Source organism: Cupressus sempervirens, chromosome 10 (assembly GCF_028749045.1).
Source record: "Cupressus sempervirens isolate cs-2001-9-10 chromosome 10, ASM2874904v1, whole genome shotgun sequence".
In the NCBI taxonomy this organism is placed as follows: Eukaryota; Viridiplantae; Streptophyta; class Pinopsida; order Cupressales; family Cupressaceae; genus Cupressus; species Cupressus sempervirens.
The window spans coordinates 130,503,572-130,575,660 of NC_143127.1; the positions used below are offsets into that span (position 1 = coordinate 130,503,572).

A 72,089-nucleotide genomic window follows, 5' to 3' on the forward strand; every position below is an offset into this window, starting at 1 on the left:
TGTGTGATGAGCCAAGTATAATACACACTTAACCTTGAATAGTTACATATTGCTGTAGTGATACTTTGTGGCTGTCATCCCCACCCTAGTTTTACCTTCTCATTTTGGAGGGTTTTTGGGTTACCAAATTTTTGTGTTATCTATTTTCATGCATGTCTTTGTTTTAATGTTTATTAGATGAATTAGATGCATGTGAATGATATCAGTTAAAAGGTTTTGAAGAGGAATTTCAATAGGTACAGCATGTATCATACCAACAAGCTTGTTGAAAAAGAAAGAGCAATAAAGCTTCTAGAATTTGGTTGAGCAATTGATCCAAGCAATTAATGAAATCCTTGAGGAGTTTTCTTGAATGGGAACTTAATATGGCAAGAGTAGTGCATGGTAAGAGCACTCTTATGAGTATTTAGATGCAAACATGCACACAAATTGAAGGAGCATGGGAAAATGCTTAATAGGAATAAAAATAAAGAATATTGACATAGATAAGACTCCAGAAAACACTACTAATAGACAAACTATTATGGACGAATAAAAACTAGTGAATCCAAGTTGATGTGACTTGGATAATGCAAATGCTTTGACTCATTGAATATTTAAACTTTTTTTCTTTCAAATAACAAAGAGAATTGAAGAAAGAACAAAGAGGGGTATTTTCCCCATCAACATTATTCGTCATAAGAAGATCATCATACCAATAGATATAGCGATGTATAGGTAAATCTACAATAGCATACTAAAACACACAGCCTAAAAACTTATTCAAGCGTCAGCAATTCATGGTAATTATTATAGAAAATTATGGGTAAAAATTTATTTATGATGATTTTAGCTAAGACAATCTGGCCTTCATGAACCATCAACAGGATAACATACAGTCTATAAATGACTTTTGTATTCTTCAAACAGAAGGGAAAAGAGCTGAATTTAAGAATCGAAATCCACTTCAACTGACCTAGATCCATGGTAATTGCCAGAATTGTTTCAGGAAAGACACAACATTGATACTTCAGGCCAATCTTCACAATAGCATACTAAAACACATAGCCTAAAAACTTATTCAAGCGTCAGCAATTCATGGTAATTATTATAGAAAATTATGGGTAAAAATTATGTTGAAAAATTATGATGAAATACAGAATTAAAAAAATCAAGAAACATAAAATTAGTACAATTTGCAAGCCATAATAATAATGAAAATATGAGCCTCTTCTCAAATTCTAAAGTCAAAAGGAAACACCAGAATGTAAAAGAATTGTAGAAGATTAAAGTAGAATGTAGCCAAAAAGAAATGGCCTGGAATATCTTCAATGAAAATATTGTTACAATTCAAGAGCGATATTAGTTTTTAATATTACATGAACATGTTCAAGCTCTAATAGATTCTCAGATTTTAAAGCCTGATGGTTAATTGCAGATAACATGCATATAATCTGGACGCATGGACGTAGTCCACACCATTCATAAAAATCTTGAAAAGAAACTAGAATGTGCAATTATCCAAAATAATTTAAAAGAAATTCATTAGTATTTGTCACAAGCCTGCTGATAGCATCAAACTGGCTAAAATTTGTCTTTAACATCCGTAGTTGTCTTCGTTTGGTGAGAGATTAATATTTTACCCTTGTTTAAATATCTTTAATTATTCTAACTACAATCAACTCAAGCGACTTAAAATGTCCGATTTAAATGAATAGTGCAAAAACAGAAGAAAAAGATTGATTAAAATAGCCAAGCTTTGGATATGTAACCCACAACTGTAGTAACACACAATTGGAGCTACCGTTGTTGCAGAGTTTTATGTTCAACAATCACTGTCATGTCCCCACTCTAGCTCAGTTTAGCAAAGACATGTGAGTCAGCTTATTATGGGGTCTTGTAGGCTGACAGGGTTGGATAGAGACCCAGTATGGTTACTCAGTGTTGAGGACTTGGTGTTCTGGCGATTATTGATCAGTTGGGAGACGTTCCTTGTTTTTAGGAGACAATTCCTATATTTATGGGGTTCATTCCTACTTTTTAGGAGGTATGATCATGCACAGGGTTGGGTTTCCATGAGTTTGCTCTTTGGGTTCAATTTCAGAGGGATAGAGCTTGTTTCCTAAAATTTAGGAGCATCCCTAGATTTTAGGGATGAGATTGCCAGTGGATCTTTGATTTCTGACTTCAGTCACAGATAGGTGACAAGATGATTTCATGGTTTGTGATGTCAATTGGGCATTTTGTAGCTATTTGGGTTATATTTTTTATATTTCCTGAGTTAGCGTTTAATAATTAAATAAGGCTAAGTTAATAGCCATTTTGGAATAATAAGGGGAATTTTGACCTCATTTGGATGTGTACCCTTTGGTGTGATAGCTCGTTGGAAAGGTCTTGAACTTTTCTAAATCTTTCTCTTTGGTCTCAGGGCGATTTGGTGAACGGATTTATATCTATGAAAAAAAAGGGTCATTTTTAATAACATTGCCACTTTAAAATAAGACTTAAATCACTTTTGTAACCCAATGCCTTTTGGAGTCTCTTTAGGGTTCGATTTGCTTTGGAAGGGGTTATAAGGAGATGAAGGCGCCATTCTTCATTCATATTATGCATTTTAAACTTGTTTACAAATTTGCTCTGCTTGGGCGATTTTATTCTGGGATGCAAACCCCAGGGTATTTACTGGCTGGGACGTAACCCTCAGCAGTATTTGGTCTTTGAATTTTCAGTGGTATCAGCTGTTATCAGGGAAGGAGGACGCCATTTCAGCTTGGGTCTACAGTATTGTTTAGCTGGGCACGATTATTGGTACATGGGAAAGTGAGCCTTGCAGCAATAGCTGCCATTTGCAGCACTTTGAAATATAGAGAGTCGGATAATCAGCAGCAGACGTTTGCATGTTCACAGTCCTTTTCCATCAGCCAGTTTGGCGTCGTTGTTAGGGAAAATGTACTGGATCCTTTATTTGGCTCTATAATTCAGATATCTGCCTGGTACGATTTGTATCAATTCTGATTTTGCTGCATATTGTTATTTATTTTCAGACTCTTTCCATATCGTTTGCTCCTTCTCATTTCTATGTTGAATAATCATCAAAAACGCAAAAACAAACAAACTCTTCTGCATTTCTATCTAATTTTGCAAGAAAACTTTAATAAACAGGAAAAAGAAAATTAAAAAGAAAAAATATAATTAAGCTACAGCAGATTAGCAGCAGAGATCCATCAGGGATCTTTCAATCACCTCTTGTGAAGAGTCCCTAACCACTGATTTATACGAAGATCGGACATTTGGAGATGCTCTGCCAAAGATTGATGGGCCTGCAAAGCTGAAGAAGAATTGGAATTTCTTGAGGCAGTTGACAAAAGATACTTGACGCATAGATTAGAAACCCTCCGAATGCTCAATTCTTGGTTGTAGATGATTCTCGCGTTTGCTTCTCTTGCAAATTTTTGGATAACTGGATTATGAATATTCCAGAATGTAACAGAAGGGAAAAGAAGATTTTTTTGGATAAAATTAGATGTTTCTAGAAATGAAGGATTTCATTAGAAGACAACCAAATGCATGCAGACCTCTTTTTTCCCCAAAATGTGCCGTCATCTAGCACAGTAACAGTGCATGATATACAATGAAGTCCACATAGAAAAAGATTTTAGATAGATTTTCTCCTGCTTAGTCAATCGATGCACTGTACCTGAGGAGACATTTTGGAAACAGGCAATTTGAGAGTCTAAGATATTGGCAAAGCAAGCGGCAATTACACTCTACACAATTATTGAAAATGAAAGCATTCAATATCTACACAAATTGTAGTTGCTGTGATAAAGACTGTACAATTTGCAGAACTCTGCAAGGACTATCTAATTCAAGACTATGGAAAGCTCACTTGGGATCTTCTAAAATTTTAAAAATATTATATTTGGTCAATTTTTAAGCACAATAAAAGATGAAAGCCCTAGTGTTCACGGTACTAACCAATTGGAAATTGGAAATATACTGATTTTACAAATTAATGAATTATGAGGTAATTAAAATATATTGCAGAATACAATACTAGAAAATAAATACAGCTTTTTCATTGGTCAATTGGAAATATACTGATTTTACAAATTAATGAATTATGAGGTAATTAAAATATATTGCAGAATACAATACTAGAAAATAAATACAGCTTTTTCATTGGTCAAAACTGTTAGAGAAATAACATCCACATGGATGCTATAGTATCCTGCAGGAACTAATAACTAAAAGCAACATTTTTGTCCCGTTCAACCCCTGCTAAAATGCTAATATGGAATAATATGGAATACTTGAATGAGGATTATGTTCTCCATTAGTGACCTCACCAATTCATAACTCTTGAGTTAAAAGCATTTATCCCTTTTTTTTTAAATATGGAACTCTTTCCACATACAGGTACAAGAAACCATAACACTATACAACGCAACTACAAATATTGATGCATCCTCTTTTTGTGAAGATTGGTAGTGTAATCCAACTGTTAAACAAGCTTTGTGGTAAGAAGGAAGCATACACAATTTTCCATGCAAAAACACAAGGCTTGTAGGAGTTGATCCTTCGCACCCTGCAGTCATTTGCCTGACACAAAGTCTCCCATCATTGGCAGTTTCTTAGACATATTCATTGCCATGATTTAGATCGTTGCAAATGTACTCAATGAAAAAAATCCAATCCAATCTTGTATTTGCAAATGTTGAACTTGAAATTTTCAGTATTGTCATAAAATGATGGTAAGGTTGCCGTGTAGTTCTTGCCATAAAGGTTCAAACCTTATGGAGGTGTTATTGTTTAGTGTTTATTTCAGGCCCATGTTTGTGACCTCACATGTTCATAGTTCTAGATCAAAAGTGTTAACCTCTTTAAAAAAAAGCATTGAAATTCCGATTGAGATAGTTCTTGCTGAAGTACATTTTCAAGAAAACTCAAGAAGCACCTGACAAAGGGATCCGCTCCCAACTTTACTGTTTAAGGTTTCTACAAGATCACTTCAGCAGGCATTGCACACTTATATACATCTTAGCTTTTTATGTAAAGGATTGCTATTAGAAAACTGGAACATATATAAAATTATAAATAGATAGGAATAAGCACTCAGTTCAGTGACAAACCACCAAAGCTGCAGAATTCAAGCTAAATATATCTATTACAGATGTAACTGCCAATTAAATGTTATGATCAACAACTAAATCTCACTTATTCTTCTTGTCAATTCTTTCATTTGCACAAATTGACCTTCATTGAGATAAGTAGATTGAATACAATTAATCCAGCCATAATCCACAAACATATTATTTTTAACGAAAACAATAATATTTGATTACGTCTATGACAAAGTAGCCTGATCACTAGCACATCAAGTAGGACCAGTAAATGCAGCCAAAAGCCCATAACCTCGAATGCCAATACAAGGTCCATATCTGTGAGGGCGAGATAAAGGAGAATAGTCTAGTGACCTTCACATAAATACCTTCCACTCGGTCCTAAAAGTGTTTCAACACGGTTCTACCAATCTTTTGGCTTCAAAAAGAATATTCGGCATGCAATCCTATTCAATAATGTTGTTTACAAAAACTTACCATATAACTACTTCATTGGCTTAAGTAAAATGATACCAACCAACTGTTCCAGAAGGGAAAGTGAACAAAGCATTTATTATACAAGGAGAACTGGAATTATGTTCACCTTGAGCTCTTGAAGTTAGAATTAGCCTAGTAGTCCCATTGTCCAGTCCATTTCCACATACATTATAGATTCATTGGCAATATTTAACATTTGCTAGCACTTCCTTTGAAATAAGCATGTCTGATTATTTCCCTATACATGACGACCTACACTTTCCTGCAAAACTAATTGCTTGTACATTCTTTGATTTAAACAGTTGAATAAGCCTTTTTCTCAAACGAAAATTACACATTAGACATTATCTTGCTTTGGTTTTTTACTGAGCTCTGCATACTTGTCTCCCATCAGTTGTAAAATATCCTCCCACAGGTCTGAATTTGAGGTAGATATTGCAGAAATAATAAGATTTGGGCTACAGGCAGCCACATGCCAGTACTTGTAAGAGGTAATTTCCTCCTTCAGCTGATCAAAATGCCAACTCGAGTAACCTTGAAAAAACTGAAAGTTCCGTGACAAAAGAACTTTACCCCTCACAAGTTCTGCTGCATGATGCAGGCTGTATCTTGCACCATAATACAAACCAGGAAACACTTCCACAAAAGAATCGCCAACAGCATTTTTGTCCTCGGAAATTAAAAGAAACATGTTCTCCTCAAGAGGCCCTCCGAAACGGAGTGAGCAATCTGAAAAAACTGTAGCCATATCCGGGTGCTTGGGTTTCCTGTGTGTAAGGGAGCCATGCATGGGACGATTAAGGATTAATCCAAAAGGGCACTCGGCATCAACATGTAAAAGCAAAATTACAGTCCTTTCAAAATCTGGAATACCATCTAGCCTATCAGTCGCAATGAGCACACACCCAGGCTCCGGTTCATATAAAGGATGAGCCCACTTGGATCCAATGGAAATTTCAGAACAAGATTCTGCTTCTGAACTCCTAGAATCATTTTTTGAGGATTTACCAATCTGCTCTGCAGTGAAAAGTTTTGCTCTAAAAGCTCGCCAGTCTAGCTTTTGCACAGCCCCTGAAATGTCTGACTCATCTTTTTCTTCAGGATTTTCTTCTTCAGGAAGAGGAGGTTCATTATTATTTTCTGAACCAACATATGTCATTGAAATGAGCAAATGAATATATACAAATCTCCATAGAGTTATAAAATTCAAATTGAAGTTGAAACATTTCAAACAATTGATATGTTGTTAGGGAAAATGATTTTGTTCAGGGCCGGTAATCTCTGAACCTTATTTTCTTTGCTGGATGGACATTAGTTGTACTTTTCAAACCAATCCACCATAATAACTTGGCCAAATCATGAAAATGTGCGAGATACAACTATTTTGATATCTTAAATATTTAAAAGACAAAACCCTTATTTGGAAAACAAATTTTGCACAGATCCATTGGCTTCCTTGATGATTTTCAGCTCAAGGTTCAACATTACTTTCTGAAGTAAACTACCACAATCAAATGAGAAAGCAAATAATAAATGGAAACAAGTTTTAAGATCTAAATACAAAACAGTTTTTTCACAGACCTTGTAATGTCTAACTTGTATTTAACTTTTCAGGTTTCTCTCCTGCACATTCGGATGACTTACTATTATTCTCTGTACCAACATACTCACTTAAGTGACAAAATAATAATGGAAAAAAATACAAAAAATTAAGATAGTATGAACAAAATATGCCGGAGAAATTATTCTTGAAAACAGGTTTTGCACTGGAGCTGTCATATCCTTGTCATATTTTCCTCCAAGAAGAGATAGATCATTACTATATTTGAGCTCACTGTGGCTATCTGAGTGAGAAGATGAAATAGGTAGGACTACGAAAAGGAAAGAAATAAGACATTTAGATAATGTATGGCTAAGAAAGGGATGGGAGAAATCACAATAATTTATAATATAGAATAAACAAGGAGATTTTTTCGTCCAATAAGTTAATAACAGATTGATACACACGGCACACCATAACTATATGGGTATGCAACTTATAGTAGGAAAACATAGAAAATCATCTGTATTTTTGCCTAAATTCTAAAACATTATAGAACTCGCAACAGAATAAATTGCTGAATTTTACAATAACTCAACAATAGCTTACAAACACAACAATTTAAAATAGGAGAGCCTCAGTACCATGAGTGTGATTTTCAATCTGTTTTCATTAATATTTAGTCCTGCATCATTCTACAAAGATGCCAGGAACATGGGTCATCATTCTGAGAAAGTGATAAAACAAGTATTAGGAGGAATTTTATTAATGATAAGTCAGTCAAGAAGTAATTACTTATGAGATTAAAGAAGTCTCAGTTTCACTTCTAAATTTCTAATACACTTCTTTTAGATTGTTTTTATTGATAGCACATTAATGTTTACTGATACAGAACTACTTTGCTCCAGCAAATGGGACTGACCATGGCAGATCCTCTAGCTCTGGTTCTAAAATTTTGAGAATGCCAGCCAGTTTCACCAAGAATACACAACAGTAGCAACAGCTGTGTTCAAATAATGCCCAGTAGAATGATCTGGAAGAATGCAAAGAAATAGGCAAAATGATCCAAAGAAATCTCAGATCATCTAAGTTTTAGATAGATTGGCTATTTCTGATCCATGCTTTGAGCTCCACTAGGGTTTTTGGTTTCATCCTGCTTTTCTGAAGCATCCATAGCTGTGTGTCATACCGCATTAATTGCGGGAGTCTCCACTAGGGTTATAATGGCTCTTGCCAACTTCAGCTAAGCATTTGGTGTTGTTGTTGAAGCTTTGGCAACGGATGATCATGGTGCCCCTAAACAAATGCCCTCACAAATTTGTGCTGAAGGTGTTTCACAAGGTATGTCTTCCCCTGATGTTGTGCTTAAAATTGAAGACTTTGATAAAGCTTGTGAATGCCTTGAAAAGAAATACTTTGATAAGCTATTTTGTGGATAGGGTTCCTCTTGAAAGTATGTTGCGAGAATGGGTTTCGAGGCTTGGACTGCCCATGGGATCCATCTTGATGTCATTCAAAGCCTTACTGAGGGCTCTGTTTTGTTTCAGTTTTCCAATCCCACCCATCTTGAGGCTATTTTCTCGCATGGACCTTGGTTCGTTCAAACTTCCCTTTTGGTTTTTCAGCTTTGGTCTCAAGACTTCACTGTCTTAGATGAAAAGAAATAGGGTGCCGGTCTGGGTTGAATTCCCTAGTCTTCCTTTGCCTTGTTGGTCGTTTGTTCAAACCTTGCCCAAGTTGTTGGCAAAGTGATTTGTGTTGAACCAAACCACTTTTTTAATGCTCCTCCTCAGCAATGGAGTTGTGTTGAGGTTAATTTCACTCGTGACCTCAAGGAAACCCTTGATATCCAAGTGGGTGGTAATAGTTTTACCCAAAGAGTGTTCTATCTAAATTTGGCAAACACTTGCTACCAATGCCAGTCGGTTGCGCATAAGATTAAGGATTGTCCTCTGATAGTGCCAAGGACAAAATCCTCTCCTAAGGATTGGCCTGTGGAGAATGCCAAAAAAAGAGGAAGGATGAACTACAGTGGTCCACAAGCGAAAGAATGCTTCGGCTTTTGTTCAGAAACAGTTTGTCAATTCAACTTCCTAGTCACAGGTAGGGACAAGCTCCACCTAGCCAAGAAAAAAAATCCTGTTTCCCATCCTCCATGGCTTCGCACTCTACAAGCCGGGTCAATTATTATAGTTCAACAAACATCCACTTCTCCATGCCAATTCACTCACTCAGTCATAGAAAATACAGTAGGAATGATGCTCCATTTCCAAACTCCCAATACCAAATTCCGTAGCAACACTTTGCTTCTCAACTACAGGAAATACAGTACGAGAAGCCACTATGAAAATTTCACAATTCACAAGAAACTAATCTCCACTATACTTCAGCCATAGAGAAAAACCTTAAGTCAGCCCGTAGACACAGTAAGTACAGTAGGGAAAACACTTGGAATAATTCCTAGACATGCAATCCACAATACCACAACTATAGATTGCCAAGCACTTCTTAGAATCTCAGACTCAACCCTTATACTTTAGCAAGGGCAAAGAGAGTCAGAACCTTAGAAAAGCCACAAAGGCAACAAAAGCAAAAAAATATTCAAGCGTACCTTTTCCAATGAAATGAGCTCATATTTATAATGTTTTATTTATAAAAGTTTCCAAAAGAACTCAACTTCAAAAACTGCAAAAGTTTCCCAAAATAACTTAGCTCTTGAAACTTTCCAACATAGCATCACTTTAAAGACTTAATACTTGGCGTAGGCATATAATAAACGACCCCCTTCCAATGATGACTCAACCCTCAACTTATGTGAAATTATAAAGTTAAATTAGAAATTTATAATAAGTCATTTAATAATTTAATAATAATTTGGCCATTAAAAATATAATAACTCCCAAAATACCCATCAGTTAAATATGTCTTTTGAAATAGGAGTCACCACCTATTATTTCTCCATGTGACCAAATGCACTTTCCAAAAATAAAATGAGTCCATCTCAATCAACACCCAACTTACCACAAATAGTAAGTGCACAAAACTAAGCCCAAACAAATCCAAACTAAGCCAAACAAAGACCAACCTGTAACGTACTAAATTGGGGAGAAGATAAAACCCTTCCAAGCCAAGCCACTGCCTCAAAAGACCCTCTATCCACAATAATTAGCCTATGAGGATCAAGATAACAAGCTAATCTCTCAAACTCCAATGCTGGAAAAAATGGGGACATTACATTTTCATGGCCCTTAGAGCTTGTCATACTTCCTCAAGTATCAAAGGAATTAGGAAGGACAATCTATCCTCATAGAGCTTCAAGACATTCTCCAAGATTTTGTCTGACATTATACAAAGGGGTTCACAACGCAAGAAATTTCTCCCGTCAAAGACAAAGCTTTGCAAGGATGTATTGTTCTTGTGCCTACCAAGCTTTCAAATGCCCAACGGACTTTTTGTGACCAAATTACTCACTCTTGAGGACCTCAAGGAAGTTGTCTTCTTCATGGCAGATAATAAGACCCCTGGTTGTGATGGCTTTCCATGTGATTTTTATAAAGCCTTTTGGTCCTGACCTACATAATGTCTACTTGGAAGATTTTCACTCTCAGTCGCTTGGGCAGATGATTAATCAAGGGAATATTAAATTCATACCCAAAGTCAAGGACCCAAAAGATATATACAATTGAAGACCCATTATTATGCTCAATATATCTTCCAAGATCATTGCCAATGCCCTAGCTCTCAAGATTTGCCATAATTTTGTCTTTTATTGTTTGGCCCGAGCAAACCGGCTTCATCAATCACACTACATCTTGGACAACATTATCATTGTCTAGGAAGGCATGGGATGGGCAAGACGCTCCAAACAAAATGGTATTTTTCTGAAAATAGACTTTGCTAAAGCATATGATTGCATTGAATGGCACTTCAACATTGTAATACTCAGAGCCCTTGGATTTGGGCCTTGTTTTATTCCGTCCATGCAAATGCTTTTGGGGGATGCATCTGCTTGCATCAACATTGATGGAAGTCAATCCTCTACTTATGGGATTTTCAAATCTATTCGCCAAGGTTGTCCTCTAGTGCTTTCCCTTTAATTGCTGATTGTTTAAGGCTTCGAGTATTTGCTTGCATCCAAAAAAATTATTGGTCATGCCAAAGGAATATCCTTGCATGACTCACCTTCTTAACTTGTCAGAGGTGACATAGCAGATGACTCTTTCCTCACTCTGATTGAGGACAAAGATAACGTTCAGGCAGCTCTTCAATGCCTAGATACCTTTTGTCTAGCTTCTAGGCGAGCCATTTGTTGAAGTTGGTAGTAGCAATAGAGATCTTTAGACCTCTATGAGTCACCTTCTTAGCTTGTCAGTGGCCAAATAGCAGATGACCCTTTCCTCACTCTGATTAAGGATGAAGATAACTTTCAGGCAGCTCTTCAATGCCTGGATATGTAATGTCCCCACTAGCAAGGACACTAATACCTACAATACCAATGTTAGAATTTATACAATAATAAAATATATTTCCCTATTCTACCTTTTATCCTAACCTAACCTTAAGGACATCTCCACATCAGGATCAATAACTCTCTTGAGGATCCTTAGATCCTCGGTTACTTCTCTGTCTTCTATGAAGTGCTCCCTTTAAGGTCCTTCCTAGAAGAGACATTCTCTATCCAGGGCCCTTGACACATATGCATATGTTAACATCTATGGAATATTCTGCCTTTATAACCATATTAAGATCACTCTCTTCCCAAAGGGGCTCTCTTGATCTTAAGCTATTAACCACATTAAGATCACTCTCTTCCCAAAGAGACTCTCTTGATCTTAAGTTATTAATCATATTAAGAGCACTCTCTTCCCTAAAAAGGGACTCTTGATCTTAAACCATTAACCATTAAGTCATGTGTGTGATCCATTTCAAATTACATCTTTACATATACATGTGTATATGCATAAATTATCCACAAGTATGATTTATTAATATTAATAAATTTATAAACATAATTAAATAAATGCAATCCATAAACATACCTTTCTTACCTTCCTCTTTGCTTGGCCCATGCGGCTCTATCATTAGTCGGCCTTTCGATGAACTAGTCCTTCTCGATTATCTCAACTCTATATTTACTTTCTAAAATTCTTCATTTTCTAATTGTAAGGAAATGATAAAATATACTTTTTTGTTTCTTCTTTTCCAAGAGTCACAACCTTTCATAATACAAATCCTTTGAAAAGTCACAACATATCATAGTTATAAATTATAATCCTTTCACACTTATCACTAAAATCCTTTGGAAAAGTCCCAATACTTTATAATTACAACATTTTTGAAAAGTCACAACTATTCATAATTATGACCCTTTCAAAGGTTCACATCCTTTCAATATCATTAATACCTTTTCAAAAAGTCACTTCCTTATTTTCTTCATATTACTTTCCTCTTCCATTTTTCTCTTTTGAACTCCTATCTTCTCCTCCTCTTTTTCTTCTCTCTCTAAAATAAACTCTCCTCCCTTTTATGTCTTAATTTTAAGGAGTCATGTCTATTTGTTAAACATCTCTCGACTTTTCATTAGATTTAGTTAATTTATATTATTCTATGTTATATTATTTATTTACTTATTTGTGTTTATTATTATTTGTTATTAAATTATATTTAGAAAGTTAACATACTTTCTACAATATTGTCTCTTGTATTTAATTTTATTTCTTTATTTACTCATTGAAATTTTATTATTTTTTAATTATTTAAAATATCATACTAAACACTGTTTCATTGATAATACAGATTAAATAATTATTATTTCCTATTTTTATATTTTAGTTTTAGTTTTAATATAACTCTATTATCATTATTTATGTAATAACATTGTATTATCTAATTATTATTAAAATGGGGATATAACAGGGTACCTTTTGTCTAGCTTCTAGGTCAGCCATTTGTAGAAGTTGGTAGTTGCAATAGAGATCTTCAGACCTCTATTACTGATCGTATGTTTCTTTTGGTGACATATTTGTTCAGCTGGAAATTATTCATATATGCTTCCTTATTATCTCTTTGTTTGCATAAAGAGTTATAGCCTGGGTGTCACTCTTGTATGACTTGTCATCACTATCTTTTATTACTGCTCTTATCCTACTAGGCATCCAGGTTAGCGGTTTCAGTTTTGTCTTAACACTTTATTCTTATGTTGCTAGTAGCTCGCACTGTTCAGTGTTGCTGTTAATATGGTCGGCGATTAGCCTTCATGAGTTACAGCTCTGCACTTCCTTGTGTGCCATTATTGTCTCCTTGCTGGCATCAGTTCATGTTTAGTTCTTTGTTAGTGTCAGTCCATGTAAATATCGTGGTTGTTCTCATTAATAGAGTTAACACTATGTCAAACTGAGCTCTCCATTCTTTTGCTTATCATCCTTATCCACTCACAACATGATCAGTTTTTTTGTCTTTACCTATGATCGAAAGTTGTGTTTGTTTGTATCTATCAAGAGCTGCTAGTGTTTTGAGTATCGAGAGATTTCTGTGTGTACTGGCATTGCGTGTTAATGTTTTCGCCTGCTTGTAGAAAAATATATGTACTATGATGAAAGAGATATTATCTGTGTATAATTGGCTTGATTTTATGAATGATTCATTCTTTGTAATCAGTTTGACATATCAGAGATTGTGAGGACATATTTCTATAGTCAGGCTTATAGATTGGAAATTGTGAAGACTTCAATCATAAGCTACTATGTCGTAATGCTTTTGAGATCTTAATAAAGGCACCATATTTTGGGGGTGGCTGGGTGTTTCCCTCAAGTAGGAGGGTTTTCACAGGGTAAAGTTGTGTCTGTCTTTCTTGTGCTTTGATGTTAAAGGTTCTGATTATTGCATTTATTATATTCTGTTTTGAAAACTTAAAAAGGAATCAGAGCAGGTCTAAGATAAGATCCTGAACCAGAAAATGACAATTGGATTTTAGATGATTTGTGATGTCAAATGGGTGTCAAATATGTTGTTCAATAAGTTACGAATTCTGAAAAATATTTGCTAATGGCATTATAATGATCCCATTGTTATTACGAAGTGAGAAACTAGAAAGGCTTATTGAAGAGGAGGGTTGTACTAAAAAGCTACTTAATATACCTGGTGGACCATGTTACATCCCAAATTTTGCCCTAATTTTTAAATTTGATCATAACCGTTTGTTTAACGGATTATTTCTTTTCCTGATCATGTGAAACAAGTTAGTTAATTATATACGTTGTATCAATTGTTAACAGAATATTTCTTTTCTTGATCATGTGAAACGAGTTAGTTAATTATATACATTGTACCAACTGATAACGAATTATTTCTTTCATGATCATGTGAAATGAGTTAGTTATTATAGACATTAATGAAAATATTCAAGCAACCTATAACTGTCATTAGAGGATTGACAATTGTTTGATTAGAATTAATGATCAATATATTTTTTAATTAATGTCTTGGCAAGAATGTTTTGCTTAGGTGATTGCAGGAAGAAGACTAAAGAGAGAGGAAGCATTGCTAAACAGGATCATCCGAAGGGGATGGTCGAGTAGTCCAGTCATCAGGATCAACAGGTATGACTTAAGACTACCTTGGAAAGGATATGAAGACTTGACCACAAGTGTTACATTATGGGACCGCATGAGCTATTAGGAAAACAATATAATAAAAAAACTTAAAATAATCTAAATTAAATACAACTCATACCTTTGAAGATTTATTATTGAATTTTCTTATTTAATCATTATTATAAACCCTTAAATACGAACACATGTATATAAAGGAAGTGGCACCAATAAATTATAATTATATAATCTAATGATGTCACCTCATCCATATACTTACATAAACGTACATAAGAGCATATAATAATAATATAATATAATTTAAACTCTTCAACTTTTTATTTCTTTTCCCTCTTTATTCGTTCTTTTTTAAATTCAAATTTATTAAGTATCTAAATAGCCTTCTTGATAATCGATGGTAGCCAAAAGGTCACGGCAAACCGTTAAAAAGAACATCATGAATCGATTTGAGACACCCTTCTTCCTTTCTGTGTTTTCTCTACTCTCCTCCCTATCTGCTACGTCTTGTTACTAAGCCCAGTGAACAACGTTCTCAAAATAAAACCCTTCTTAGCTCTAAAATCCGATTCATTCTTCTGATTCGCTCTAAGTCTGATTGTGTTGGAAATTCAAAACAAAGCATATACAGCAGAGGTCAAGAATACCGGCTAGCGGAAGGAGAAACCCGAGCTTGCATTCAGGTCAAGTAATTCCTTGTTAAACCAAATTCAATCGACTTCCATACTCTTCTTTCTAAATATCGTCAATGCCTTTGTAGGATTCGTTTACCATTAAATACTTTGATGTTGTTGAATATTATGAACAGAGAATTGAATAAAAAGTGTAGCCGGATACATAACTCCCATCCATAATCAGTTTTATAAACAGGGCGATAACTTGTTCTTTGATTTAAATCGAATAACCTTGAGATTACTTAAATTTTGGATTTGGAGGATAGAGAACTCAATTGAGTTGCATTAAACAATATATACACATGTGAATATCTTCTTCTTCCTAACAATCTTCAAAGATGTAAATAATATCATAATGATCAAACACCAAGGAATTCACCGGCAATGAAGCCATGAAGGGTGAAGAGGTGTAAATAAAATAGAACGGTTTAAACCTTTCAAGCACCTAGGATTCACTGGCAAAGAAGCCATGATTGGTGAAGAGGTGGAGACAACCTACAAGAACCAAGAATGGAATCAAGTATAAATAACCATGAAATAATAAACGCATAATAGCTCATGCATGTCTTGATGATGAAATCTGTTGTCAAGTCGAGTGGTGGAGATCGGGTTTACGAACCCAATTTGAAATCCTTGGCCAAAGCAGTTATAGGCATATGTGCCAATTCATGAGATCTTTTTGTTTGTCCATAAGCTTCTGTTATTTAGGAATAATTGATGGGGCACTCAAACTACCGGGTAGCTCAGATGGCTGGACTTAAAAACATCCCAAGCCCAATCCCGAAGTAGGGAGGGTCATTCTATTAAGTTAGGATGTGTGGGCGTAAGTATGGTCCGCGGTTGGGAGGTTAAGCCTATGTCAATGCTTCTCCTCTCACTAATGCCGAGGTTTGAACAATATGACAAAGGATTTTCTCCATTATTTTTGTATGTTTCTTTTGCACTTTTACCTTTAGATTCATAGAAGAATAAATAGATAGTTTAGATTTCTAAAAGCATATTTTGAATGAATATATTAGTTGATAAAGAAGATAGTTGTTACTTACTTTCAGCTGAACATGTTAGCGGTTAGAAATGATTAAAATGTTAGTAATGCATTTCATTAATTTATTTCGTTACATCAGTTGAATATAAATTGCAAAAAGAATAGGAAACAGTTACTTCTTTCTAGTTAAATTTAGTTAATGGATGTCATTGTCATGTGAAATGGAATCAGTTATTTGTTAATTAGGTGTTTTAAGTTGGCTAGGAAAATTCGTTTGTTACAGACCAGATGCATTTGAACTTGCAGCCAAGTTTTGTCATGGAGTAAAACTAGAGCTGCTTGCTGCAAATTTTTGTACTTCATTGGCAACAGTACTTCCTCACTATGCTAGATCCTTGAATGATGGTCTCTTTTATGATATTAATATATATTTAAAAGGATGACCAGGGCAGATCGATTTATGATGTTGTGTAGATGCTTGATCAAGCTGAAAGGCCGCAGTATGATTTCCATGGCAAAGACATAACCGGTGTTGTAGTCTTGATCCTAAGGAGATAAGTTTCTCATATCCTTGAATAATATGCATGGCTTCTATGTAATTATTAATTCTTTCATTAAAATAGTGTGTATTTTGCAATTCACTTGACTGTCGGAATAAGCCCTAACGTTCTTTTATCTTTTAGTCCCAATCCCCCAAAGTCTTTGCTCATCATACACCATTTCCACTTAACACCATGCCTTGTTTTGTTCCCTTTTCCATTCAACCATAAGAAGTCTCTTATCTTCTTCTGGATATAATTACTTTGTGCCTGATTAAACATCCAGGCTGAAGCATAGTAGATAGTCTATAAGAATAGAACTTTCTACCAAATTCTGGACTCTCACTGCAAGAGAGAGATAGTTTGAGTTCCATTTATTTATCCTTTTATCAATCTTGTCCTACCCAGTTCCAAATCTCTTTTGAGTTAGGATTGACTGAGAATGGGATACTCAAGTATTTTGCTAGGTGATTTGGGCCTCTCCAAGTGAGAGCAAATCTATTGCACCAGCTATGAGGGTGGTCATTCCATCCTAACCTAGTTGATTTAGGAGAGACACTTTGCTACCTGAGGTTGCACAAAACAGGTCTACTTTTCTCATGAGATCACATTGTCCTCTTCCAGTTTAATAATAATTGCAGTTTTGAATTAATTTCTGGGGAAGATTGTGTGAGAGTTTTTTCATCAACGTTTCGGATCATACTGTATGATCCATCATCAGGATGCCACTGAGTCACTGAGAGCAAAAAATGGAGTGCAGATCTAGGAGAGGGGATAAAAAGAGGATGGAGAGGAGGGAAGGGGCACGGAGACCGAGGAGGCATGGAGGACGGAGAGGGAGAGAAGTCAAAAGAAGAAAATGCAAGGAAGAAAGGAAGAGAAATGAAAATGATAAGGAAACAAGAATAAAATAAGAATATAAAAACGTGAATAAGTGTATATATATATATAATCAAAAATTCCAAAACAGAAAACAAGGACAAACAACCAAAAAATTAAAGAAATAAATAACAAAAAATAAATAAAAACCTAAGCCAGTAACCAGGCAAAAACCAAGAAACAAAAAATTACATAAATATCAAAGGGGGTAAATGAACATCTATACGAATATAAAGGTCTATGAGAATAAATGTAAAACTAAATATAAATAGGAAAGAAAATCTAAATGAATGAATAAATCAAGGTGAATAAATTCGTATAGATATATATACGAGTATATATCTATATGAATGTAAAAATCAAAAAGAATATATATATATATATATATATATATATATATATAAGCCAAAAATACCCGAAGCGATAGAGCACGAACGCAAGAAACTAAAAAACTAAAAAATAAAACGAACAAGAGAAACAAAAAATAAAAATGGAAAAGAAAAAGAAAAAGAAAATGGAGCGAGGCAAAAAAAACAAAAGAGTTTAAATAAAAATAAAAATAAAACAAACAAAAAATAAAAGTAAATAAAAATGGAATGCGAAAAACAAGAAAAATAAATAAATAAGAGTAAAAAGTCAGAAAAACGAAAATAATATCCCCAAGTGTATAAAAATATAAAAATAAAGACCACAAATATGCAAAACGAAAGCAAAATAAAAAATAGATGAAAAAAACAAAAACTAATCAGATAAAAACGGAAAAAGAAAAAAGAAAAGAAAACAACCCAAAATAAATTACTAACTAATAGAAAGATAACAATGAAAGAGAACAGCGAAGATAACAGAAAGTAAAAATAAAAACTGGAAAAGAGAAATAAGAAAAGAGAAATTTTATAAAAATGCAATAAAATAAAAATTAAAATTAAAAAATAATAAAAAGAATTAAAATAAAGAAAATAAAATAAAAATAAAAATGAGAGATTAAGAAGAAAAAGAAAAATGGAAAGAAAAAAGAATCCAAAAACTGAAAAAATTAAACGAAAAGGAGTACATACATAAATAACTGTAAAAATAAGAGTAGACCGCAAAAAACTAAGGCAACCAACAAAGAGGAGAAAAAAGGTTGGGGACCCCGAGGAGAGAACCAAGACCGAGGGTGACGAAGAGGGAGGGAGAGGGAGAAGGAGGGGGAGAGAGAGCGAGAGTGGAGGAGACGAGGACAGGCATCCACCCGGAGCGAGGGGGAAGGGGGAGAGACAGAGGGGAGCAACGGAGAGCCAGGAAAGAGAAAAGCAGAAGAAGAAAGTGGGGGAGGGGAGAAACCCGAGCTAAGAGGGAAGAACGCGAGGCGAAAGAGGAGGAAGGGAAGACAACAGAGGATGCCAAGAGGTGTTCAGGTTCCAGCCGTCATCGCGATTGAGGTTGGAAGGGTTGTTGAAGATTTCAACAGCCTCTTTGAGTTTCCTCTTGAAGAAGTTGTCTTCCCTGCACACAACATGAGCGTTTTCTAGGGGGACATGATGCTTAGTGGCGGCGGAGTGTTCTGCCAAGGCTGATTTGGCTACTCGTTCATGCCTGATGTCAGCAGCATGTTCTTTGATCCTCGTGTGGATAGAGCGGCCAGTTTCACCTATATAAGGAGTGCCACAAGAGCACTGGATCTTATAGACGCCCGATTCCAAGAAGACATCCCTGGGGTCTTTAAGCGAGGGGATGCAATTTTTTAAGGTGGTCAAGGGTCTGAAAGCCACCCGCACACCATGTTTGGTAAGAATTTTGGCGATCTTGTGAGAGATGCCAGCAACGAAAGGAAGAGAGACAAAAGAAGAGGGGTCTGGGGGAGAGGAGGAAGGGAGTGCGGGGGCGCGCGAGAAAGACCTAGCGAGCTTGAAAGCCCGAGAGATTTGTTTGTGTGAGTAGCCATTCCATAGGAAGACTTGGCGGAGGTGGGAAAGCTCAAGGTCTAAGTTGTCCACATCGCAAATACGGAAGGCTCTCAAGGCAAGGGTTTTGATAATGCCCACCTTTTGGCTAGGGTGGTGATGCGAAGCAGCATGAAGATAGCGGTCGGTATGAGTGGCTTTGCAGAAAACCTTGCGACCTAAAGAACCATCAGGTTTCCTGATGATCAAGATGTCAAGAAAAGGTAAGCACTTGGCAGATTCAACCTCTTTGGTAAAAGAAATGCAAGAAGCCACATTGTTGAGATGCGCATGAAACTCTTCAAGCTTTTCAAGGCCATGGGGCCAACAGACGTTGGTGTCATCAACATAACGTTTCCACCATTTAGGCTTGAGAGGGGAAGAACGTAGAGCAATGTCTTCGAAATGTTCCATATAGAGGTTGGCGACAAGTGGAGAGAGGGGCGAGCCCATGGCTACACCATCCACTTGTTCGTAGATAACCCCTTGGAAAGAGAAGAAAGTGGATCGAAGACATAACTCTACTAAGGAGGCAACCTCAGAATTGACCTTGCGCTTGATGATGTCAATAGCATCGGTGATGGGGACTTTGGTGAAGAGGGAAACAACATCAAAGCTGACCAAGATATCCCTATCATCGCACGAGGCATCACGGATAAAATCAACAAAGTGCTGCGAGTCCTTGACAAAGGAGTCAACATTACCGACATGAGGGGATAAGAGCTTAGCTAAGAAGGAGGCAAGCTTGTAGGTAGGTGATCCCATAGTATCCACAATGGGCCTTAAAGGAATATTGGTTTTATGGATAAAGAGTTGTCCCCAAGAATGTAGTCTAAGGCATCTGCAGCGATGACAAACAAGGCAGGAGCAAATGAGCATCCTCGTCTGATATACCTGGATAATTCAAATGATGAAGATCTCACTCCATTAACTTCCACCCAAGCCCTGGTTCCATTCAAGAGAGTTTGAGCCATTTGGCTGAAAAAGTTAGAAAACCCCAAGCTCTCAAGCATCATTTTTATAAAGTTCCACTCTATGCTGTCATAAGCGTCCTCATAAATCCAAAAGTAACATGCAGACCTGCTGACCAAATCTTTAGCCCAGTACATAGCCTCCCAGCAACTGATCAAGTTCTCCAAAATAAACCTGCCTTTTACAAATCCAGTTTGCATAGGATTGATAACATGAGGTAAATTGTTTTCAACCTTAAGGCAAGGATCTTGGCCAAAGTTTTGTAAGAAACATTCAATAGTGTTATGGGCCTGCAGTACTTGATTAAGGTTGTGTTGCCCACCCCCGTGGGGATTAGCTTAATAAGTCTTGAATCAAAATCAGTTCCAAGATATTTACCTAAAGAAATCACTCCCAATCTAGGTCACATTATCTTTATAGAACTCCATACGGATACCATCCGACCCCAGGGCCTTCTCATTACTCAAGGATGGAATGCACTATTAATCTCTTCCACAGATATAGGTTTGTCTAATACTACAGCCTCGTCAAAGGATACCTTTTTTGGTCTGATGTTCTTGATTTTAGACCTAGCATTATACATCTCATGGTCCACATCTTCAGAAATGGATAGTTTACTATCATAGGCCACAAAAGCCTAAAGGATATCCTCTTAGGTATTAAGTTATTTCCCCTCCTCCCATATGCTATCCGTCCTTTCTCTAGCTTCTTTGGCACTGATGAGCTGAAAAAAGTATCTGGAGCCTTTATCTATGTGGCTAATCCAGTTTAGCCTGGCTCTTGTTTTAGCCCCCTATATCTTGAGATTGTGCAGCCCCTTAGAGAATCTCTGGACAGAGCCACTGATTCCTTGTCTTCTAAATTTGTCGGGTTATCTTGTAGATGCTATTCTGCCAAATAAAGGTTATCATGAAGCTCTGACTCCATTATCCTATTATCCTTAGCTTTTTGCTTCCCAACAACGTGAATGAGGGTTTTTCAGCTGTTAATATTCTGAGACCATCTCTCAATAGCACTTTTGTGTTTCACAACCTCCATATTATACCATCTGATCACATTAACAGCTGTTAAGACATCCTCCTATTTCAATAGGCCAATATTCAAAGAAAAACCATCCTTCTTCCCCTTCTCATTACCAGTTTTCCTAATTTGAAAGATATCACTAAGAATAGGATGGTGGTCAGATATGGTGTGAGGTATGACTTTGATACTAACACCACTAATGTCCTTTCTGAAATTGAATTTACTAACACCACTACTGTCCTTTCTGAAATTGAATTATCTCTATATTAATAAAATCTGTCTAGTCTGCAAAAAATTATTATATCAACTTGCTGCTTGCTGATAGTTGGACCAGGTATGCCAAATGCCCTTGTTACTAGCCTTATTTCCAAGTAGAGGGTCAAATAACTTGCGACTATTAATCATTTTGTATCAAAAATATTAGTCACATTCCTTCCATTCAAACTTGCTACCATCAGCTTTACCTTGACGTGATTCAATCATGTTAAAATGACCATCACTGATCCACAGGATGTTTACCAATTGGAACATCCATTTCCACAGATCAATCATCTCTCTGTGGTCGTTAGTTGCATAAACATTACAGATGCCAACATCCTAACCATAGTTCAAAATCTCATTCTCTGCAACTTATTGGCGAGGCACAAAAAAAAGCTCTCGGCAAATGTCAGAGATAAATAACTTCTTAAGAAAATATCGGGAATTTTAAAATGACTTACATTAATTAGAAATGCACTCTTTTTTGCAAAATTCAATAAGGAGATGCATCTAATGAGTTAGTAAATGTGTAAATAAACCAAACAAGCTGAGCTAGATATATATAAATGCAATATGTAAGAAAATCACATCCTCATGTGGAATGTTGATGGCTGGCAGCCATAGTCAGAGACTCTGAACTCTGAAGCAAACGAAAAATAGCAAATAGTCTTTGTAAAAAGATAAGCAAATACAAATCTCAAGTACAAAATGAAAATAGTCTACATCTTCCTCTTCCCATTCCCAGTAGCTCTAGTAAAATCTAGTCCACTTCAAATCCTGTAAAAGTCTCTCTCCACCAAAACCCTTATGTTCTCCTCCAAACACTCGAAATTGCAAAATAAACAATGACTGGGCAAGTCGCTGGGCATCCCAGTTTTAATGGTGGCACCCTCGAGACGTTTGCAATTTATTACAATTAAGTGGCCAACTTCTCGCAGAGAATTTGTCTTCTCGACATCAATTTCTCGAGAGAAACCCTTAAGTTTTCTCGTTTTGCAAAAGTTCTCACCAGAAGCAGAGATATCTGCCACTTCTCGAAGAGATTTTGATCTGTGATCCTAACCATTAAAATTAAGATGATCCAAACCAGTCTATGGCAGGGAGTGCATCACCATCTAGAGATATGTTTAACCCATTTAGGAGCTACTAAAATGGCAGCTCAACCTTTACCTTTCTGATGGGAAGTAGTAAAGCATTTTGCACCCTTCCAGATACACTTTAAATTGATATCCAGGGAGAACCCAACAGCTTTAGTCAATTTCTCTGTCCATCATGAGAAATCTCTTAATAACATATTTTATGTCAGGAGACTTCAGGCCTCTGACAATCCAAGAGGCACATTTTAGATCCATAGGCACCATTAAAAGTCAATATCCATATGGACCCTAGTGCTCTTATAGCAGCAAGGGAGTTGATGTCTGGGGTGTTTAGTGCCTTTATTGTTATTTGAGGAGCCAGTTGTCCTTACTCTCTTTCTTTTGTTATAGCCTTTGAGGCATCTATGCTCTGAACTAGGGTTTTCAAAACCTTTTCTGCTTTCTTGAACCAAACTCTCTTCTTTTTTTAGAGCATTAAAACAAAAACCTTAGGTTCCACTTGAGTTGCTTTGAAGGGAACTATTACCATTTTATTGATCTCACCTTCCTCCAACTTCTCTCTATCAGAAATCTATTGAGAAACATCATTTAGCTCTACTTCATGAATCTTAATGGTACCATGGGAAGGAGCAACATGTATTGGGACTAAGAGTTGGTTAGGCATGGGGAGAGGAGTGGGGGAAGGGGAAGGGAGTCAGGATGACCACAACCACAATAGAGAACTTAGAGAGTTTCTACTCTTTGCCATAAGGTAATTGAAGGGCATCCAAGCCATCACTGGATGTCAAAGCATCAAAACAATAATCAATCTTCTTAACCCTACCCCCATTACTCTCCAAAATCTCAGTCACTTTGGAGGCACTATCATCCATATTATCATTCTTATGCATGAGTAAGGAGGAACTGATAGCCTTCTCAAGGGATTTCTAGTCCTTAAAGGGAAGAGGCGGTCATGTAGATCCTCCATATTTGGTTGAGTTGTTGAATCTAAACTAAAGATCAAAGATCCTTCTAATTCTCTGAAGTCCTATTTGCTGGGCATTTCGAGGGAGTTTGGGGTTTCAAGCCAAAATTTAAGCTACTAGCATCTAGTAAATTCCAATTACTGAGAAGACTTTGATTGTTGTTGTTTCTTACAAAGGGTCCCACATTTTTTAGAGAAGGATATTTTGAGATGGTCCAATTTGTTGCTAATGGCATTTGGGTCATTTGGTTGGGATCTCTCTTTGGGGGTTTGAGAAACAACATTAGGGGACTCGACACTAGGGATAGAATTGGCTTGGCTTTGATAATTATTTTCTTCATTGTTAACCATGGTAGGTTCCTCATATGGCCTTCCTTCTTGCACAAAAACCATGCATTACTAGGGGTAAATTTGGCTTGGCTTTGATTATTATTTGCTTCATTGTTAACCATGGTAGGTTCATCATATGGCCTTCCTTCCTGCACAAAAACCACACATTACACGGGGTAGAATTGGCTTGGCTTTGATTATTATTTGCTTCATTGTTAACCACGATAGGTTCCTCATATGGCCTTCCTACACAAAAAACACATTTATTCTATCAAGGAATGTAATGGGACATGAAACAAGTTGGTACAACAAATCAAAATGAATCTCATTGGGGGGATCAAGACCAAGGTTTAAAGACACCAGAACCCTTGCATCAATGTGGGGAAGAAGATTATCGGTTTTATAAAATCCTTACTACATTCCCGATGGGTTCAAGGGCACAAAGGACAAGATTTCGAAGAAATGGAGGTATATTACCAATAGTAAGGCAGCGAGGGCATGATAAGGCAATAATTTCTTCTTGAATGGCCTTTGGAGACCACAAGATCGCCCTAAAGTTACAAGCTCCAATCTTCCAAAATTGCCTCTTAATTATTTCTTTTTGCATTTTATTGTTACTTAAAAGTTCAAAAAATTAAAAATAAACCCTTCAACAACACATGAAAGTAGGAAATATGAAACCTTAATCATTTTCTCCAACCATTATGCAACCATTCATTTAAAAAATTATGAGAATGTTGCAAGAGCATCTAGTGGTGTAATTGCAATCATGTATCACCCAAAAATATGCTTAGTGTTAGTTTCTGTTTAATCTGTTTGTATTTCTAGATACCCATTTGGGCCAAATAGAAATGCCAACTCTTTAATTCCCATTATTATTTTTCTAGGTTAGTGCTTTTGAGCACCTCAGGATACGCACCACTACTAAAAATAGGTTATTTTTTAATAGAGACATAATTATGATGAGTTAGAGGGTGTAAGTTGAAAGGGATGTTGTAATTGAAATTTCAAGCACTCCAGAGAAAGAATCAAGTCAAAAGGTACAACAATTTTAAGTTTCCTGGAGACATCCTAAGAATGCTTTGGAAATTTGAGGCACTAAACGGCCTCATACAGCCCCGAAAATGGGGTGCGGATGAAGTCAATCCATAGGCATATAGAGCGCTCAGAGAGCCTTCCGAAAATGTAAATGGTTCGTCAATCGGAGTCCTAGATCAAAAGTTATGCCTCCCAAAAGTTGAACTACCATTTCTAGAATCTTTTAATTTTGCACCAACTTCTAAAGTGACTTCTAGAACCTTCTATTTTGGTGGTGGCCACCAAATGGCACAATGTAAAATTTATTTCTAACCCTAAAACTAATTCGGGTTACTTAAGGCCAATTGTTGTGATGTAAAGGCAGCTTTTCTGGAGTTTGGGGGAAGGGACTGTGAGAAGGGTTTTCTCCACAAAGTGATTATGTTGTAAGCCCATAGAAGGGTTTTCTCCACAAAGTGATTATGTTGTAAGCCCATAGGGCATGTAGTTGAGTCTGTTTTTCCCGTAATGAATATAATAGCATATCATTTCTGATAATAAAAGTCTCCTTTCCTATTGTGTTCAATTTGTTCTTGAGTTGTGCCCTCATCAAAGAAGGAACTTTCTTAAAAAATACAATAGAATTCCTTAATCAACAAGTCTCTGCATCAACAACCATGGCTATCTACGAATTAGGCTTGATAATGAAGGCATCGGTAGAAAGATCCTTACCTCCACTTGTGCCCTTTGTTGTGTGGGCGGATCCAATTGTGAGTTTCTTGTGGAATTGTGCTCCATTATGGATCGAGTGGATATCCTCCAACGCATCCTGGAACAACCTTTAGTGGCTTCTACAAAATTTGTGAATTTTGCCCATCTTTGGGCGCTAAAGACCCCATAAAAGGTGGGAATAGATGACGAAATAAATGATGTTTATAGAGGACAGCCTTCCACATGCGGGGAAGGCCTCCTCGAATTCTTTGCATGTACTTGCAAAGCTCTCGATAGAAAATTCTTGTTCCTACTTAAACCTCCTTGCTAAACTCTCGATGATAAAATGACTCAAAAAAAATAGGTTGCAAGGAGAAAAAAATCAACCTCCAATAGACATTTGGTGAGAAGTCTAAGATAATGTAACTTATCCTTAAATGTTATATTTTACATAAATCATTTTACCCTCTAAGATGAAGAAATTCAAGTGAACAAGTTGAGAATTTCAACATACAAATCAATGTCAAAAATCTCAAGATCTTAGGATTTTCGCCCTTGTAAAATCTCATCTTTTCAAAATCTCCCACCAAGCATAAAGGTCACCCAAGGTGAGATCTTGACTCCAACTTAATGGTAATGATGAAATTGAGGATGAGAAAGTAGAAAACCATCATAAACTTCGATTGAAAAAATGAACATGAAAGTGGAGGATCAGAAATCTCAAGATCTTAGGATTTCCGACCTTGCAAAACCCCAAGAACCCAAAACTTTTGCACAACTATAATGAAGATTTTGATGGAAGTCGTCAATTGATAAGTAGGAGACATGTATAAGTAGGAGACGTGTTTCCACAACAAGTCAAATTGTGATACTGCTATAAAGATTTAACTATGTAGTTTTTGAGTCAAACTCATTGACTCGTGTTTCATTAGTAATGATTCACACAAATCCATCTCTCATGACAATGAATAGAACAATTAGCACTCATTGGATCTAGGTGATGCTCATAAAGGTGAAGCACCGAGACTTCCGAGGAGGTCACCCATCCAAATACTACTCCAGCTCAAATGATATCAACTCAAAATGGATCAAGATGATGAAAAAAGAAGTTTGAGGGGCAAGTTCGATGAGATTTGAAAGAAAGATCAAGATTCTTTGAGCAAAATGAAGGGAAATCAGATTAAAAATGAGGTCAAAAATCCCCAGATCTCAGGGTTTCCACCATGTCTCCAACAGTGAAAGAAAGAGTCGGATTCCTCTATATAGAGTCGAAATGGAAAGTTGAATAGCAAGTTGATTGAATTGTAAAGGGAAGGCAATGTATGAACTCCAATCCTTGGGCGGAATTCTTCAAACATGGGATTTCCAATCCTAACTTTCCAAAATCTCCACCATGAGGGTCTTGAGGCAGAATTTTCTAAAACATGGAATTTCCAATCCCGACTCAACAAAATCTCCGCCATGAGGGTCTCTAAGCCAAAGTTTTACTAACATGGGATTTCCAATCCCAAATTATCAAAAACTCCACCCGAACATGACGGGTGCTCAATGTGAAAACAATCGATTGAAGTTGATGAGAAAATCAAAATAATGAAGCCGAATACAACTTCATTCAAAATGCTATGAGACAAGACTGTAATGAACAGCTTGGATCACTGAAAATGACAATTTCAAATTAATTGTTTGCTAAATAGACAAGTCAACCTAGACTAAGAGTCACCTCTTTTCAACCAAAGTGCCTATTGAAAGAGAAAAGTTCATTTCACTTTTCATCATACCATTTCTGTTGCACCAAGAGCAGCGAACTTATCAAGAAGCAGCAACTTCATGATTGGAAAGTCGATTTTGAAGAGGATTTCCAAATATAAAACCTCTGATTTCATTAACAAAATCAGAATTTGGAGATTTGCTACGAAAAAATCTGAACTAGAAAATGAGGAAAAATCAGAATTAAAACATGCTGGAAGAAGAAATCTGGGTAGAAACAAGGAAGAATCAGACCCTAGATAGTTTGAAATTCAAGTAGAACCCACTTTGAGATCAAAACATAGCATTCAGATTTTAGACATCAGTACATGTTAATGAAAATATTGAGAAAAAACTGAAATTGTGAAGTCGCCTTGTCTTGAAGAAAAGTTGGATCTAGATGCATTTTCAGATCATGTAAGCCTTAAGATTTCCTTCATGTCATTTATTCTTATCATTTTGTGACCTTGATAGAATATCTCTTTTGTTTTTGCAAGGCAACTATGAAGGAGGAAGAGCTGAATTGAGATTCACTCAGTAGAGCAATTTAGAAGATCAGAACATGGATGATATGCAAATCCTCAATCATCACACCAACAAACATAGATGCTACAAGATCAAGCTTGAGGGAAAATGAGATGAATCAAGATCAAGAACAAATTGGAAATGTAAATTCAAATAACGAGATTTAGATGGAGTCCAAGGAGAAAGAACAAATTTGCAAGCCTACAAGATAAAGAAAATTGTAATAAACTTGAATTTCCTTCAAAAACCCAAGTTCACTTTGAACAATCCACCTACATGAAAGATTTCATCACTTCAAGAGGATCATGGCCAAGAAAATCAAGAGTTCCAAAACAAACAAGTGCAATGAGAAGATTTCCAAATGAAAGGAGAAAATTTGAGAAGATGAAGCAATTTGGCATTTGTCATCACAATTGAAGGCTTGATAATGTTATGTATCAAGAGATATTTTCTCATCACCAAAGAAATGATAAAGTTTATAAGGATGTTGAGGTGGTGCACACTTTTCTTCAACCAATCAAAAGGGTCCAATCACGTGTTCAAATGCATTCAATCATCTTATGTCGAGTGTACATCTAGAAAGCATCTAGTACCTCTACCTTATCTAGTGCATCACCTTATCTAGAGCCTCTAATTAGATTAGATTTCATTTCTTGTTAAATAAAAGTAGAAGTAATTGAATGGAAGATATTGTTAAATGGTGATTAGTGGTGAAGCTAGTGTCCATACCTTTTGGTACTTGCTGATTGTAAGCAACTATGCAAGGTTAGTCTAGGCCTATATTACAAGTGTTTAACTTCTATGGAACATTTAAATTGTACCCTTATAGGGTTTTTACTTGGGTATTGACAATGTGAAAACCATTCTTGCATCTATAGAAGCTAGCACCCTTGTGTGCCAAGTTGACACGGTGAAGCAAGAATTGGTTAGAGGCTCACCCCATTATCAAGATTGTCTTACATTCTTAGAGTTAGATAGAATTTCTAAACCCTTATCCTTTGCAAGTCAGTCGGTTGGAAGAACTTAAAGGCAACTTGATATCCATTGATTGAAGAGCGTAAATCCCATTGTGATAACCAGCATATCGCATCATTATAACTAAGTTGAAGTTCACAATAAAGAAGGAAGCTTAAGGTACATTGTTTATCATATGAGCATCCTTATTCAAGAGATTGTTGGAGATTTCATGTTTTGTTTGGAATACTACATATTCAATTCTATATGTTGTAGTGGAACAAAACTCGCATCAACAAAAGGTGTTGGAATGAAAATTAAGGAGGCAATAGGATTCATCCCAGGAAGAGAAAGGATAGCAAGCCAAGATAAAAATTCGAAAATACTTGAAGAACTACAAGAAAATCATCATAAATTTGAAGACAAAATCCTTGATAAACCTTATTCATGTTGCAAAAGGAGACTCAAGAATGAATTGCAAGAAATCTGAAGAGTCATTAGTGTTGAAGATAACTGAGTGGATGAGTTGAATGAAGAACTTCAAGTTATCACAGATGAGTACAAATATAAAGAACAATTTGACAAGGCACTACAAGACATGGTCACAGCAAATTTTTCTGGGGGATATCGAAAGATCTCAAGGAAGAAATACAAATGGAATCATTGCCAACTACATTTTAAGATAAATAGGTTGTTGCACGTCGCATGAGTTTTCATCAACTTCGACCTCCCAAAGAATTGCCACTTGAGATTGTATTCAATAATCAATTCATAAAGATGTTTGATGATACTCCTATCAGTTGTGACTCGTGAGGACACCATGCTTGATGAGTTTACAAATGAAGAATTGCAAGATGTTCCTAAAAAGAATCAATTGGCAATCTTATGACAAATGATGAGGCTATTTTGTGAAAAAATTCAGGATATGTTAAATAAGGAACAACTTGATCCCATGGAAGAAGAAAATGAAGAACATTTTAGGGGGGTGCTACAATTGGACTTTACATTTGAAGAGAGACTTGAAGAACTATTTGAAGATCATTTCATCAAAGAATCCTTGATTTTTTAGGATACACTCAAGGAGATTTACAAGTATGCTTGGTTCATGTTACACAAGGATAAGACACCAGAAGCAATATTCCATGGACCTAAGTTAACAATTGATCTTGCCCCGTTTACCCATGAGTTTGATGTTGATGCCAATGGGAGGAAGCATCACCAACTTCAACCTCCTAGAGTCGTGGATGACCAAAAAGAATTTGAACAAGATTTTTCATTTAAATCACAAGTAGTTGTTTATTTCCCTAACTTTACTCTTGAAAGTTATGAGAGTTATTATTTTGATTGTGGAGATTTAGGAAGGACAACATGCTTGTGGATTGACCATGGCCCGTGTGAATTGCCTCGATTGTTGATTTTAGAAGATAATTTTCCTGAATTTGAATGTGAGGTGACAAAATTTTCCTCAAAGTACAACGATGAGCTTGCCAAACTAAGAACCATCACTCTAGCTTTTTTGCTCTTGAACATTTAGAGAAACCGTATTAGGTCAAGCATGTGTTTTGCAAGTTGATCCTTTATCTTTGTATATAGTTAGAGTAGGTCTATCTTGGACCATTTGGTTGAAGAAGATTACAATGGGTTTCCTTTTTGTCAATAAGTGTTGTTGTCTTAGGAACTGGGAGCTTGATTTGCCTGAGTCAAGTTGATTTGAAATTTCTTTACTGGCTCAAGTTTAGCTGTCAGTTGCGTTGCTTAGTTACTTTAGTTGCATTAGTCTATTAATTTGTCTTGAAATTTGATCCAAGTAGTCTACTTGTTTAGATGTTTGTGTTTTCTTTAGTTTAGGTGTTACTTTTTTTGTTAGAACAGAGGGATCCTAGTTTGTGAGAAAGGTGATTTATTATATATAGTAGACTCTGGTGTTTTCCTGATGGATTTGCCAGTTCATTTCTTGGATGTCTCATGTGAGGTTCCCTTGAAATAGAGATGGATTCCTAATAACCTCATCTTCTAAAAAGGATTTGTCCTGAATTTGGAATGGAATCATACGTTTTGTTTACAGTATCTAAGTCTTTCAATTACAACATTAAACTTACACTTAATTGCTCCAAGTCTTTAAAGTCTTTGGTGGAGAAGTTGGAGCTAGTGAAAATCTTGTGCCTTTCTTCAACGTCACTGTGCTTTTTGTAAAACCATTTGCGTTTAACTACTTATCCAAAACGAAATATGGACAAGAAAAAGCAATATCAAAATAAAGAAAAGTTCATATAGGGAACTGAGATGGTTTTGGCAGTGGGTATGCTCCCCATTGATCCTAAATTAAGCTCTCGAACCTTGATATTTAAAAATCGAGAAGATCAAGAAACAAAAAATTTAAGGCATTTGGGCTATACAATATGAATTTGTTGAAGGTAGAGCAATGTCTGTGGTGAAATCACAGCGATAAGATTGTCGGAGCTATTGATGCTTGACTAGCATCGAGGCCCTATTCAAGATGCTTTTGGAGTATGGATGTCAAAATTGTTGAAGATTGTAACTGCGATAGATATCTTTATCTATGGTTTTAGGATTATGGTTGTTATAACCATTATGATCACCTTTAGCTGAAGAGGACACTTGTGATAATAATTGAGAGAATATTAAATTCAAGGCATTTAGGCTATACAATACGAATTTGTTGAAAGTAGAGCAATGTTTGTGGTGCAATCACAGCGATAAGCTTGTCGGAGCTATTGATACCTGACTAGCATCGAGGCCCTATTCAAGATGCTTTTGGAGTATGGATGTCAAAATTGTTGACGATTGTAACTGCGATAGAGATCTTTATCTATCGTTTTAGGATTATGGTTGTTATGACCGTTACGGTCACCTTTAGCTTAAGTGGACACTTGTGATAATAATTGAGAGAATATTAAATATAGAGACATATCTTTCAACATGCGTAGAGGCATGCATTTGGAATATGACAAGTCATGTTTTGGGAAATTGAAAAGACCTTTGATTGTAATGTGAGGAGTCTCTCTATTTGTTATATATATGTGCACATTTGAACATTTCATTATCAATAAAGTGATATGTTGTTGTGTGGCTGGGATTTTTCCTTGAAGTGGAAGGGTTTTCCTAGGGTAACTTCTTGTGTATGTTGTTTCTGCTATGTTTTCCCTATTGTTGTTTATCATTCATTTCTGGGCTAAAATAAACACAGTATCAGAGCCACGTTATTACAGCAATATAAAAATATCATTGTTCTGAGAAGCTGTGAGATATGAGACTCTCTGCTTATTCTGTTCTCATCCTTTATTTATCATCTGCATTACTCTTTGTTGCTGGTGCAGGTTTCTATGTCTTTCATGAAGGTTATAAGTGTCAATTTTTTAGCTTAAGTGTTAATAATAATCATAAGTTTATGGGTTTCTTCATGTTTGCATTATGTGGCATTGTTGGAGGTCCCAAAATTGCATAACTAATACCCCTGAAAACGCATAGAAAGGCTTGCTGTGAGTGGTGAAGAAGCGGCATCAGCTGCTGGTGTTTGGGATCTTTCATTGCTCACATTCCAATTTCACCGACACCGCATTTAGTGGTATCAACTGTAGAGTTTTCCAGATCGGCCTCTAACGCAAATGTATTTTCTTTGTCAAGGCAATTCTTTGTTTTTCGTCATTTAATGGAACTATACTGCCAGTGATTTGCAGTGAAGGGGGCAAACATGGTGATGCCAAGGCCGCTTACAACCGACCAGGTGTCTTTTCTTCTTGGAGTAATCCTTGTATTTGTAGGATGGATATATTTTGAGATATTGGAGTACACATTTGTATCACAGTCTCCCTCTTTTGATTGCTTCATCCCTTTTATCGGGTCATTGTTCAAATACAGACTCTGTCTTGCAGCCTGTGAAATGATGGTGCACATTTTGTCTTAGCAACATCTCCCAATTGCTCTATCCTTGCAACAAATGTTGAAACTAGACAACCAATTTCTCAGCTAGACAATAGTCACAGGATTGCAATCAATCATGTCATCGATTTGACAGATTGTATTTCAGATACGGAATTCCTAATTCCAAGCAGCTACATGTGACAAGAAGATGCACCTAGGATCTTTCAAGACTCTCTGGAAAGTCCTCTAGGCAAGATGAGGCTGAAGACGTTGACGGATAATTCTGTATTGGATGATATAATTTGAAGGCTATTAGATGTGAAGGGAATGCAGACTTTGAGGCAAGTGTAGGTGTTGGAGGCAGAAATACGGCAACTCTGTCAAACATCCTAAGATATTTTCTCAGCCAGCCTATTTTTTCTCAAGCTCAAGGCCCCGTCACCTTCTCAGGATGGTTACAATCTTGGAAATACGATTTTCACAGTTAGATGTTTCAGATACATTGCAGCATCCCTTTGTTGATCATATATTTATACTTTGTCTGGAGAAGCTGAATCGGGTTAGATGATTCAATATTCCTCGTGATACCTGTTGGAAGGCGACACTTTGCGGATGTTTGCCAAGGTGGACTCCACTCTCTCGAAAGATGTTTGTTCTTGCTACAGACTATGGTTGGATTGTCTCACAGAAGCTCATTGGCTAGCAAGATCAAACTATTGGTCTAGTAAAATATTGGCTCGCAAAGCAAGTCGAAGCAGTTTGGCATCCGATGTAAGGTAGGTTTCAAGAATGAGAGGAGATTCGATACAAAATTGTTGACCATTGATGCAATTGGTGGCAATAGAAAGAACTTTGAGCGAAAGACATGTCAAGAATGATGTCCTATCTAGCCACAACAGGAATTACCAGGCCTATTTTGATTGAGTTGAAGTTATAAAAAGTCACGACATCATTCGTGATCATACCAGTAAATGTTCTTGGTATTGTTGTTGCCAATGTACCTCTTGAATGATTATCGCGATTAACGGCAACCACTTCCTTTCCAACGCACGATTTTATGCCGGACTTTATTTTCCCTAGCGCATAATGGAGGCTTAATATCTGATCACGTTTGAAGCTTGTCATATCACCAATCAAAACTTCTAAGGAGTTTAGATGCTCTATTTCAAAAAAAAAAGGGCCCACAATGATTGGACAACCGAGGAAACTAAACAAGAAGATAAGTAATCTGTGATTTTTATTATTGTGACACTAAGAATAGTGTTTTGTTTCAGAATTGATACCTATATATAGTTTGATTTTATGAGTTATTAATTAATTTCTTGGTTGCAGGGTGGAACAAGAAGCAAGAGGAGAACTCATGAATATGAGGAGGTTGGTTTAATGAGTGGGAGATGTTCTAGCTGCAAAGGGAGGTTTCACCAGTTATCTTCTTGTGACAATCAAAGTTGTTTATGTTGAGAGGGAGTCTTTTTGGAATCCCCACCATTTTTATACATGTTAATGAGTTTTTATTTTTTCTTTGTGACAAGCTCTAAGTATTGTAGAAATTGAGACACTTGTTGGCAATGAATCTCAACAATGATTTTCTTTCTTGTTGATTCTTATTCATGTGAAATTAATAAAATTGTTAAGGACAGCTATGAAAACTCTTTCACTTATGAGGGAAATCATAGTCAACATCATGTAGAGACAATCCATGATGGCATCATGTTGAGAGATTCTGTGATGAGAGTTGAATGTCATGTTGAGAGATTTCATGACAACATCACATTGAGAGAGTCTATGATGTAAGTTGGCTGTGAGCATTGCAGGCTTGTCATTTTGAGAGATTCTACAACAACATCATGCTGAGAGAGTCTGTGATGTAAGAGCTATTACAATAATAGATAGCTTTTATTATTGTCTATTATTATTAATGGTTATCTATTTGTAATCTATTGTAAATATTAGAATTTTCTAATATTTAGTTAGTTGTTAGTAGAATAGAATGTTTCTATTCTTAACGATGGTTTCCTAGGGAAACATCGGTTATTCTTTTGTATATGATGATCTATTGATCACTGTTAATAACAAGCAAGTATTTTACCAATTACTTCGTAATATGGTATCAATGCAAATACTTTGGAAAAAATATATAATTTCTTGTTCGAAAGTATCAAAGCTTATATTTTTTCAAAATTATTTTCCTAAGATATCTACTCCGAACAAAATAGGGTTTGTCTGCAACTTAAAGCCATTTTCTACAACTAGCATTTACTATTCACGCAATCTTTACTGCTCACATCCGGTAAAAACCATGTCATTTTTACTACTAAAAATTGCATCATTTTTTTAATACAAATTAGGCCATAAAGTTTCATTTTTTCCAACTACAATCTGCATATTTTTTGGGATAAAAGCATGCCACAATCTACACAATTTTGGGACTAGAAACATCTGTGTTTTTTCTGCTGGTCGTCGCACCTATTTTAAGCTTGTGGTTTTGGACAGGATTTTTAGTTTTTTGGGTGGCTCTTTATGCATTGGGCAATTGTGGGTTAAAAAGCCAAAGTGAGCATAAAAAGCCACAAAATCAGCATTTTTCACTACAAACCCACCATTGTTTTGAAAAAAAAATTCAGCCCCAGTTGATTTTGTTCGAAACCCTAATTTTCTATATCGGATCCAAAAAAAATTACAAATTCTTGATGGGTTTTTCAAGAGCTCAACTGGGTTGTTGTCTGTTTTTTCTAGGTGCCTCAATTTTACCAACGAATCCAAAATCTGACAACATATTCTTTTTTGGGTTTTTTGAGCTCTCTTTTGGGTACCTCTTCTTTTAATTTTGAGTCATTTGATTTTTTTGCCTCGAAGTACGTGTCTTCACAAATTTTTACGTTTTTCACTAAAAAATGCATTAGGGCATCTTTGACATATTTTGCTCAAGGGAAATAAGAAATTCAATGGTCGGAATTATGGCATGTTGAAGTAGTGGATGCTAACAATCTTTCAAGATCGGAATACTAATCCAATTGTTTTGCATGTTACACAACGTCCAACTGTAGCTAGCACTAATCAGGATACATGGGATTAGAACGATCAAGAGGCTGTGATGCTTCTTAAATTATCTATAGTTGATGATCAGCTCCCTCAGATTTCATCTGGCAAGGCAGCTGCCGAGACATGGGAGCATCTCAAGAAACTACATGAGGCTTCAGACAAAAGCAAGGTCTTCTTTCTCAAGTCTTCTTTCTCAAAACTCTCTGTTTCATATTGTCATAGATGAGCGGAAATCGCTCCAGGAACATCTAAATAAAATCTAGGATATTCGTGATCAATTGCTTGCCATTAGAGGCAAGATGGAGGAAGAGGATATTGTGGAAATAACCCTCATAAGTTTACCCAAGTTTTACAAGCATTTTATCAAGACTCTCAACATCAATTCTACTGATGTACTATGTTCTAGGGATGGAACTCAATCTACTCACAGTCAGTCAGCTGTTGCAACACTCTCCATGGTTGGATATCACCTTTAGTTCACATCAGTGCACTATCATTGATAGGGATACTCAATATCTTGTTGCAGTTGGCCTTGCGGATCGTGGTCTTTTTAGACTTGTCAATTCTGGTGGTTCTCAAGACCTACCTATGGCTGCTCAATGGTCTTCTATCAACTCACTTCGGCATCAGCAATATGGGCATTTAAATGTGCATTATCTCTCTCAGCTTGCTCAGGAAGAGCTTGTCCTCAGTTTGCCATAGATTCAAACTCAACTTGGAGTTTGTGATGCATATCAAGTTGGGAAGTAGCATTGCACACCTTTGTCTATTGGCAATTCATGGCACGCTTCTCAGGTACTTCAGCTTCTTCATGCCGATATCTACAGCCTTATGGCTACTCCTATTCTTGGGTCCTGGTATTTATTTTGTTTGTTGATAATTTTAGTAGAAATATGGGGGTATATTTTCTTAAAAAGAAATCCAATGTGTTTACTGTATTTCAAAAGTTTAGACCTCTAGTTGAAAAAGAGTTTGCGAAATCGATTACTGCTCTTAGCATAGATAATGGGGGGAATTTTGTTCTACTGAATTCTTTGGCTTTTATAATACTCATGGCATCAAGCACCAGTTAACCACACCCCACACACCAAAATAAAATAGTCTAGTTGAACGTTGAAACAGCACAATCGCCAGAATGGTTAGATCAATGCTCAAACACAGACATGTTCTGAAAAAGTTTTGGGCAAAAGCAATTAACACTACAGTTTACTTTTTGAATCGGTCAACCCACTGTAGCGGTCAAAGTTAACACTCTGAAAGAGGCCTGCTCAGGTCGCAAGCCCAAAAGTAGTCACTTAAAAGTTTTTGGCTCTCTTGCCTGTGCCTGGATCCCTAATGCGTCACACACCAAGTTGGAAACCAAGAGTCAGAAACTCATGCTTGCTAGATCCAATAGTCTTCACAAAGCCTACACTTGTTCGACACTGAGATATCTTGTCTCTAGTACACTCGTGATGTAGTCTTTGATGACCAGTAAAGACTATTCATACATGTTTTAGTTGTTCCTAATCCAACAAGTCAGCCTATGAAGGCTCATGATTTGGGAGTTTGGCTTCCATTAGGTCCACCTAATGGGAGGGCTCCAGTAGCTCCTACAACTCCAGTTCTACCAATGATTCCTGTATAGACACCTCTGGCTTCTCCTACAGGATTACCCAAATTTGTAGATGTTTCACCTAAGTTTGATCCAGATTCTTCTGATGAGGAACCTAATCACAAAGCATCTATATGCTAATGTTGGTCATTCTCCTCTCCAACCTACGCAGTGGCCTAAGACACTTGTTGATCTTCGAGATGATGAGTTCATCTATGGGAGAACGACTTGGAAAAAGAGCAAACCTATAGAGTCAATTAATTTTGCTCTTATGGACAACATTCACAATGTGTTTGAACCTTAGACATACTCCGCAGCTAAAGGAATTCTAGAGTGGGAACAAGCTATAAAATTAGAACATCAAAGCCTACTAAAGAATGAAACCTGGGTCTTTTCTAATCTTCCACCAAGGAAGAAACCCATTGGCTACAAATGGGTTTACAAAATAAAATACAAGTTTATGGTACTTTGGATAAGTACAACACTCGTTTAGTTGCAAAGGGCTTTTCTCAACGTTAGGGCATTGATTATGAGGAGACCTTTTGTAGTGCCTCTCCCATTTGACTTTTGTAAGTCATCTTGATGGATGCAACCTTGCTGATCTTTTGTTGTGATGGATCATGATTATGACCCTGAGTGGTCTACACCGTTGAGGTGTTTGGGTTTATGTTTCTTTATCAGTTGCTTTGATTATGCTTTTGACTGATCTTTGAGATTATGATGGGATTTATGGTTCACTGAGGTTTGTGCCAGTGGTTACCAAGATCGATGTGGTATCATGAGGTTGTTCTATGATTACCCTGAGATGTGTGCAGAGATTGCACTGTGTACTATTACCATGCTACACGGGACTAGGTTCCTGTAGCAGTGGTTAGTCATGTTTATGACTATGGTTGGTTATATGTTTTAAATGCCTTTTTAATGCAGAGTAATCAATCATTATTAAATGCGCAAGTAATTAAATGGATTGTTCATGTGAGATTATTTGGTTATGTGATGCGAACATTTACCTTGTTACATTCTGATTAGAGAGATATTTGTTACTCATGTTATGTTTACATTTGAGATGACCTGAGGGTCAAATGTTACTCTTTGATTCCAGTATCATGGATTTTAGACTACTATGTTGTTCAGTTAATCATATTGCATGATGATGCCATTTTGAGATGACAGTGTGTTTTATGATGTTATCTGGTTATCTGGTATTTGGACATACCTCTGATTTTGTTATGTGATGGATTTAATGCTATGGTTATTTACTTCATTCCTGCATTGTTATGTTTTATGCGAACGTAAGTGATGTAAATAGATTATTTTAATATAATTAATTAAATGGTTAAATTAGGTGATTTAACGCATTATTGCTTCGGCTATGTTATTATATGCAATTGCACTTGATCGTGTTGTTTAGTGTGCAGGATTTATATCTCTGGCAATGGCACATGGAGTTAGTGATTTAGCCTTTCATATTTTACCAATGTCGTCCTTATATGGTCGACGTATCCTTTATTAAAATGTTTAATTTAAACCTTTCGGTGATTATTAAACCAGAACTCATTTGCATTATGTGATTAGACCAGTAAGCGTGTCTGTGCATTTAGAGGTTCGCATTGTCGCGAAAAGTTGTTAAGGAGGTTTATGTGTTTTTGGGTTTTCAGGCTTTTTTAATTGATTTATTTTATATTTCTGGCAGCTTTGCCATAGATGAATTCCTATTTATAGGAATAGCCTATTTTCGTTTGGGTCGATTCGGGGTTTAACTAGATTGGCTGGTTAGATGCCCTAATCGATTATTCACTCGAAAAGTGAATAAGTATCAAAAGAGGAATTTAATTCCTCACTTCTCACTTTCAAATTGGAAAGTTGGAGAGTAAAACCCAAAATCCTCTTCATGAGGATTTACTATTTTGTTCGTTGTGGGAGCTACGGGCGTGGGATCGTCGCGAGGTTGGGCTCGTTGGATCCAGCTCGGGGAAACCTTGGATTGCCGCGATTTTCAACTACTTCTGCGGGATATTTATTTTATGGTTCAGATTCCCGTTTTGCCCTTTTGGCTGAGGTAGGGCTTTCCCGTTTTATTGTTTCTGCTCCTGTTTTTGGTAGCCGTTTGTTTGGAGGCTGAGAACTAGTGTTCCCCTCTGTTTCTCTATGTTAGTTCTACCCGGTTGGGCGGGTATGAACATTTCCCTGTTTTTTGGGATGAGGGTTTGGGTTTTTACGCCGTTATGCTGGCCATTTTTGCATACGGTGTCCGATTCCATTTATTTTTGGATTTTTGGAATTTTTGAACCCAAAGGCCAAATGGGTTTTAATTTTGAAGTTTTCCAAATTTTGGGGGTTTTTACCTTGTTTTGCGTGCCGCCCTGTTTTCTCGAGTTTTCTTGGCACAATATGGGTCGTGGACCTTGATGATCCATTTGGATATCAGTCAGACCACTTTTGCACTTTTATGTTGCATTGGGATGCGTGTTGCATCCGTACTCTCGACGTCGTGTTCGGTTGAGTGATTTTATACCTGTTATGGTTTTTGTTGGACCTTTGCTTTTGTTTCGTGAACGCTAGGATTCGTGTAGAATCCATACTCTCGGATTGAGGCCAGTTGAGTGAGTTCATGATGTGTGGTCTTGTTACATCATTGGGATTCGTGTAGAATCCATACTCTCGGATTGAGGCCGATTGAGTGATTTTATGATGTATGATTTTATCGGCTTTGGGATTCGTGTAGAATCCATCCTTCCCGTGTTGCTTTCAGTTGGGTGTTTTCTTTGCATTGTGTTCTCATTCCTGTCCTTGTGTTATGATCTTCGTGATGGTGGTGCGCCACACACGAGTACGTACGCGTACATTTGTTGGGTGACTTGCGAGGCCCAATCTTCCGTGGATTTGCCGGAAGTTACGATCATTGGGGTTGGGATGGGAGTATGCATGCCCACGGGCACTTGTCGTAGGATGAGCATGGGTAGGGTAGGGTAGCATATGGAGGGGGCTTCTACCTCGCAGCCTGGTGATCATTGTGCCCAGAGGGTTGGCGAAGGAAGCTTTAATTAAGTGAAAATTAAATATAATGTGTGACTAGTAATAAAACTTAAGATAATAAAAAGGTCTGGGGTGCAAGAGCCTTTCCGTTGAGGGATGTTGAATCTGCGCAAGTCCTAGCTTGGTCTTTTTGATGCCAAGCGACTCTCCATGATGTTAGTCCCTACATAGTAGCCTATTGAGTGTCTGACCAAGACCTGTACTCCTTGCATTGTCTTAGGTCCTTGGTTGCAGCCATCATACTGTCTGGCGTGAGTGTTAGCCATGGATGTTCTTTTGTGTGTTTATGGTTGGATCATTATCTCCATCAGCACGGCGGGTGTGGACCTACGGGTGTCACGTGGTTGGGAGGCGTAGCTACCTTCACCACTGCTAGGGATCGGTGTACAGAGACGATCTTTTGTCCTAGTGCGACCGTTCTTGGATGTCTTCACTTGGTACTTCGGGTTTCGGAGTATGCTTTCTTGTGATTTATGCTTTCATTGTGATGCTTGTATATCATGTTTAGATGATGTTATTTTATTTGACGCATTCCCTTATTATGATGTTTAGCATATGATTAGATGCTATGAATTATTGTATTAGCATATCTGTTGCTTACTGTTGTTTAGCGTGTGATAGGTGATGTTATCTACTGTAGGATTATCTTATGCTTTTCTACTAGCATGTTAGATTTCCTTATGCTTATATTGTTGCATGTTTTTAGTAGTGACGTCCCTATTACGACAGTACCGACGATTTGGTCGGTGGCTTGGGATGTTACGCGCGGGGGATGGTTAGGACCCACGATGGTCTTATGATGCTATTGACGGTTGGGAGGAACCGCGCACTTATTTGGTTGTTTAGTTCTGAAATGTTGCTTTTGATCTCTACGATGTTTCTATTCAGCGTGTTCTTTGCTGCTGTAGTTTAGATGGTTGGATGTTCTCCTTTCTGTGTTGTTCTTGCACTTGATTGTTCATTCCTCGAGCCTTTGTGGATCCGGTACTCCCTGGTGTGGAGGTTCTTTGCTCTATTTTGGTCCTTTTTGCTTCTGGGAGTGTTTTTTACTTTCTATGGGCGACATTTGTTCAGCATTGTGCGACACTGATAAAGTATCGCACGCCCATAGAAAGAATGTCGTACGATACTATAAAGTGTCGCACGCATTACTGGAGAGATGTCGTACGACACTGGAAGAGTGTCGCACGGCTTTATGAGAAATGTCGCGCGATACTTTTCTAGTATCGCACGCCTTCTTGAGAAGTGTCGCACGAAGTAAGGGAGAAGTGTCGCCCTCCCTTAGTAAAAAGTGTCGCACGGTTTTTGTGAAACACCTGCGCGTGCCATCAGCGGGCACTTTTCTTCGTGATCCGATCTTTTTGAAAGTTGATCTGGATACCCTTTTGGGCGTTCTTCAAGCCTATGTTGTTGCATTTTGAATTCAGGAGGTTTCTTTTGAAATTCAGTTTTTGGGTTTCTGTTGTAGTCCTTCGAGGTTTATAGTTAAGATATATTTTAATATATGCGACAAATCGTTTGAGATAGGTTTCAGACCTCTCAGAGATAAGTTATGCATTCTAGGAAATTTCAGGGCTTCAGAAATCCAGACTTAGCCAATTTTCAAGGCTTCAGGATTTCAAGCTTAGCCAAATTTCGGGATTCTGCATTTTACCCCAGCTTGGTGTTTTGTTGGTGAGTGGTCATTTCTTGTGCCCTCATCTTGTTGTGGTGGTTGTTGGCTTTTGTTTGGGTGTGTTAGTTGGGTAGTGGCGTTCAGAGATTCGTTGGTTGTCAAGATTGTGTTGAAGTCTTCCATTGTGATCTTTGTGATCCCTGTATGATGTTGTCTTGTGCATTCATACTTGTAAAAAAAAAATATCTTGGCTTGATTTGAATCCTTGTTTCCAAGGATCTCCGGGCGGGGCATTACACCTTTGCTCCTACAACAAAGATGAACACTATCAGATTAGTCCTAGCCAAGGTAGCTTAGCTTGACTAGAAAGTCCATTCAATGGACGTCAAGGTGCTTTCCTGAATGGTGACCTACAAGAAGAGGTCTAAATGACAAAACCTCTTGGTTTCAAGGTTGCTAGTAAAGAACATCAAATTCTTGGGTTAGTGAAAGCTCTCTATGGTTTGAAGAAGGCCCCTAGGGCATGGTACATAAAATTGATAAGTAACTCAGTGATCAAGGCTTCCAGAGAAATTCTTCAGACTCAAATTTGTACATCAAGACTACTGACAGTGACATCATCCTTCTGGTCATTTATGTGGATAATTTGATCATCACTAGCAATTTGGCATCTTTGATATGACTGATCTCGGGCTCATGCATTATTGCCTGGGTGTTGAGGTTTGGTAGCAATCTTTTGGTATATTCATTTCTCGGTCCAACTATGTCAGGGTTTTGTTAAAAAAAATTAGTATGCAGGATCACAAGCCTGCATCAACACCCATGGAGAGTGGTCTGAAGTTATTAGCCAAGTCTGATTCTCCTCTAGTTGAAGATACTACATATAAGCAACTAGTAGGCAGCCTCATCTACCTCTCTACTGCTAGACCTAATATGTGCTACACAAGCAACTACATCTCACGCTTTATGACAGCTCCTAATGTTGATCATTGGATGGCAGCAAAGAGTGTGCTTCGTTACATGACGGGCACTATAGATTATGGACTTCTTTACTCTTGGAGTTCTAATACTAGACTCAGTGGGTTCAAATATTCAGATTGGGCAGGTTTTGTGGACAATAAAAAGTCAACTTATGGATGTGTTCAGTTTGGGATCCAGTGTCATCACATGGACCAGTAAGAAGCTGTAATGTCCCCGATAGGACCGACCTTAATTTGTCCAATTATTCTCAATTAGACTTTGAGCTGTACTTAGGAATGGAAACTTGAATTGCTTTCTCATAGATTACTTTGCAGTCTCATGGAATGTTATACACAATGTTTGTCAGCAATATTAATTATATTATATCATTTTATATTTTCATGTGATTAATGCCAATTATTCCTTCAATGATCCCCACTCATAGAACATATTTTTTGTTGATCATTGATCTGTTCCAGTATATGTGCCAATCACTACTTAAACTCCATGAGCAAGTAAGGTCGCTGCTTTATATTATCCCACTAATTTTATTGTGCCCGTATGTATTCTTATACAGCCACATCAGATCCACTAGTAACTTAATAATATTGTAAGCTCTGCCGCAATGCACACACTTTCCTTTCCCACATCAACAAGCTGTGGTATTATATTTTATTTATGTACTATTTTCCTATATAATTGTAGGTACTTCCAATGGAAATTTCTGAACAATAATGTTCAAATAATATTCTCCTTTTCAATAGTGAAATCACTGTTTGCTATTCGCGTACACTACTCTAATATATTCCCCATTGTGATGTTCGATGTTGCTTTATCTCACTTGCAATGATACTTTTGTTTGCTATGATTTTTCAATACGTTAGACATAAGATTATTCCTGCTCTTTTATTTCAGTGATTCATCTTTAGGCATCATCTGTAGTTCTCCCATGTAATATATAATTTCTTCATCTTTGTCATCACTATACTTTCTGGAATGCAACCCTGGATGTATCAAACTAAAAATATCTGGGCATGGGTCTTTATTGCATGAGTTTAGTAAGTTCGTCTCTGCCAACTCTCCTTTCTTCTTTTCAAATGATTATAATAGTTGGTATTGATTCAATATTCTCTTTTTCTTATCGTCGCATTATTGATTCAATATTCTCTTTTTCTTATTGTCACATCTTCCTCTACATAGATTCTCTTTCTGTGTATCTCTATATTCCTATCCGCTGGTTAGATGTCTCTCCCAATGCTTTTTTTCTATTACCTATGGTTGTTTACAGTAAGTGTCTAGAGAAAAAAAGATTCTTTATTGATGCCAACTCGGCTATCTTGCATTTGATGGTATAGTTGTCCAACTTATTTCTATCGCTGACTGGACCCAACCCTTGCAATTCAGTTTGCTAGTATTTCAATGGCTTGGCCATATCGCATGTGAGTGTATAATCATTCCAATCTTCTGCACGTAGTATGAGTTACTAAATATATAGCTGCGATAAAATCCTTAATCTTCAAATGGTGCTTCAGTGTTCATTGCGTATATGTTAATGCTGCTTTCTTTTCCAATTATATGCGCTGGTGTCTTTGCAAAATAATTAATCTTCCTGTCTATCATACTCCCCCTCCTCTCCAAAAGTTCCACTAGTGTTTTATATAACTTTCCAGAACAGTCACGACCATAGTTTGCAACCTCTTAGAGTTGCCGAGTACTCTCAAGTTTAACTCTCAAGCTATTGATGTGAGAGGCTTCTATTGAGTGATCTTTATATTGATTAATAGATTCATAACATGGGTTCCTTTTCTTACATTAGTGAATGAAGACACGATGCAAACACGAAATATACACATTAATGCATGAAGACACGATGCAAACACAGAGCATACACATGTTAAAAATCTTTGGTAGTTTCTTTCCTCTAATCACAATTTGAAATAAGCCAAGATCGAGGAGATGTTTCACTAAATTCATCTATCTATGATATTCTTAACCCTAAACTTGAAGTTTAGATTGTTGTCTCTGCTACTCGAGCTGGTGGTGACTAGCTTCTTGTTGGACAAACCTGCATCATATATTAGTACTCCAAAAACATGTATAAGAATATAGTTCAATCTTGTAAGTCATTAAAATATTAGATCCTAATTCCCAATTTAATCCCTTTCTTAAGGAGAGGTTGTGATCATATGCTTAGCTCCTAGGGGAGCGCTTCCTGCCTCCTGGAGCTATAATTAATAGAATAACTCTCCACTAAGGATCATCTTCTCACAATACTTCTCTCTTTAAGACCTTATGGATAATCAATCTTAATGTATCCATCCTTCCTAAGAGAGAGTTCTTTCTCATCCTAGGCCTTATGGATACCCGCTCTGGGTGTATCTTTCTTTGCATATGCATATACTTTTTCTTAATAGTATATACTGGTTTCTTCAGAGAATACTTGATTCCCTGCCTTACTCCCTTAAGAATATTCAATTATAGAATATCTCATGAAGTCCTTCAGAGAGATTACCTCTATGCCTTAATTCCATACTAGAAATTATAACATTCAATTTAGAATGTCCTTGCTTTAATATTTATTTCCGGTTTGATAAAAATGAGGAGTCCTTTACTTAGTTACTCATAACCAAGTCCTGATCTGATCTGATATCTGCTATTGCCTATACCTTGCTTGATCAATAGATTCTTATCGCAATAGATGATATATCTTGGTTACTATAATTGGAGCTGAGGATGTTTCACTTACTGGTTTTGAGATAAAATGTCTTCCCTATATGTCTACTGCAGTAATATATATTATCATTTCATATCTGATAGGATTGATATATGTTGATATCAATCCTTTAAGTGATCTGTTTACAAATTCTTGAACTTGAGTTCATCAATTTACTTTCTGTGCACATATGTTCTTTTCTGACTTGGACTAATGACCTGTCTCTCAATCCAATTATTGCTGGTTTGTTGTCTTCTACTGTAACAATGTAGCAGCTAATGTATAACATGATTGTTGTCTGTTTAAATATATGTTCTCTGAATGATTTCTGAAATCTGTGTTTATATATATTTTACTCTCTCAACTGTTTTTATTTCCGCAATCTGTATTAAGACTATATGAGCCTCATTATACTATGCATATAAATCGAATTTATGTTCTTCAAACGTAATTGTGCCAAGTTCAGACACTTTATGTTTGAGTTATCTTTTTTCTCTTTGCATTATGAATAATTTTATATAACGACTTTAACCCTCCAGGATGGCAGGATCATGCTCTGATACCACTGTGATGTCCCCAACAGGACCTTACTTAATTTGTCCAATTATTCTCAATTAGACATAGAGTTGTACTTAGGAATGGAAACTTGCATTGCTTTCTCATAGATTACTTTGCAGTCTCATGGAATGTTATACACAATGTTTGTCAGCAATATTAATTATATTATATCATTTTATATTTTCATGTGATTAATGCCAGTTATTCCTTCTATGATCCCCACTCGTAGAACTTCTTTTTCGTTGATCATTTATCTGTTCCAGTCTATGTGCCAATCACTACTTAAATACCATGAGCAAGTAAGGTCACTGCTTTATATTATCCCACTAATTTTATTGTGCCTGTATGTATTCTTATACAGCCACATCAGATCCACTAGTAACTTAATAATATTGTAACCTCTGCTGCAATGCACACACTTTACTTTCCCACATCAACAAGCTGTGGTATTATACTTTCTTTATGTTCTATTTTCCTATATGATTGAAGATACTTCCAATAGAAATTTCTGAACAATAATGTTCGAATGATATTCTCCTCTTCTATACTGAAATCACTGTTTGCTATTTGCATACACTACTCCTTTAATATATTCCCCATTGTGATGTTCAATGTTGCTTCTTCTCACTTGCAATGATACTTTTGTTTGCTCTGATTTTTCAATACGTTAGACATAAGATTGTATTCCTGTTCTTTTATTTCAGCGATTCATCTTTAGGCATCAGCTGTGGTTCTCCCATGTAATATAATTTCTTCATATCTTTGTCATTACTATACTTTCTGGAATGCAACCCTGGATGTATCAAACTGAAAATGTCTGGGCATGGGTCTTTATTGCATGAGTTTAGTAAGTTCATCTCTGCCGACACTCCTTTCTTCTTTTCAAATGATTATAATAGTTGGTATTGATTCAATATTCTCTTTTTCTTATCGTCGCATCTTCCTCTGCATAGATTCTCTTCCTACGTCTCTCTATACTCCTATTCACTCGTTAGATGTCTCTCCCAATGCTTTTTTGTCTATTACCTAAAGATTCTTTATTGATGCCAACTCGCCTATCTGCATTTGATGGTATAGTTGTCCAACTTATTTCTATCGCTGGCTGGACCCAACCCTTGCAATTCAGTTTACTAGTATTTCAATGGCTCGGCCATATCGCATGTAAGTGTATAATCATTCCAATCTTGTGCATATAGTATGAGTTACTAAATAGATAGCTGCAATGAAATCCTTAATCTTCAAATGGTGCTTCAGTGTTCACTGCGTATATGTTATTGCTGCTTTCTTTTCCAATTATATGCACTGGTGTCTTTGAAAAAAAAAATAATCTTCCTGTCTATCATATTCCCCCTCCTCCCCAAAAGTTCCACTAATGTTTTATATATCTTTCCTGAACAGTCGTGACTGTTATTTAAGTCACTAATAATATAGATTTATTATTGATTAATATAACTATCCTATAACATGTAAATACCTTGATTATTATTATTAATTAATATTTTGTTTATTTATTAATAATATTATTTAATAACATCCTTTCTTTTATAATAATAATTTAGAAATAATCATATATTTGATGTTCTTATTAGTGTAATATATTATATTGTTATAATAATATAACATATAATGACTTATGTAATAATATTTTAAATCTTATCTTTTTTCTTATTATTTTAATCATATAATTTATTACTTATATTATTTTATCAATTTATTTATTAAATTCTACTATAAGAAATTAGGGGACATGGCAGAAGCAGCAAGCAATTTCTCTCTCCTCTACAAATGCTGAATACAGAGGGACAGTTAAGGCAGGTTGTGAAGTTATTTGGCTTCATTGGATGCTTAGGGATATTCAGATGTCACTAGCAAGGCCAGCCACTTTGTTTGTTGATAACGAAGGTGTTATCAAGTTAGCACAAAATCCAATCTTCCATAAACAAACCAAGCATGTGGATGTCACTACATACGGCAATTGATTGAAGACGGGACAATAGACTTGCAGTATGTTCCTACAACAAATCAGAGTGCAGACATTCTCACCAAGCCTCTTGGTCTTTATAAAATTGTCAAATTCAAAGGACAACTTAATGTTGTGGATAGATTAACCATTAAGGGAGGGTATTATACTATTATGATAATAGATAGCTTTTATTATTGTCTGTTATTATTAATGGTTATCTATTTGTAATCTATTGCAAATATTTGAATGTTCCTAATATTTAGTTAGCTTTTAGTTAGATGTTAGTTAGAATAGAATGTTTCTATTCTTGACAATTGTTTCCTAAGGAAACATCGTTTGATCTTTTGTATATAATAATCTATTGATCACTTTTAGTAACTAGCAACTACTTTACCAATTACTTTGTAAGAAGAGCCTTGCAGGCTTCTCATGTTGAGAGATTTTGTGACAACGTAATGTTGGAAAGTGTGATGAAAGTTGGTTGTGATTCTTGCAGGTTTTCATGTTGAGTGATTCTGAGAATTATGTTATGTTGATAACATTTTTTTTAAGAATTTATGTGATTAGAATTTATCATTGACATTTTTTGGTTAAGATCTCTCTTGCTAAGAAGGAGTGTTGAAGTCTGTAGCTGCAAAAGATATATTTATCTCTGGTTTTAGGAATATGGTTGTTATAACCATTAGGGTCACCTTCAACTGAAGAGGAGACTTGTGATAATAATTGAGAAAATATTAAATATAGAGGCGCGTGGCTTTCAACATGTGTAGAGGCATGCATTTGGAATATGAAGTCATGTTTTGGGAAATTGAAGAGATCTTTGGTTGTAATGTGATGACTCTATTTGTTATATAGATCACATCAATCGAAATGTACACTTGAACATTTCATTATCAATAAAGTGATATTTTGTTGTGTGGTTCGGTTTTTCCCTTCAAGTGGACAGGTTTACCCAAGGTAACTTATGGTGTATGTTGTTTTTGTTACGTTTTCCTTATTGTTGTCTATCATTCATTTATGAGCTAAGCTTAACAAAAATAGCTAACTAAAATGGATCTTAGAGGATTTTTTATGTTCTTGTTAAGCAGGGAATAAACACACTTGCATATGCGTCAATAATTGAGGATGAAGGCTCTTATAATATCCCAAAATCTAAAATCTTTATTATAACTCCTATGAACCTAAAACCACTCTCAAACATCTTGGCATTATTTATATAGAATATAATGTAAAGTATAAGATACTATATTATATTTTATATACCTATTTCACCCTCCAAGATGAAGAGCTTGAAGTGAACAATTGGAAATTAACTTGCAAATGAAGAATGTTGAAGCCTAAGAGTAGGTCGGAATCCAACCATGTCCAAGGACTCCAAATCTTGACTTAAGATTGAATTCAACCATGTCTCAAGATTCCCAATCTTACCAACCCTCATAATCCCACCAATTCTAGATGATTTCCAAGTGACTAAAAGGCGAGTTTCAAGTGCAAGCTGATGAAAAACACTCAGGGAATGTGTGAGAAGATGAAACAAATAAAGTAATCGTAAGAATAGGTCTGAATCCAACCACCTCTCAGGACTCTAAATCTCGAGATACCCCAATATCCTACCTCTTCTATGTAAAATCCTGACAAGTAGTCAGATGTTGCCCAAGTTTAGGGGCATTTCAATGAGAAAAATGAGGTTCTAGATAATGGGAAATTATGGAAATTAAGGATGAAAGGTGAGAATGAATTGAAACCTTGGACAAAATAATCAGATTTGGAGCAAAGTGAGGAAAGAAAAAATAGAATTTGGAATGGATTTCAATCAGAAAGCATTGGAAATCAGACTGAAAACAAAAAGATGAGCCTTCAAAACGAGTTGGAAATAACAAAATAAGAGTTGACAAGGCTAAAAAGGACAAAGTGCAAATCAAGTGAAATCAGAATTAATCCTGACTCAGGATTGGATTACTACCACTCCTTAGGATTCTTAAACTCGAAGTCCCCCTAAATTTCGCCCATGGCATTTGGGTAAATTTTGAGTCATTTGGCTTTGGGCATTGGAAAACATGAAATTCAAGGTGAAAAATGTGCCTCTAATAGTCTTGACATAGGGTTGGAACCCAGCCTCTTGTTGAGATTCCCACTGCTGACACTAGGTCAGAATCCAACTTCGTGAGGTTTCTTAATCCCGACAACCTCCAAATTTCCGCCTAGCTATAACGTCCAATGAATTCCATCTTTGGGGATATCTTTGTCATTTCAAGTCATTGGAATTGCCTAATCAAGCAAGCCAACTCAAGGAAGCACCCAGATTCAATCAATCTGATTCATGGTGTAAAACTCAGATTTTCCAAGGCAAAAGAAATTTTAGAAATATCAAGCTCTTGCAGATCTGAGTTAGTAGATTCAGAATTTTATGGCTGAATCCTTTGATTGGGTTCTCATTTTGTCTCGAGGTGATCAGATTTTAAAACCTTTGAAAAATCAGTCTTTCATGTTAAATTGGGCGAAATATTCAATGATTTATTTAAGTAAGACTGATTTCCTCTTATGTTTCACTTCTTAGCATCAAATGTGGATTTTAGAAAGAAGTGTGAAATCCAAGCCTTTGACAAGTGTTGTTGTTTTGTTTTGCAAGGAGAGTTGAAGTTGAGAAGAGCCTACAAAAAGATTTCACCAAGAGGACAAGAAAGATGACACTCAAAGTTAAAAAGTGCAAACTCAAAGAGCGAGATCAAGATGGAGTTTGGAGAGCAAATAGCAAGGAGAGAGAACAAATTTGCAAGCCTACAAGTGAAAGAAATCATCACCAACTTGAATATTCTTCGCAAATCCAACTACATGAAAGACTTCATCACTTCAAGAAGATCAAGGTTAAGGCATCGAAGAAGACCTCACAATTTTTAGTAAAACCAAGTTCGAGGCCATGCCAATGAGAAGATTTCCAAATTTCAAAGGTGGAGAAGTAGAATGAAAACAAAAATCACAAGATAAGAATGTTGTTGTCGTGTTTATCCATTTCCAGTTAGTTGGAATATTCAAGTTTGCATGTGTCCAAGCACAGCCAACCAAAACATTATGCCTCTACCTAATCTATTTTCTCGTTGGCTCTCAAAAACATTGTAATTTTCTTAATGGCCCACAAGGCAGTTCCTTCATGTAATTGGATGAGCATTTAATGATTGAAGTGTTTAGGTAGGTTAGGGATTTGTTGGTTAAATCTTGGCCCCTGATCTCGAATCGAGCTTGGCCCTTCATTGTAATTTAACAACAATAAAAGGACAAGGCCTTCTTGTTTGTAACTCGTTAAGATCAGAATTAGAGGTAAAGTAGAGTAGCAGAGACTTATTCAAATTGTTGCCACAATGTTATCGAAGTAATTGCTAACTCATTGTTGGTCTTCAAGGTGGATTACTTGTGTTGCTTTGGAGTGTTGCATGGTTTCTACGTTTCCTCACTTAGAGTAGATTTGATTTCATGTTGATCAGAAATAGTGTTAGTTGAATGGGATATTTTGGGAGCATCTTTGGTCAACTCACTTAGACCAAGCCTATAGCTGCTTGTTGACTGTATGTTTCCCCTGCATGGTTGAATGGCACACTTATGAACATAATGTCGATTACTACTTGCACACTGATATGCATCGATGGATGGTGTTAATGAAATGGAGGTAACATCTTATAGCTTGGTTAATGTCAATGGTTAAACTGAGTCTAGTAGAGTCACAAGGACATTCATAGTTCCTTGCATTCTAGGAGTTAGATTAGATTTCTAGATCCCTTTCCCTTGCAATTTTGTTGGTTGGAGGAAGTTGAAAAAGTTAATATTCATTGGATGAGCGACGTAAGTCCCTTTGTGATAACCAGCATATCGCATCATTATAACTGAGTTAAGTCTACAATAAGAAGGAACTTTGAAGTTGTCTCCTTTGATCACACAATCCATGCGCATTGTCGAGCATATGAGCATCCAACTTCAAGAGAGAGTTGAAAATTTGGTGTTTCGTCTTAGAATATAAAGTCTTTGATTCCTTATGTTATAGTGACATAAAACTCACATCAACAAGCCCCTTCTGGATTAAAAGAAACAAAGTGCAAATAGAAAGGATGACCAGCCTTCCGAGTTCATGAGATCCAAGTACGCAAACCCAAGATGAATATTATACTTGCGGGCCAAGGGACTTATGTGCCCTTGGGCTTGAGGTCCTATCGAGTATGCCACCTCAAGATAGCACGGACAGCTAGCTTCCAAATCTGTGAGCCAAGTGTTGGAAAGGAAGACCAGCCTTCCCTAATCTTGGCTTGGACAAGGAAGACAGCCAACCTCCAAGGTGAATTAAGGGATGGAAGCACATCCCACCTTACATGCTCTCACAATACAAGGGCAACCAACCTTGAAACTACAGTTTGCAAATGTTTAACAAGACTACTTTGGAAAGGCAATGACTTATTTCGATTTCAATATGAATTATGTGATACCATGGTGTTTACTACTGATTTGTATGTTATATGGTATTATGACTCGTGATTCAATGTCAATTTGCAGTGACCAATATTGGGTGTAGGACCTAGACCAGGCATCTCTTATAGAAGGCATTTCAATAGGTAAACTTCTATTCTTAAATGTTCTAACTTCTATATTACTTATTCTAGTTGGAATTGTGGCTTTAGGGGAAATTATAGTAATACCCTCAAAAGGGGAATGAGATGTTTCTCTACAAACTCGTTATATATTATGCTATGTTTTTTCCAGGGTGGGGGCTCAATTGACTGCCCCCCACCCCCCAGGCTAATTAATAAAAAACATCAGCAAGTAATTACACCCAAAATGTGGCAAGGCTGTGATGCAACGATTATTTATCATATTTAAGCACTGACCTGTGCCTACAAATCTTAGGAGTTAGGAGTATATGCCCAGCTTACACCAGGGCCATGGCAATGGCTTGAAATAATGGGATACAATTTGAGCATAACCTATTGCAACACAGTTTTGAGAATATAACTTATGCTTATTCCAGACCATGTGAACTAACTATCATAATCTAAGTTTAGACACAACAGATTGCATTTCAATTATAGGGCGTAGTAGTTTCAGGATGAGAAGGAGAAGGCTTAAAAAAACTGTTTTTGTTAAGAATCTTTAGTATACTTTTCTTCCAGGCCATGATTTTATACCCACTATTCCATAGTACTGAATAGCACTTTCTATGCCGATACGTTTATCAATAACTGCGCATGGTTTAGGATTATTATGGGTAAGAAAAACTATCTTATTGTATTCTGAACGAGAGAATTATTTCAATGACTTGATTAGCATGAGTAGAGTTCAAATAATTTGCATATGAACTTCCTAAGGATCGGTATGACTAGAAGGTCATACAAGTAATATCTCTCCATTTATTATATCCCATGTTTAGATCTCTTGGAAATATATCCAAGATAATCGATTACTGGTTAAATTCAAATATAACCCTGTCTATAAACCTTTAAAATGTTGTCTCTTAGCTTCATTCAAGGTTTGCCCTTATATTAATATATTAAAAAACAAAAACCTTAACTCTTAACCCTAATTGCAAATTGCATATGCAGTCACTTATTTAAAGGGAGAAAATAAATAGCTAATGATTTAAGTAAACCAGATTTTTTATATAATTAGTCACTTACTGCCAGCGAAGGAAATGCCCATCCGCCTACAGTGTTTCATTGTCCAGCTTCTAACAGAAAAAGATTTCAGATCTCTGTAATTTCCATGACAGTCATTTCTGAAGTACCCAACAGTACACTCGAGCTTGTGGGGTTTATGTACCTTGGAATACACAGAATATTTCAATTGTGTAGAAGAGTTGTGTGAGGGGAAATATGGGATGAACTTGGAGACCAGGTTTTGTGTCACTAATGATTGAATCTCCATAACGTTCAAGGATTACTGTTAGAAACAAAGCAAATATGGAGATTCAGCTGAACTTTTTTGAATTATTTGCCGTAGCTTATTTACATGTCCTCGTAAACGCAACGGCCTCGACAAACTATCTGCAAGTTATGGATTAAAACGATAGATTAGAAGCTCAGTTGGTAGGTGGAACTAAGGTTGAGGGGGTGAATCGCAAATTTCAAGATAAGCTTTCACTCCAGATGCCGTAACATTTTTTAATTAATAATAATAACTAGGCATGTTTTTAACATTAAATTAAATAACTTAAATATAGGTTTTTTTAAAATAATTTTTTTTTAAATTGAAGATTAAAAATAGATATAAAAGGAAATTTGAATATTGTTTAAGAAATGTGTTCAATAATTTCAAGATTTTACAATTAAATTTAATTTATTAAATATGAAAAATAATCATTAAAAATTTTATTACGAAAAATTAATAAGAGAAATACAAAAAAATAATATGATAAATAGCGACATCTATAACAAATATTCTATTGACTAAATAAATTATACAAACTAAAAAAATAATATTTAAAAAAAAACCAAACTAATATAAACAAATAATTTAAAAACTAAAACCTAAACCAATTTAAAAAATCAAAACATAATATGTCTAACAACATAATCTAATGTGGAGATTGCAAGTAATTTTTTTTAAATAAATAAGAAAAGAAAAACAATAGTTAAAAGTGAATATTTAAAATATAATCATATGTGAACAAATTAGATTATTAATAATTTTTAATTTAAAAACATAATATGTACTAAAATCTTTTAAATAGATTAATAAATATTATTTATTTAAATTAAATATATCAAATATGAAAAAAAAAAATTTAAAAACTTATCAAAAAAATCTATTATGAAAATTTAATAAGAGAAATACAAAAAAAAAAATGTCTAGCAAATATTCTATTGACTAAATAAATTATAGAAACTAAAAAATAATATTTAAAGAAAAATTAAACTAATATTAAAAAATAAATTAAAATAATTTTAAAAATAAAATCTAAATCAATTTTAAAAATCAAGAGTTAAATGAATAGATCAAAACATGAGTTAATGTGGAGATCACAACTAATAAATAGGGGAAAAAAAAACAATAGTTAAAAGTGGAGATAACAACTAATAAATATCAAAACAAGAGTTAAAAGTGGAGGGAGATAAAAAAATGGTTGATAAACAATTAGCGAGAAGGATTTCAATTTTCTGCCAAACTAACAACTTTCCCAACTAACTTGCAAATTTTCCATCAAAAATTTAATTTCCGGCAACAAAGTTCCCACAAATAATCTATCGACTAAATAAATGATTTATTTTCTTTAGCAATTATATAACTAGCACTTGTACCATATGTTCTGCAATTTCTTCAATGTGACAGGAGGAGGAAATGTTTTGTTCGCATCAAAATCAACCATTTGTAACAAATAGACATCATAAATCTATAAAAATATGAGACATTTGTGTGGGGCTTGTTATATTAGTATTTGTTGTATATTTTTAAGTTACATATTTAGGTTTAAGGTTTTCACTTTTAAAATATTAAAATTTGTATAGTTACTATTAGGTTTCAAGTTGTAATATTATTTTTTAAATGTTGAATTCAAAATAAATTAGCTATAATTTGACTTGTTTTCTATTCATTTTTCATTTTAAATCATTTTAAGAATTGTATTATTGACAAATGATGATCATATTCCACACAATGTTGTAAGCCTATGAGTGCATATGAGCTACGCAAAAATAAAATTTGTATAGTTGCTATTAGGTTTCAAGTTGTAATATTATTTTTTAAATGTCAAATTCAAAACAAATTAGCTACAATTTGACTTGTTTTCTATTCTTTTTCCTTTTTAATCATTTTAAGACTTGTATTATTAACAAACAATGGTCAGATCTCACACAATGTTGCAAGTTTCAAGTTGTAATATTATTTTTTAAATGTCGAATTCAAAACAAATTAGCTACAGTTTGACTTGTTTTCTATTCTTTTTTCCTTTTTAATCATTTTAAGACTTGTATTATTGACAAACGATAGTCAGATTCCACACAATGTTGCAAGCCTATAAGTGCATATGAGCTACGTAAAAATAAAATGTGTATAGTTGTTATTAAGTTTCAAGTTGTAATATTATTTTTAAATGTCCAATTCAAAACAACTTAGCTACAATTTAACTTGTTTTCTATTCCTTTATCCTTTTTAATCATTTTAAGACTTGTATTATTGACAAACGATGGTCGGATTCCACATAATGTTGCAAGCCTGTAAGTGCATATGAGCTACACAAAAATAAAATTTGTATAGTTGTTATTAGGTTTCAAGTTGTATTATTATTTTTTAAATGTCAAATTCAAAACAAATTAGCTACAATTGTACTTGTTTTCTATTCCTTTTTCTTTTTTTATTAATTTAAGACTTGTATTATTAACAAACAATGGTTGAATTCTAGACAATGTTGCAAGCCTGTAAGTGCATATGAGCTATGCAAAAATACTATGGTGAAGGTTGTCATAATCGATAAATCAATGAGCCCTACTGGTTCTACCTAAAAAAGTAGGAGATTATTTTTTGCCATTGACATATCCTTCTCTCAATGTGTCAATACTAGAAAAGAAACTAGTTAAACCAAACCCTTGTAAACGTTGTTTATAAACATCTTTTCAAGTTGCAAGTTTGGATATAGAGTGCATCTTAGTTTAGACATATAATGGTACAACATAAAATCTTATTTTAACCAAAACTTCACTAAAATCAATAAATAACACGATCTTTCATGTGGGACTATTATATCATGAATAAGCATACAATGAGTAAGAAGAAACAATATTGCCAATGTCTTCATTGTAATTCAATACACAATATTATTTGGATCAAGATTAAGATTATCTTATTAAACTCATCGTTGTTGCAAACAGACGAGAATTTATCCTAGCCCTAATGCCATGAGAATTACTCAAAGTTTCTAGATAACTTGAATGTTTGGAAATTGTGGAATGTCAGTGGAGAGAGAGAGAGAGAGAGAGAGAGAGAGAGAGAGAGAGAGAGAGAGAGAGAGAGACGAGAAAATGAACCAAAAGACAAAATAAGAAGCCAAAATATGAGCATTGTAATTCCAATCCTATATATGTCTATCGGGTACTACTGCACCTCCTTTGCAAGTGGATAAAGTTAAATACTACCAAGACATTAGTTGTATTTCTTAATGTTAAAAGATATTAATATTTGAGTGCTCAAATTTAAAGTGGATGACTAGCTTCCCTACCCATTTACTTTCCCTTCACACCATGGATACAATTAAAGCAGGGGCTAGTTTTAATTGTTATGCATCCTTTATGGGTCTTGTCACATGGAAATCGATAGGAAGAGAAGGATTTGCAAATCACTTGTCAACTCTGCCCCACATTTGTTATATTAATTATTTGATGCTGTAGCACTTATTTCATGTCGTGGATGATGTCAAGCTCACCCAACTTTCATACCATAACACTGCTAAACAATTTCTAGCCATTAACAATGTACACACAAGGATTAACTCCTATAATTCAAGGTTTCGGATCCGTAAGTGGACCTACTAAGAATATGATGAGACAAGTATCATGGTGAAAAGTTGTTGATAAGAAGCAAATTTGGAAGTACAATTGAATTATGATTTATGGGCAACATAAATGGAAACTATTGGAATATTTAGAATAACTGAGGGGGGCAAGGTGTGACTCAATTAAAAGGTCCAATTGTAAAAATAAAACTTTTTAATACTTCAACTTATACTTATGCATTCATTGATCATTCAATATCTTAAACTTTTGCATATTGTTGTCCTACTTCAACATAACTTTGCAAAATGTAAACATGCATTGCCACAAAATCAATCACACATTTTGACATGAGGATTTTACGTGAAAATCTAATTTGGAAAAAACAACTAGTAACATGCTACCAATTTTCACTCTTATGAAGTGAGCCCTATGAGGAGCCAACCTTGTTAAAGGTTACAATGCACACTATTAAATGTGACCTCGTTAAAGGATTTTAATCACCCTGTCAGGAGTGAGCCTTGTTAGAGGACTTTAAATTTTTTTATTAGAATGTCACCTTGTTAAAGAATTTACTCATGATTTTTAGGTCAACCTTAGTCTCGAGGATTTATCCAGACTAATACAATTTTTAGAAAGTAACAACATGACTTGATCTGATAATAAAACAACTCACTTGCAGATTACAGATCTCACATTCAATCCTCCATTCTTCTTGGCATTCATCCTCTTCATCTCTAATAGCTTGTTCACTCTTCAAACATTCATCCTCTTAAGTTGTCTTGCTTAGTATACCAACTGCAGACTCTTCCCTTTAGCCACCACATGAAGCAACACCCTAAGTTCCTTGTCTTTCTCAAGTTCTCACACATGACAAGTTGCTTCTAGCCTACTATCTCCTTATATAAAGAATTTAGGTATTTTTTGCTTGACCACAATTATCCATTTTAGGGTTAGGTCATATTCATTGAATCTACCCATCTTTCCATTTTATTCCCTTCTAGAAACTTCCTCTATAATCCTCTTTGATTTCATCTCAAAATAGTTTATCTTGAATTTTGTGCCACCAACTCATCATAGTTATCTTCCACACACTTCACACAATTCAAGAAATCAACTTTGTTGGCTCAAATTCATCAAATCTTTGACTAAAATTATTTTTCTAGCACTCAGCAATAACAAGCTATTTGGGCCAACAATGGGTTGCTTGACATACACTAAGTTTTACTCAGTCTCTATTTCCATCTTTTGACACTCTAAACATAATAGGATTTATCTTTGCCCGACACCTACTAGATTTCTCTTTTCTCAACACATACTGAACTTACTGATCGACTTCAACTAACTTTTTGTCGAGCCTGCACTAACTTGCTTGACTTACACTATTTGATTGACTAGGCTTGTCAAACACATTTCTTTACTTGGCCTTCTATTAGTCTTTTTTCAAGTATCCTTTCATTAAAGCCTTAAATAGATAAACAATACACTATATCATCAATGTCTTGTTTGGTTTTAGTGCTCTTTTTATACACCGTATAACTCAACCTTTCTCTAGGTTCTCTTGTTATCCTTTCTTTTCAAATCATCTTCATCAATCAATCAAATGATAACATTTAGACCAAAGTAAGCATTTATCTCACCAACAAGTAGTAGGTTTGACATTAGTGACAAAATAATGATTGTTCCATGATAGGTTCAATCAATCTTCTTCACTTCAACAATCTTCTTTCAATAGAAACTTTAATTTAGTTCCTTGTTATTGATGTTGTTCCTAGGTAGAACTTGGCATTGTAAGCATGAATCTACAGCAAAGGGTCAACTACTAAATATAAAAAACACAAATAACTTAACCAAAACTAATCCAACTCATTTTCACTCACTTTGCTTAACTCCTTGTAGTTGATACCAATACATGAAATATGTTAGTATTGTTTAGTCATGCAAGAGAGTTTGGGTTGAAAAGCAATCCTGCATCACCAAAAAAATAATTTTGTTCTAATGTTCATGTTTTTCATCTTTTGTGTAGGTTGTGACTTCAAGAGCATCTTGTGAAGTTTTGTAAGGACAAAATCTTATTTTTGAAAAAACTTGGCTTCCATCTCAAAAATCAATGGCAACTAGGTTGTTTAATGTGAGTATATTGTTAATCTCATATTGGTTTTAACAAGTGAGTGTCTATACACTTAACTCATTTACTTAGTTCATTATGAACAAAGTAACATATGTCGAGCACATGTAAGTTAGAGTATGTCAAGTAAATAGTGAGTGTTGATTCACTCAAGTGTCGAGTAGACAATATGTGTTGAGTGATTCAGGAGTCGAGCAAGCAGTGCATGCCAAGTCATTCAGTTATCAAGTGAGAGCATTGAAGTCATAGTTAGTGCCGAGTAATAGGGACTTCAAATGTTGGGTAACACAATTTTGTCATAGTTGTTTGCATTGACACAAACTATTATGTAAATCATTTTTGGGCTGACTTAAGGATTGAATTATGATATTTTATTGATAAGGACAAATCTTAAGTGGGAATCCCTATGTATTACATGCATCTAATCAAGTAAAGGGAAGGTTTAAGTGGCAATATGGATGAATCATAACTATTGATTCATACCTAACCCTAAGTCACCTAAGTCTTCTTAAGGAGGATAAACCCTAAACTTTTTGATGAGGGAATGAATGAATGATCAAGGAGAGAAAAGGAGAGTTTGTATGTGCAAATAGGACATTCATGGTGACCAAGGTATTATGATATGAATTGCATTGCAGAATCGCTTAGAGGAGAATAGAGGAAGGAAATAGTAAACAACAAAGAGACATCTGATCAAGAAGGACCAAGTACACACTAGTATAGAGGTGATTTGACATCAAGAAATAGAGTGCTAATCGTAGGATTATTGCTGAGATGTTCTAACAGGTAAATAAATTAAATCTATTTACAAAGTAGTCCTAACATGTATTGAAATCCTCTAACAAGGTGCTTACTTAATTGTGAGTTGAAATCCTTTAACTAGGCACACTTCTAACAGGGTGTTGAAATCCTTTAGCAAGGTAAGACCTAAAAGTCTTTGTAAGCTTTTAATATGGCAAACCTTTCACAGGGTAGATCATTTTTCATGATCAAACATTGTAACCTTCATTGGATACACTTTATCACTATAGTAGTGAAGATTTGTGGATGTCATCCCCACCCTGTTTTTACCTTCTCATTGGAGGGTTTCTGGGTAATCATATCTTGTGTCATATATGTGTGAATTATTACTTGTTCACATACTTTAGATGTCTATGCTTTACATATTATTTTAGTTTATTTATTTAATATATGAGATGGATGTATGGTGAATGTTTTTATAGATTAAAGTTTAAAGCACTGATTCATGCGCCCCCCCCCAACCCTACCCTCGAAGTTTACTTTTCCTATTGTAATTCCAACAATTGGTATTAGAGCTTTGTTCGTTGAAAGTGAAGCTTTACAACTCTGAGGAAAGATGTTAGAAATGGAAGTCTACAAGTTAGGAAAAGTTATTGAAAACCAGGAGATTGAAATACAACTCATTTTACATCAATTGAATGAAGCAATAGAAGATCTAAAGAAATCACTGAGAAGAAGGAAGGAAATTGCTATTGAGGAGAATGACACACAATACCAAGAGATGGACACTATTAAGCTATTTGAAAATGGAAACTCCAATAAATTTGATGCAACAATTGAAAATCTAATGGAAAAGAACATAACTCTAGCTGAAAAGATCAGAAATCTTAAAAGAGAGCAAGAATCTCAAGTCATATTACTATGTAAGGTGACTAAGTAGAAAAAGAAAGCTATGGAAGAAAAAGTCACAACTAAAGATGACAAAAGAGTTTTAACTAGTATATTGGAAGAGAGATCATTAGAGGTAACTAGGATTGCTAACATGCAATCAGAAACTTTGGGTCAAAAGATGATTGAAAATCATGAAATGAATGCCAAGGACATTGAAATCACAACACTAAAGTTGCAAAATGAAAAGTTGGGAAATGATCTAAAAAGAGAAAAGGAGTTTGCTGAAAGTTTCAATAAACCTAGTGAAGTCATCAAGTACTTTGAACAATTGATGAGATCCCCTAGATCTAACAATGATACATCTGGACTGGGATACACTAGTACTAAAGAAGGAGAATCATCCAAAAGTGCTAAAGAAAGAAGTAACAAAGATACAAACTCTAAACCTACTTGTCATAATTGTGGTTAGAAAGGACATACTGCTAATGTGTGTAGAAGCAAGATTGTAAAATAGAATGTTAAGCAAAAGAGCATAGGTCACTGCCATAAGTACAACAAACAAGATCATCAGGCACATGAATGTAGAATCAAGAGCATGCACACTCAAAGATTTGAAGGATATTGTATAACTTTTAAAAGTATGCACATGGAGCTTTTGAGTGTAGATTCAAACTCAAGTGGTCATCAAACAAGTAAACAAAGGTAAAGAACAATGGAAACTCTTATAATTGGGATTATAATATAAGGTATAGTTGTCACTACTATCAAGAGTATGGACATGTTCCTGAGAACTATATTAGAACACACTTTCAAAAGTAATTGCAAAAGGTGGTTGACTCAAACCACATGTTTTATTTGTTTGAAGACTGGTCACATCAACAAATATTGTCCAACAAGGTCAAAGGCACCAAGTTAAGAGTTCAACAAAGGTAAAGGCAAGGTAGATATTGAAAATGTTAGAGATGAGATGAACAAGACATGAAAGAGAAAGGAGGATTGTAGCACATCAAGTATAGATGGGATCACTTCACTCAACGGGTTAGGTGATCACACCTCATCAAATTAATTAAGTAATCAAGAGGTATGTAGGACTAATATTTAAGATATACCATACATCAGCTCCAAGGATTTAGTTTTGAAAAGATTACATATGCATGAATAAAGATGCAAAATGTTGTTAGAAGTCAAGGATAAATCCTTAAGTTTTGTCAATTTTTCATGTTACTGTCAAGCATGAAAAGTTTCATATGGTTGCCGAGTGAAATGTTAGCTAATGTTGAGCTAACAAAATTTTTTAGTTGAGAATGAGCTCATAGTGATTGGCAATCATATGAAAAGACACATAGATGTTGAGTGAGCTAGAAATTCAATCGATGCTAAGCTTACAATTGTGTAAGTACTTAGCATTAAATGCAATGTTTTAAGGGCTATTTGATTAATTTCTACTCATTTAATATCATTTGAATTTGAGAAAGAACATAAAGAAATAAAGGCAATCTGGAGAATTTAATTTGAGCATTTGTGGGAGATTTGAATGATTGTTCAACACTATTTCAATAGGATTTATAAGGTATTTACTGTGTGCCGAGCTACATGGTTTCAAATTTTGCAAACCCTAGATATATGTAATGGTGTCTAGTTCTTCCAAAGTGAAAGGTGTAGAGGAAGAATAGGTTTTGAATGTTTACTCAATTAGCAATGAAATGAAACAACATATTTTCAAGGCTATTGTAGACATAGCTTATAAGCAAGATCCCTCCAGTGTGTTGTCTATGATACCACCGCAAGTCTTGATGATTCAAGATGTTGGGAATTGTTACACTTGCAAGATTAGAAGCATAGGAGACATGGAAATTAGAGAAGAATATGGGAAACTATGTGAAAATAGAGTGTTGAAGGAAGAATATAAGATTGTCAAGAATAAATGGTTAATTTGTGCCCTATATTTTCCCAACATCTTCAAAATAGAGTGGATTAAGATTATCCTAAGTAGAATTCATGATAGTTTTGCATGGTTAAAAAAATGGGCTAGTTAAAATCACAAAGAAAATTGTTCATAGGGTAACAAGGTATCCCACCCTAGATTGGCCAAACACCATGAGAAGTGAGTCAAAGGAAGTCATTGAAAAGAATGCAAGGGTTGTATGGAATAAAAGAGGAATGACCATGGATACTATCACAAATCCCTTGATAGTTTTTGCAGTGAGGATAATAGCACACAAGTTTTATCAATCCAATAGATTAAAAAGTGTACATTGCATTGTAGTGGATATGGGCTACAAAATTGTGAAGAAAGATCATATTTATGATCTTGTCGAGTTGTAGTTGCAACAATTGATTGATAATTTGGGAGACATAAGGAGAACCAAGAGTGCTTAGTGTAAATTTGGATCTATTCTAGTATGTATTTTCTTCTATGTGCAAAATGCATTTCCTATATATGGAAAGGTTAGGTGGAAGGTGAATAGATCAATTGTAGTTCAAATAGGAGAATTTATTGAGAAATTAGGTGATAAATTTGAGTCAATGATGCCTATTTATTTTGAATATTTTAAGCAAACCATGAAGAAAAGACTGAGGATACCAATCTCACTAGTGAAGAAACATTATGATGATGTTTGCTTCTTAGTTGATACTGATCACACATGTTCAAGCAGCAATTCCTAGGTGAGATGGCTAAGGCCATTAGGTTATAGGATCAATGTTGATGAGGCCTTTGCAATAATCACAACATTACTTGTAGAAGAAGTGGACAAGAAAGCTAAAGCATTTGGCAATTATGACTTGGCCAAATCAAAAATCACAATGGAATTGAAGGCTACTTTAGTGATGAGAAAGAAGAAAAATTTGCTAAAGAAATTAAAAGAAAATTAGGTGAAGGAGCCAAGGAAGAATAAGAGAAAGATGAAGAAGAAGAAGAAGAGGACACACAGGCTCAAGCACCATTGGTACTAATACAAGGTCAAGGAGAGGATTAGTAAGAGGGGGAAGTAGAAACTGCAAAAGGTGTCAAGGAAGAAGAAGTTAGTGAAGCACCTATAACTATTGATAAGAATAAAAGAAAGGCAGAGACTCAAGCAATGAGCAAAAAAAAGAAGGTTGCAAAACATAGTCAACCCGAACCTACCATAAGGGCTAGTACAAGAGTAACTGCACAAAAGGCTAAAGAAGTAGCCAAGCCTAAAGAGTAGGAAGGTGGAGCACTAAAGAGACCAAGAAGAAAATATGTTGCTGAGGTTGAATCTAATGAGGAGAAGACTGAATCTGATGACAACAACCAATTCCAAGTAGTGAGTCATAGTCCCTCCTCACACCTAGATAATTTATGTGAGAATGTTAGAAATAACGCTAATTTGTCAGGTTCCTCTCAAATTGAGTCTGATAATCTTGGAAATATTGAGAAGATCCAAGTAGAGGAGGCAGTATATGCCATGACGGCTACATTAAAAAAAACTCCTCTAGAACTTGCCAACTCCAGACCTAAAAACTTATATGATAGAGTTGAGCAAAAATGGCATTATTGTTTGAATACTGAAAGGAAAATTAGGGAGACATTCCTTGCTCAAGTTATGCCAGAACTTAATAAGGCTGAAATGTCTAGAGCCATTATACAATGTGTTGTGAGATTTGTACCTAAGTATAGGAAATTTAGCATATTACATAACAATATAGAGGATATTGTAAATAAGTCCAAACAAATGTGGAAGTTAACATACAGACTGACAACATCAAAAGAAGATGACCAGACACCTAGAGGTAGGAGAAGATGAAGAAGATGATAATGAAAAAGGCACAGTTGAGGGAGGAACTGATATAAATATTGATGATCAGGCACTAGCTAAGGAAGAGCATCAAATAGAATAGAGTGTACAAGATACACAAATGTCAAGTGCCATCCCTCCACAAGTAACAAGTATAAACACTAAAACTATCATATTAAAGGATGTTTTTGATACTACTGATAAGAACATCAATCCCCCTACATAGGAAGATTTGAAAAAGATACTTGTAGTGTCCACTCTTTAGGAAAAATTATGTGACAACCCTGTACTGGTGAGTGTAGATGAAATTTAGAAGTTAGAGACTATAATAGCAGAGGAGGAAGTGAAAACACAAGAAACACCTACATTCACTCCTTCACTAGTTAGCTAAATACCTTATTAATAAAGGATTGGAAATCCTTCTACATTAACTCCATGACTAGACAGAATCATGTATTTTCCTAAGAATAACATACTAACTTCATTTTATTTGTCAACCTGGGAGTGTAAGCTTGAGAGGGTGGTTGCAAATTATATGGTTTGATTCCTTTTTAAGTCATTACAACTACAACATGAAAGAAAGGCTAAAGGAAACTAAATTAGGAGCTGAAACGACATTTCCCTTAAAGCTTAGAGTAATGTTGCAAATACTAAATCTATTTATGCACCTATGTTGCAGGAACAATTCAATGATTCTGTTATCAATAGCTATAGGAACAACATAAATCTAATTTGCAAAGAAAGAAAATCTATTCTAACAAAGTAGTTCACTCACCAAGTGGGACCCCTTGGATGAGTAAATAGAAAACAATCAAGTCTAAAGGTGGAAACTTGAACTCTATATTTTATTCATTCATAATAAGAGAATACATTTGAAAACAAGATTGTACTTTACTAAATAAAATAATCTATTCTATCTTCCTTCTGATCAAAACAAGGAAAAGATCAAAATCCCCTTTCAAGGTTACAATGGAAATTATTTTAAGGAAAGCTTCAACAACTTTCTACTTCTATGATCCCTTCATCAACAAGGATCAATTACAGATCATAAAGTTTAAAATAGAAACACTATTAACTACATTTTAACTCCTCCAAGAATATAGTAGGTTGAGGAAGCTATCTTCATGCACCACCATAACAGAATTCACACCATAATTTGCTTATGTGGCAATTCATCAATCATCCTAGTCAACTTTGACTCACCACTAAAATGCTATCTTTAATATGCACAACAAACACTTTCAAAACATTAAACATAACAACTTCTACATACATGCATTTATTTCATCATCAATGTTATAAAAGGTATAATGTTTAAATTATCACTCTTGCAAATCCTATGGCTGCAGGAAGGAACCTACCCAAACATAGCATGGATAAGGAAATATTTATTATCATGTAATATTCCTTCATTAAACCATAGAAAGTCATAGTTTCAAGAAAACATAGCATATCTCAACAATCTATACTTCAATCTTCATGTCTTAACATATAGACAATATATTCATAAAATATAATTTCTTTTGCTTAAACCATGTAGTCATAAAATATTTCTTGCAAGATAATTATTTTTAAAAAAGATAAAAGGTTCTCAAAATAATGGCCTTTTAGAGGCTCATCATTCCCCCTACTAAACTATTGTTAGTCTCCAACAATCATGAAGTTCTTGATCTGTGCTGGCACTCTCCAGTCACTAGGTGTCCTTTCACTTGGCTCATCCTTCACATAATCGAAGTAACCATAATTTTTCTTGAGCCTCTTCTAGTGCTGAACTTCAGTAGTCATGTCATGATCTTCTGCATTGTCATTTCCTACTAGTAGTGGCTACAAGAGAACTGGGGTTTGATACCTTAATGGCAACCAATGTTTACACTAATTTCTCCCCAAGTTGATATACCAAGGAATCCTTATTATAGCAAGAGTTAGATTTTTTGGAGAGTGGGGTTCTCTTATTTTTAGATCATATGGCATTCTAACCCATAGCTACCTTGAGACAATGATTGATGTTTCAACATTGTGAGATAAGTGTTGTTCCCAGTCTATAAAAATTTGCTCTCTAACTGTACTCACCTTACTATGTCTTACAGGATTGCCCAAAATAGAAATCCAATCCAAATATGTTTGTCTAGAATATTGGACTTCCAACCTCATAAACAAGTGTGTTGGCATCTCATTCTCCCTATAGGGTGCAACTTGATGTTCTCTACTCATTTCATTTTGTGTTTGTGACATTGTTGTCCTTAACTACACATCCCCTACATAGAGGACTAGGTTCCATTTAGTGTCATTAAGCACCTCCAGATTATGAAGATACAATTCACACAGTAAATTTTTCAAGGCCATAGAATCAGATTGAAATGCATCATAAAACTCATGTGGGGTAGAGACAGAGGGGTTAAGACCTTCCACAATTCTAGTTAACTATAATTTGCAAATTATTCTTTAAGAAATAGAGCATATACTAGCGATGGTGACCTACATTCCATTAAATTAGGAATCAATCCTATAATTTGCTCAATTCTTATCTTTAGAACTTCATTTTGATATGAACTTTGTTTCAATTGGTAGCTCTGCTCATCAATAACATGCCTTAATTTTTCTTTCTCCAAGTTCCATTGAGCTCTTTCCCATAATAGTTGTTGAAACAAATTAATTCCTATAGACAAAGGTGTGGATAAATTTGGTGGTGGTAATGGCTCATGATGAAAGAGGTCAATCCATTTAGGCACCAAATGATGAGTTTTGTTAACATTCTATGGTGTGGAGCACCCTCTTTTTCTTATGACAACAACTATATCCTCTTTTTCTTCCTTATTGGATTTTGTGGCTACTATAGCTAATGTGTCCAACCCTTCTTGATCATGTTTTTCTAATACTTCTTTAACAATTTCAGGTCTAGATTCTAGATAATACCCTAAAGGGAGTTCTGTAGAATTTTCACTAATGTCTTACATAACAGGGTTTTCTTCAAATTCCTTAGACATTTCAATCTCATTTGATTTCTAATCACTATCGATAAGAACATAATTAATATTACACTCAGTTTTAGGTGGCAAATTTGGGTTTGTGATGCAGTGCAAGGCAGGAGTATCCCTAAAGGAGATGTCCTAGCCCCCAACTATATAATCACATAATGGAAACACAACAACAAGAAACAACAATGAAAGATTCGATAAAAAATTATAATAATTGTTCATAAAATATAACTGATTACATGCAATATGCCTGGCTATAAGGCCTTTTGGGTTAGGGCCAAATACAAACAACAATTACAAAATCAATTTTGCAAGATCCAACTTATAAAAACCAATATCAACTAGTCTAGATACATAACTGGATAAGAACACTAAGAAGAATCCACACTAGTACCATCAAGTCCACCAAGAGATCCTCTAGTTCCTAAGCCATAGCTCTAGCTCTTCAAATTCACATCTATCCTTCATTCCATCCCAACTCAATGTATGACTTAAAGACCACAAGACCCATACTTATACCAATCTAAGCTACAAGTCAGCATATAACATAAATTAAGTACCCATACATAAATTAAATGCCACGAGTCAGCCTACAACAACAATTAAATGTCCAAAAATTGATATTTGAGTAAAATCATTAGAACTCATGCTTCAAACCAATGGTAGAAATTTAGGTCCTCTACAACCCCATAAATTCACAAAGGCTGATTCCTTAAGGATAAGTGTGCATTCATCCTGAAAGTCATGCACAGGAAATTGTAGCGCAAAACTGCCAGAAATTGATACTCCAGGAGAATTGCCATATCTCCCAACTTATAATGAATTAGAATCATAGATGCTACTCTAGGCCTTCTTCAATCCTTGAAGTGCATATCCTCTCATTCATTAAGGATAATTAGTTATATGGCCTGCAATAGGCACCCAAAAACCAGAAAAACACAGTTCCAACAATAACGTAAAAATAACTCAAACTTCAGCTCAATCCATCCAATCTCTATGAAATCATCAAGAAAGGTTCTCTAATGTGTCTCCAATACATCCCTAACCATGAAAGCATAGTTTCACCAAAATCTAAGCAGGATGCTCCTCAAAAGTTAACCAAAATCCCTCCAAACATGTAGGATTGCAAGCAAGCCTAGGATGCTCCTGTGTCATTTTGCTCTTAGTTTCACTAGCTTTAGTTTGTGGAAATTTTTCCCTTGGAGGGGACTCCTTTTTAATTTTAGACACTTCAAAGATAATTATGGGAACAAAGGCCTTTAGAACCCTACTCTCAAAGAGTCTTGCACTTTGCCTCATGGGTGGTGTTGATAAGCATGGAGAACTCTTTCGCTTCCTCCTACTTATAGGTGTTTCTACCACGAGTGCTTTAGGAGATTTTTCTAGGTCTTTATCCTCTTGAGAGTGCATGGGTTCATTAAGGTTACTCTCCTCATCTGATTTTTCTAGCCTTTTTGCTTCAAGTTGCAAAATTTTACCTTTGTCCTTCTCAGTGGAAGACCTATTCTTAACAGATGATGGGGCTTTAGGAGCACTAGCAACTTCTACCTCTTTTGCTTTTCTTTTTGTTAACAATGGAGGGTTCAACCTTTTAAATCCACTTCTTAATTGGTTTAAGACTAGAGGGAGAGGCTTTAGGAGCATTTTCAAATCTAGGGACAACTTTACAGAATCTTGTGGATGTTCTTTCCCTCCGTCCTACACCCAGGCCTCTAGGGCCGACCAACCTAGGTTTTACCTTCTTTAGTTGCAATAATTCTTCCCACGAATCAATTGCTTACTTATTTAATTCTCTTTATACAATTAATTTTACCAAACCACGGTGAGAGACTGACTAATCACTTGTTGACTATACTAGAGAAGATTAATTCTAAATAATGTTATACAGGAAGTTGGGAAGGTTTACTTGTCTATAATCATGTTGTAGGTGAGCTAATGTTTTGAAATGTAGTGCATGTAGGTATTTTTAATGTCCCTCACATGTGAAATATGAGTTGATAGACATTACAGGTTGAATAAACTCCATTGCCAAGGATAGCCTCTAAGTTCCTTGTTTCTTAGCAATGTCCAATGATGGGTCCTAGTGTATACTGAATTGTGCCTTAGTCGTCTTCAAGTCAAACTCTTTCTCCCAATTTTTGCCCTCTTGGGGAAACCCAATGACCTTAGCTATCACCTCATCTAAGAACTCAATTCTCTGACCTTTAACCATTGCGACACCATCCCTTAAGGTGGTCATAAATTGAAGAGCTACTTCTTCATTAAATCTGTTCAAACTAAGGCAATAATCCAACCATCCTCTTCTCCTAACAATTTCATAGCTGGTTGCATCTCCCAAAAGAACTCGGTGATCAATAGGCTCATTCCTCTATATAACTCCACCCATGGTTAATTATAGCTAACTTGTGAAAAAAACTAATTTTCAAAGCTTAGCAAATCAAGGTTTACAACGCTAGCTCTAGTTTTTTCAAAAAAATGACATGTACTTGAGAAGTTAAATGCACCATATCCCATAATATCCTTTTGCATCAAATTGCATGATTTTTGCACATGTACAGGTCCATCACCTAAACACGTTGTGAATCATCATTAAAAGTCAAATAACTACTTTTAATGTCCTTAATTGCGTAATGACATAATCGCAGAAGGATAACTCACTAACATGTGATATTAAATATGCACTTTGAAGGTTCATATGATTTCAGGTTTTAAAAAAACAAACATCCATTTAAATATTTCTCTCCCCCCAACTAAATGAAGGCATAGGTCCCACCAGGCTAGTATAAGCAAGAGTGAACAATTATAAACAATACCAAATCATAACAAAACATGAATAAAATAAAATGCATGCAAAGTTATGTGGGAGGTACATGGAAACTCTTGTAGGAAAGATTTTTTGAAATGATCATAAGATTTGATAGAGTGATGGGATGGAATGGTAAGATGGAAGAGAGAAAAGTTGAAGTGGAATGGATGTGAAGAAAGTACTTTGAAAAAGGAAGTGTTTATTATGAATATCTTGATCAGAGTCAAGAACTAGTAGGAGTTAGGGTAAAAGACCCAAACTCAGTGGCTACAAGAATGACAATATCATCATTATGCTAGAATTGTTGTAGGAACTCTTCACAACTAGCTAGTTTATGGTAAAGCTTGAGGCAATGCCCATTGACAAGTAGTTTGAAGTAAATGGGATCAATGGTAGATAACTGAACTTCACCATTTGGAAATATGATAACAATCTCATATGGTCCTAACTAGCATGTTCAGAACTTCCCTAGATTATGCTGGTATCTTGAGTCATAAAGGAGTGCCAAATCGCCTACAACAAACATTTTTTGTTTGATGAACTTATCATGCCACTGTTTCCTTTGGTGTTGAATGAGTTCAATATTTCTCAATGTAGATTTCCTCCATTCATCAAGATTGTTTAAACTTAGGATTCTATCCTGT

The 72,089-nt window shown here is 35.5% G+C and overlaps 1 protein-coding gene across 1 annotated transcript; it reads right to left on the reverse strand.

Moving 5' to 3' along the window:
- Nucleotides 1–5,514: 5,514 nt before the first annotated feature.
- Nucleotides 5,515–54,803, reverse strand: LOC149532960 (uncharacterized). Its single transcript, XM_089805075.1, has 2 exons — nucleotides 54,340–54,803; nucleotides 5,515–6,719 (listed from the first exon to the last, which is right to left on the reverse strand). The coding sequence occupies exons 1-2, from the start codon at nucleotides 54,584–54,586 to the stop codon at nucleotides 5,917–5,919; spliced, it is 1,050 nt and encodes a 349-aa protein (XP_089661201.1). The 5' UTR covers nucleotides 54,587–54,803; the 3' UTR covers nucleotides 5,515–5,916.
- Nucleotides 54,804–72,089: the final 17,286 nt, after the last annotated feature.

Bases quoted from the DNA above. Each gene is read 5' to 3' on its own strand.
- LOC149532960 (XM_089805075.1), bottom strand. From the start codon at position 54,586: ATGGAGATTCAATCATTAGTGACACAAAACCTGGTCTCCAAGTTCATC. The intron at 6,720-54,339 runs GTAAGTGACTAA...ATGTTGGTTCAG, and splicing joins GGGCATTTCCTTCGCTGGCA to AAAATAATAATGAACCTCCT.